This window comes from Schistocerca americana, chromosome X, assembly GCF_021461395.2.
Source record: "Schistocerca americana isolate TAMUIC-IGC-003095 chromosome X, iqSchAmer2.1, whole genome shotgun sequence".
Lineage (NCBI taxonomy): Eukaryota > Metazoa > Arthropoda > Insecta > Orthoptera > Acrididae > Schistocerca > Schistocerca americana.
The window spans coordinates 320271550-320343638 of record NC_060130.1 but is presented as its reverse complement, the minus strand read 5'-3'; the positions used below and the strand labels follow the sequence as shown (position 1 = coordinate 320343638).

At 40.5% G+C, this 72089-nt stretch overlaps 1 pseudogene; it reads right to left on the bottom strand.

Annotated features, from left to right (window-relative positions):
* Positions 1–54833: 54833 nt before the first annotated feature.
* Positions 54834–56883, bottom strand: LOC124555996 (annotated as a pseudogene).
* Between the last annotated feature and the right edge of the window lie 15206 nt (positions 56884–72089).

The window sequence follows — 72089 nt, the reverse complement described above, 5'->3', positions numbered from 1 at the left end:
GCGATAAGCAAGAAATGCTTTGTGATCACCTGTGGGAGCCCATCATCTCAATGAAAAAATCCCCAGTTAATAATGAAAGTTTAAAATAAATTTTGGTACTTCAGCTTTATAGTATTGCAGCCACAAACTATATACTTACGTACGTTTCAATAGTGACATAAATGAAATCAGCTTTCATATTCGACAATACATTGCTTCACGGCTCACTGTGATTGATACCGACCAGAGTTAAATACATTTGTCTTGCCATGGTACTTTTCCAGCATCGTTTATGAAGTAATCAGTGCAAACATTTCTTCTAGAATTAAGTGAACTTCCTCCTTGCGTAGTTGGAACTTAATGGCCCAGATCACTTGGCCCTGTATACTTAAAGTGTCTTCAAAGTTAAAGCCATCTCTGGAACGATGGTAGTTGTGAAGGACACAGCAACATTTGATGATGCTAACAGTGAAGTTCAGCTTAACATTGATAGGTCTGTGAAATATTCGCCATTTATTCGTCAGAATACCAAATTCGCACTCCACATCTCTCTAAGCACGACTTAAACGGTAGTTAAAGATGCGTTCCTTGTAGGAGGAGCAAATTCCAGTTTACGGTCTCATGACGACATTAGACAGGGAAAACGCTTCATCCCCCAATAACGTAAAGGGCACAGAGAGTTCTGTAGTTTCTGGCAGAGATTGTCCTTTTGGTAAGCTTGCTCTGCGACTTTCTAGTAATTTATACAGCTTAGAATTTTCGAAGATAGTGCTATCCGATTCTCTACCACGAGATCCAACTTCAACATAGTTAACAAACAGTTTGCATCTGCAACTACGAACATAACTATAGAATGGAATTTCTTATAGTTGTAGAACAGAGAACCACTGAAATCTGGTTTAACTATTCTCACGTGCTTGTCATCTAAGGCACCTAAGCATTTCGGGAAGTCTGCATGCTTTTCAAATCTCTCGGCATTTATCAGACACCTTTCTTATGTAAATTTTGGTATACATTCTTCACGCAAAACTTCTCACGCGGCATTGCAAACTTTCCTGACTATTTCACTTAGTGTTGTGTAACCGATTTTGTATTTATAATGTTGGTCAATTAGATTGCAACCACTGCCCAGGTATCTGAAAAAGATCAATATTAACTTAATAATAATAATAATAATACTGTGTCTTAAGTAGCATCCCGGTACACTACAGTTTGTGTTTTGTTGCAGGTTCAAAATTCATGAAAAGGTGAAAGGGTATTAAAGATTCCTTTATTAAATGTGAAAGGAAGCGCACAAAATCAGGGCAAGGAGCGATTTCGTCTAGAAGGTATATATATGCCCGTCAACTGTCGGTCCTTGCGAACACAGTAGATCCAGGTCCCACGCAAACTCATGTCGATGATAATGGACTTGCTGGTAGTGAAACTAGGGATGAACTGACAGCAGAAACATCATCACCTGCAAACAGTGAGCCTTTGAAAAATTTGGATAATACACCTGCTGCCAAACGACGCAGGATAATTGAAGATTGTTTGTTAAAATTCATGAGTACTTCCGTATCGTCAACTTCACCCGAAGCACCGGATGATGAGAAATTATTTTTAGAGTCACTGGTTCCTACAGTTGAGACGTTTCCTTTGGACGTTAAATTGGAGCTTAGGTGCGAGGTGATGAAACATGAATGAGACTTTCCGGCTTAGCGCTCCATAATGTCCTCAACAAATGCCGTCTGTTAATCGTACTGCACACTGCAACAATCAAGCGAGTATGATGTCTCGTGATTTGCCTACCCACACTCACGCACTTGGCAGTTCCCAGCAACACCGCTACACCACGGCTAGCCCTTCGTCCTACAGCAGTACATGTGTGACAACAGAGAGTGAGGATTCTGTGGACATTTTTGATATCCATACTCAACAAGTATAGAAATTAACGGTATTTCTAAGCTTGTTTGTAATTACGTTTCGAATAACTAATTTGTTTCGAGATGTGTGGTTCAAATGGCTCTGAGCACTATGGGACTTAACATCTGTGGTCATCAGTCCCCTAGAACTTAGAACTACTTGAACCTAACTAACCTAACTACTTGAACCTAACTAACCTAAGGACATCAGACTCATCCATGCCCGAGGCAGGATTTGAACCAGCGACCGTAGCGGTCACGCGGTTCCAGACTGATGCGCCTAGAACCGCATGGCCGAGGTGTCTGTCGTTCGACTGCCCTTCACATATTCTTGTACTGCATTGAAGTTTCTGCACAATGTTGTTTAATAACTTTACAACTATATATATGCAAAATATTTCGACTACTCCTAATCTACTGATGTTAGTTATGATGCTTTGTATTAAAATACATTAGTAAAATCCCATACTCAGTAATAAGATTACAGAATATCGTTGATATGAGACTACAATTTACAAATGGTTCAAATGGCTCTGCGTACTATGGGAATCAACTGCTGTGGTCATCAGTCCCCTAGAACTTAGAACTAATTAAACCTAACTAACCTAAGGACATCACACACATCCATGCCCGAGACAGGATTCGAACCTGCGACCATCGCATCAGCGCGGCTCCGGACTGGAGCGCCTAGAACCGCACGACCACCGCGGCCGGCCTACAATTTACAGTTATAAACCAGTTCACTATATATTAGGTTTTGATTAAAATAAGTAACGTGGTATGAATACTTAAATACTCTCTGCTTACCTCAAAGTCACAGCCATCATTTCTTGAGGTCAAACTGAAAGCCTCATCGCAGAGTCTGTACTTTTGATGAATGACTGTAGTTTCACTGTTAACTCGTCAAATGATTGTATAGTTATTCGAAAATAATTAAAGAATTTACTTACATCTTCTCGTAAATCTGTAAACAAAATCGCGAACGCTCCTTTCAGCAGTCATGAACTAACGAGCGTGTGAACCCAAAACCTCCCGTTGCGTTGCTTGATGTACTTGTAAACGAAATACGCAAACACCTAAATAAACAATTTTTCTAACGCAAATCCGATGACTTGAAACTTCACTCCCCGTTGCGCGATTATCGCTGTGTTGCCGCCGTGTGTGCACTGGAATTGTTTTGACGCCGCGATTTCGCTGCAAGCACGCGCGGCTGTTTCTCGCCTGTGCGCATCAAGCCTTACAGCTGTAGGCTGTGATGTGTGCTTTTCTAATATCGCGAGAATTCGATCTAGTGGACTCAGACTTTGCGTATGCCCAACAAGCGGGCCTTGTGTTTGCTCGCTCACTAGCTCGCTCGCCCCCTGATCTTTCCTCAACTGGCTTAACTGTTTCCATATTTATCAGTCTCCCAGACCTCAGTTGCATAGAAAAACTAAACTAAAAGCACTCCACAGAACAAACAGAGACAGTGCATTGATGATGGCAAACCTGTTAAAAGCGGACAGAACGATGGAAAAAGTGGAACAGATTATTCATAACAACAAACAACACGTTCCAAAACTACAAAAAAAAAAAAATACGAGGAGGCTGTGAGAGCCAAAACTGCCTGAACTAGCAACCGCTATATCTACTTTATATGCTCATTAGCAACACACTTAGCACACACAAACACACCATCCGTGCGGCTGACATCTCACACAATGAGGTTAGGCCGGCCGAAGTGGCCGTGCGGTTACAGGCGCTGCAGTCTGGAACCGCAAGACCGCTACGGTCGCAGGTTCGAATCCTGCCTCGGGCATGGATGTTTGTGAAGTCCTTAGGTTAGTTAGGTTTAACTAGTTCTAAGTTCTAGGGGACTAATGACCTCAGCAGTTGAGTCCCATAGTGCTCAGAGCCACTTGAACCATTTTGAACAATGAGGTTAGCGTATGGTAACCGGGGAATGGGGATTCTTCCTGAGTCGTGTTTCGAAACTAGACTTTCTCACACTAACAACAAAGTGAGAATGAAGTTAATTAGAGGACCCACGTTGGGCGCCAAAAATGTAGTGAACTGTGAGGCAGGCCCCTGTGGCCGAGCGGTTCTAGGCGCTTCAGTCCGGAACCTAAGGTCGAGGTTCGAATGCTGCCTTGAGCATGGATGTGTGTGATGTCCTTAGGTTAGTTACGTTTAAGTCGTTCTACGTCTATGGGACTGATGAGCTCAGATGTTAAGTCCCATAGTGCTTAGTGTCATTTGAACCATTTTGGCAGTGAACAGTGAGTTCTTCTCTCTGCTGTCGGACTTGAAATGACTAGTAGATGACTAGTGAGATTGCCCCATATTAGGAGCCAACAATTACTTGATATCAATAACAAAATGAAATCAAACATAAATGGTACGAAGTTAAGGTGTTCGTGTATGAATGTAAAAGATTGCTTATATGATAAAACATGAAAGAAATGTATTTATTTTCGTGCTGTTTACACAAACCAAAATAAAATTACAAATCTCAGTGCCGATCTGATTGTGAGTGGACACACCTCAGTTATTAAGGGGAAGGAGGGGGAGGGGACGAATCGTCTCACCATTATTCGTTATCGTTCGTCATGTACTGCTGTCGGCGGAGGGCGCTGCGACAGTACGGCGCGTCGCCTCGCAGCTGTGTGGCTCGACCCGTCTGCCCTAATAAGCAATCGAGGCTTTCAGGCGGGGCGCAGGTACGATCTCCGCGTTGACTGACAGTTGTCGGTCGAGTGGCCGAAGCTGTGTTGTCACGGTGTCGGAAGGCAGATATTGACGATGCGTGAAAAAGCGCCATGTTCCTCTTGCTTCCTCGGTCTCTTCACGACTCTCTCTTTCGCTTCCCCTCGATCTCTCATTTCATGTTCTGTTCGAAGTATACTTCCCCTCGGTGTGGTCATTGGCGGACCAAGTTCTCAATGCAGTCCAACGACAGATCTTCGTTTCATAACCACTCTTCTCCGTGCGGGATGGAAATTTCCTATCCGGCGTGGGCTGGCGTGTGCCTCGAGAAACGGCCTTTTTTCACGACTTCGCATTCTTACGATGTTATCCTGCATTCTGAGGCTGTTGTGAGAGCAGCTACACAAGATTTCTTTATAACCACTCTCTCTGTGTGAGGCCTGGACTGTCTCATGTTTGGGCTCCGTCTCAGAGTCTGCCAGCGTCCGTGATTTATAAGGAATGTTCTCACTGTGGAGAAAAACATCTCCTTAAGAACGCTGACGTCCTTCACACGCCTCCCTGCGCCTATTCTCTGCGCTTTGTGTGCAAACCTCGCTGTGCCCGTGAGGTACTGTAACTGTGGGCACATCCCTGCTTTCTAAGGCAGATAAAATGACTGCCGCCTGGCCAGAAGAACTCAAGTGCTTTCGCGTGCACGTTCTTGGCGTTCTCTAATAATTTATGCAGTGGTCCATCAGTTCTCGACACGCTTCTCAATGTCAGACAGGCCCTTCGCAACGTGTCAATCCTTGAGCGAAGTGAGGGCATCTGCCCGGCTTCCCAATGTGTGCTTGCAGAATGACTTTGTCGCACTGTACAGGCGTCAAGGAGCTGTTCTTGGAAGCCAACAGATTCGCCCACTCCCATCGGTGTGATGAGTAAGTTATCAGGATTCAACAGACAATGCAACGCTCTGCCACAGTATAAACATCCATTGCCGTTGGTCATGTGTCCGTTTCAGTCGTACTTGTCGATGACATGATGTTAACATTGGCACATGCATGGGTCGTTCGCTGCAGAGGCCTATCTTTAGGAGTGTTCTGTGCACTGTGTGCTCAGATACTCTAGTATTCTTCTCAGCATTTAATTATGATATTAGTTCCGCTACAGTTCACCGCCTGTCCAGTTTTACCAGTCGGCCCAGCATACCACGTCCGGCATCTCTAATGAGTGGTGGCCACCTAACACCACGATGTCTCGACATGGTTATCCCTTGGTTTCGTCACGTGTTGAAGACGCTCATCACAGAACCCCTCGAACACCAGACAAGTCGTACAATTTCCGAATTGCTAGTGCCGAGCCTCTGGAACATCACAATCTGCCCTCTGTGAAACGCATTCTACACGTGAACAGCATGTTCGCTGATATTACGCTCTCTGTGCGTGTGGCAGACAAGCTCTCATTCCTCGCCAGGTGACGCTACTAGCACCTGGACAGGTTTATATCGATAGTAGTCATAATGCTCTGGCTGATCGGTGTGAACTACATATACAGGCAGGTAACATGCGACAATGAGAAAGCTTTCTTTTTATAGAGAGGCTTATGAAGGAAAATTGTAGGCTTCGGATTAATATAATAGATGTATGACTGATGTTGGCACCAATCCATATTGTGCACCCAGAATACGAGAATGTGGAATGCGAAAATAAGGTGTACCCACAGTTGAATAAAGACTTATCTGGAAATGGAACTAAAGAAATGAGAGGCAGAATATAGGAGTGAAGTTGACGTACCATCCTCACCATTGGCAAAGCATGGAATCGACTTAGAAGATCGAGGTGCGATCACAGATTCATAGCAATGAGGACCTAGATGTTTTTGGTTAATAAACCATAGAATCAGGAATATAAGTTGAGTACGTTGTTGGAAAAACAGAAACAAGAAGAAGATAGAACTTTTCATCTATTTCAAGAAGGCATTCTGATTGGGAGAGATGTAATGGTAACAACCGATTCGAAAGAAGAAGACTGCGCTATACCAAAGTTTTATTTAAATGTATTCAGAAGGAAAGTGCTGCGAGAACCATCAGACCAAAGATTATTAGCCACAGTTTCCATAAGCTCACGTACTACCTGATGGTGAAAGTTTATCTGTACAAGATAAGTGAATTCACATATGATTTGTAACAACACGGAAACTGAGAAAGAGTTTTATTGTTACTGTATATTTGGTAGTAAATAGAAAGGTTGAATATAACTCTCAGTGTGGTACACTAAACTAGCCAGTCGTGGGAAGAGAAGAGCATTCAGATTTATGTGTGACGAAGATGATCGATGAACCAAAAACAAACCAAAATTTTTGTCATCTGTAGATAGTTAACTTCGGGGGATAAGAAATACCTCGTACAGTCGCACATTCGCCTTATAAGTAACAAAACATTCGTCACTTGTTAAGCAAAATTAGGAGAAAATTATTACTTAAATATTAGCAAAAATGTCGCACAGTGTATAGCTTAAGTCGGCGAACAATTTTATAAGTGAGTAATATCGATGAGAGGTGAAAAACCCAGACTAATATAAATCATCGTAAACCAATGGAGTCTGTGCCTACAATGATTCACTGGAAAAATAACCGCTCTGGCAGTTGTAACTGAAATGACAAACTATAGAACTCTCGGAAAGGAACTACAATAACCCCTGCATAGGGCAACAAATAAATAATGGATGTGAGGGCTACCTACAAATTAATGGAACCACACAAAGGAAATTTTCGTTACTAAAAAAAACGCCGTAAGTACTGTAGTAGGGTGGGTTGTATCTGAATGCGTTCATTGTGCTTGTTATCGTAAAACAGGGGAACATGCCTCCCCTGGAACATGGCGAGTTAATGCACCACAATCTGTTGCAAATGAAGGGCACCCATCCACTATATCATTCGTAGTCCCAGTAACGGCCTAAGACTAGGTTACACGCCCTGGGCCTATAGGGAAAACGCTCCCTCTCCCTTCCCCCCTTCTTAATATGGATTCTATTGCATGAGTATCATCATTCCAGTTCTGTTCACCATACCGAAAGAATCATCATGAAACGTCAGCATCAACAGCAGCAACATCAGAGAGCAGTCAAAAACAAAAGTATCTGTCCCTTCACTATTAGTATTATGACGATATTTATTAAGGAATGTCCTACTCGTTTATACCTACACGTATTCTAGTCCAACAGCGCAACGCGCCGCTGATGCTGCGATGGCAGAAATGCTGGACCAGGCCACAGAGGTGTTCGACTACTATTATCTGTACCAACACAGCAGATTAATCCGCTTCGGCGAAAATTCCTCACAGAATCCTGGTTTCTGCTAATACCTATTATTTGCCTCTTAGCGGCGGAAAACGTGTAAACGTAGACTTGACACTTGATAGCGACTTAAACGTATTAACTGAAGTGGAGGATGTGCAACAGCGGTACTAGAGTACCATACACGTGGTACAACCGGACTACTTACGCAATATAATGCCCTACAATGAGAGACAGATGTCGAGTGAGTACGATCAGTCACACTACAATTCAAGCTCATATGTTATGAAGAAAGATGTTCATAGTCGATATGTATGGAGAATGGGCTCTGGAACTAACTCCAGGACACAAATGCATTTAAATTAAATACTGCAGTGTCGTCAGTCTGTGGGAACTGTATGTCAGCGATCGTGACAGACAGACTGTGTAACTGGTGCCCGTGTGTCAGCACTGCATTCTATGACACTACAGTCTTTTTACGCTGTTTAGTGTAAATACAAGTCTATTCGACTAATTTATAAACACATTTTTTGATCTGGTGCCGAAGTCGATAACTTTCGATCCCATAAGCAAAAACCCTTAGAAATTTAGTATAGTGACGGAAAATCCGTGCGTATAATTGTATCTATAGTGCTTAACACTAATCAGGTTCAGCTTAAGGCCTGTTGAAAGACAGTATTTGTGGGATATTATAGAAAGAAATGATTTCTTTATAAATATATGTAAATAGATTCCAATATATCCTACAAAACTGTCATCGTTTTCCCAAATCCCATCCTATCGTTGGATGAATTATGGTCACGGCTTACTGAAGAGAAACAATAGTGATGCTAACAATGACACACAATATGAATTACGTGTCGCATACTCTAGTACAGCAGCAGCTACCTGGCGTCATCGATGTCACGCTGTTCAGCGTCCAACTGCACATAGATCAATAAGCAGATGGGCGATTATTGTGACACATCACCGACAGGTGCCAGCAGAGAGCAACGCACTGTCACAGCCACCAGTTTTGGTAACGATCCACACATGAAGAAGACAGCTGTCAACAGAGGTAAAGTGATTACCTACATGCAACCCAATTACAAGAATTCCATCCACATATGCACCCTAGAAACTATCAACTTCCTAAACACGCACACGTACACACACACACACACACACACACACACATACCTAACAGACAGACTACAATTGCACATCTGATAGTGGCAGTAGTCGCTATTGAAATGTAAATTAAGAGTTAACATAAACTCATGGTCATCATATCACAGTGGGTGCTGCATTTGATTCATAAGCAGATAGTAACCCAACCATCTCACTAAGCTATGGTGACTATACACACCATTTTTTAAGATAGAAAGAACCAGTTTTATATCTGTCCACACTCACATTGCATTTTAGTAGGAGGTATTTGCCTTCGGCCAAGATGGTATAACATATTATTTCTTGAAATTGCAAGTGTGGAAGCAAACACTATCGATACTATGCCACAATATTCCCCATCTAGATGCTGGCAGTAATCCATGTGACTGCACTGCCAATCAGCAGGTGATTCAGAGACTGACCTTCTTTAGGCTACCTAGCCAGCACTACCACAGAGCAGAGTATAAGACGCCGCTCTGAACAATATTCTGCCTGTATAGTTGAAGTTTCGTCATTCAGCCTCTGTTGTTATTGTAAATACCGAACTGGTCTACCTCTAGGACTCACTTTGGATTGTGCTCGGAACTTGCTGTTAATAACTTGCTCTTATGCCCAAACTAGAGAGCATACCATTGGTTTGTTCTCTGTCCTAGAACCCACCAACTACTCGACATCCACCACTGCAATGACTAACAGCGTGCTCTGCTGTCAATTTAATATACATACATTACAGTTGATACGTTATCCACCCAGCCATGTGGCATCTCTCAAATAGTGAATGTGTTGACTTATGGTTACCTGAGGTGGGAAACAGGTGGAAAATGATATGATGCTCGAGGTCAATGTTTGCATGATAAACATGTAACACAAACGTTCACCTCGAGTACTATTTCATTTGGCTCCTACTTCACAAACCACATAGACATCAGGCTAATCACCATTATAAGGTGGAAAATCTGACCATGTTTGCTCCTTATTCTTTATTACCTTGCTAATCATACATACACTTGATCATTACGATCTGGTTTTCTACCAGAGCTCTGCTACCCCAAGCTTATTCTTAGCACCCTATGTCGAATTAGTGTACATACAGTTATTGTGAACACTATACTACTGTACATGTATCTGGATGCTTCTCATTAATATTATGCTTCCTTGAGTAAATTGCTCTACATACATTTTAGACCTAGACCAAGAGGTACAACTATTTTTAAAGACTTCCCACAATATCTTCACGGAACTTAAGCTCGATAATGGAGTCATGTCACTATCTTGCAGGTTATTACATATGCTTAACCACTACATACCTTGGTCTTATACAAGATACTTATTATTCTAAATCTAGACCTCATGCCCTGTGTACATTGGCACCTGGACTTTGTACTGCTCTGCTTTGGATCTATAACACCGTGATCTGTACACGGTATTAAAGAAAGGTAACATTAATTGTGATGTCTGTTGCCCTCATACGGTCCCTTATGTATTTCTTCATTGGTTCTGTTTTTATATTATCTAAGTCTGGAGTAATCTACTGTTGCTTAACCTATATCGATTTTCACATTGCACTTGCCTTGTTACTGGTTGACTATGTATGCTGTATCGTCTATCAGTATCTAGATCTGGTACAGTGCTATTTCTTTCCATTACATGGGGCATCTTTGTTTTTTATGTTATTTACTGAGAAAACTCTATAATGTATTTGTGTTTAACATAGACATTCAAGACTGTATGATGTAGCACATGTACTCAGTGTAATATATATTCTGTGTACTATTTGACTGTATTTAATTTGAACATGATATTGCTGCGTATTGATTGGAGTATTTCATAACACAGATATACTAACTAGTGCTAATATCTCTTTACAATATACTTAAACCTCAGTCTACCATGATTCTACTGTATTACTATACCTGTTATATTTTAATTCTTTTGACAGCGATAGTGTAATCTTATCACTACATTGTGTTTTTCGGTCTTTACTAATCATCGACTTTGTTCCTTACATCTTTGCTATCCTACGCCTGGATGCTGAGAATCACAGCATACTGTCACCAAATTTTGTGCTATGTTGTTGATGGCTCATAATACTGTGAATTTTGTAAAGAGAGCTAACTGATCCGATTGTTATCACATATGTTATGATACATACTTTCTTCATGCTTTAGTACTCTTGTCACTTAAACACGGAAAGATTTTGTTAAACACACTCGACGGCGATGTGGTTTCCTCATTGTAGTTGGCGTTTAGCCACTTTGACTATAATTTTACTACTTGTCCATGGTAGTTAAGAGTAGGAAAGTTGATAGTTCCATTCAAGTATCCATAATTCTCATTAAACAACAACTATACATATGGGAACATTTTACATAGTACCAGGATTTCATGCTGTGCTGTTGATGATACATAAGAAAGTGATTTGCAAAAGATAGTGCGCCAGTTAATTAGTTTTGTATTGTCTGCAATATTATGACATGTACTTACCAAACTGTCAATGTATCCTTGCTACTTAAGCCTCAAGTGGGCTTCCTTAAGTTACTTATTGATATTTTTGCTTAATGAATATGCGAGTGACTGACTTGATTACGTAGTTACAAAGTGATATAATGAACATATAAGACTTTGTGTTGTGATTTTATAGGATTCTATTTTTAAAAATTAACTTTTAAACGAAACCATTTTTCAATGTACTCTGATTTTTATTTCTTTTCCTTACATGTACAGACAAATTTTAAAATTGAATTGTATAATTTTTGGTTGTTATATTACCCTTATGCATTATAGAGTATGCTGTAAACTGTCTCTTACACTAGAGTGCTACCTGATGGCTCATAATAACATCTTTGCTGTATGCTTTAAAATATCTCTGCATTTAGCCATTCTATAAATATGAGTATGTACAGTCAGTGCACTTTTTTGTATTTGACACGCAGGTATACCATGGTTCACATGATCTTGAAACACCTTTTTATGATGTGACATCGTACATTTTGCACATAGACTAGATGCAATGAAATGTATTGCGTAAGGTATGTTCCATATATCCTAGTTATATAAAAATGTATCACTGTCAATTACATATGAAACTTTTGTGCTTACAATTTCGATCAAGGCTTTACAGATCTGAAGATGGTAACTTAAATTACTTGAACCATTAATTTAAGTAAATGCTGTAAAATAGCGGTCTTTATTGTTGGAAGACTAAAGCTTGTTACATCTATTTTCATTTTAAAGGTAACTGTATAACAAGAAAGAGCTCAGTCATCCACAACAGTAAACATTTAAAAACTTACGGAACCCAACATGCTGGAGACAGTCGACCAGGCAAGCAGCAGTATGTGATCCGATTCTAAGAGAAAATCTGAAACAATCTGTAGGAGCTAGCATGTAAAACTCCGCATCCATCAGAAGAAAGCGTCGCTTAACATTACGATTCATGCTGTGCATCAGTATATGTACAAATTTGTTACACAACTGCACTAGATATAGGCACAGAACTATGTTCAAACACAAGTATATGTGAGAAATCATAAATAAAAAGCAGTAAGAGCCATGGTTGTGTTCCCTACATCAGTAAATTCCCCCACATGGTAATGCAAGAGCATTGTCCTCACTATGACTGAGCGGACGAAACATCCCCGTCACAAGGACTGGCTGGCCCTGGAGCAATACAGAAAAGTAAAAGGAGTAGAATGGATCACTTCATCCCAATATTAAGCATACTATAATCATTGGATTCATTGGATCACCTGACTGCCAGGAGACGAATGTTGTTTTTTCTGTTAACACATTCTGAGCGGTACCACTTCCAGCATGAATACTGTTTTTTTAAACGTTTTTTCAGTCCAGGTAGCAGCTGTAACGGGAGATTGTGCACGACATCGACGGAGTAACCTACCAAACATTCAGAGAAAACAGTGATACCCCACCAGCTCAAAAAGTAAAGTCTAACTGTGTTTTAATATTTGACAATGTTGCACTGGAAAACCACGATGAAAAATGGAGGCTATTTTGCTTTAGACTCCATACGAAATTATAGACTTTCATTTGAGACAAACATACTCCAGGATTCTGAATCAGTTCGTGAGGAATAATGCTAACATAACTATTTCTTTAAATATGGACAATAAGAGTTATTGCTGATATTTGATTTATGGGCATAGGGGCGCGGTCCAAGCCATAATTCTCTGTGTAACTCTTCGTATTCCACTGCTGGAGGCATGAACGAAGGCTTTAACGACTCAGAAAACTGTTACAGACTCAAACAAGATGTGAAAGCCAAACTATCTATACGTATCCAAGCAAAGGTTCGTCTTTGACGACAACAGACTGCTGCTAAAGTGACGGAGTCACGCAGACATGCTATAAAAGGGGCTCCATCATCCACCTAACGTTCGAGCTCGCAATGGCTAATAAACCCGTTCCCCGTGTGCCTGCTCGAACCTTGCTGAAGGTTAGGCCAGATGTCCACTGACAGGCAGAGCGGGCGATGCCACACGGCCAGCCTTCACATTGGCCCTCCGCCTCGTGCGCCGCGAACGCCGCTGAACCCGACACTCCCCTTGGGGAGAGGGTGGCCCAACCGCGCCCGGTACCCGCGAAGACGTGTCGAGAGCAGGGACCGTCGGTGAAGAATGTAACACCTGGGGTGTACCATGCGACGCACCAGACTCCCCACTGCCGCTACACTCCGAGGCAGCAACCAGAAGACGGATGACGGCGGCCATCAACACGTTCAGCTGTTCGCAAACAGTGGCCTGCTCCTCCTGCGTCCGTACGCAGCAGTCACACATCCTATCCATCCAAAGAAATCAGTTTACTGTAGAGAGTTAATCAACTTTTAACTAAACGGCGAATTCACTAAATGCGGCTGATAATTGACTTAACTGTGGTTACTGGACACTTCTTGTAGAAAACAATGAAAATAAGCACTACCTGTCTCTGGATTGTATTCAAAACAAACGCTAGCACTACTGGCACTACAGCAGACTAAAGGGACTCTCTCTGACTGTATTCAAACAAACACAAAATCTATTGAACACTATTACCAGTACTGGTTAATTAAAGCTTCCTAAAAGCAAAAACACACGGAAGAAGAAGTGACAAGTAAGAAGAATATAGTTAATACGTAAATTAACGTAGCTTGCTGCACAGCAGATGCGAAGCAGACGGCAGTTACGACGACACTGACACTACTGAAATTAGAGCCGTTAGTTATTTATGCTAACATTTCCAGAGCTTTTTTGTATTTCTTGCGAAACATTTATTACTTCTATTTCACGATCTGATATTTAATTTGGCATATGTACAATTTTATGTTAATGATAACAATCTATTGACAATCACGACAATTTACGTCACTTCAGAATATTCTATATGTAATTACAAAGGAGAATAGGTTTTTGGCAACTGAACTGAACGGTACCTATAGAAATACGCATAAAACGCCCCAGGGAGCACTGAATCGTACGACAAATACACGGATGCACACAGAAAAGGTGGTATAGGACAGTTCATAATGATCTTGGGTGATGCTGTAGCACTATAACGGTTCATCCACTACTCGCACACTTACTCACCATAGAAGATGTATGGAAAGGGGTAATTATGGGCTTAACAATAAAAAAATGGTTCAAATGGCTCTGAGCACAATGGGACTTAACTTATTTGGCCATCAGTCCCCTAGAACTTAGAACTACTTAAACCTAACTAACCTAAGGACATCACACACATCCATGCCCGAGGCAGGATTCGAACCTGCGACCGAAGCGGTAGCACGGTTCCAGACTAAACAATCAGAAACTTATATTATTTATCTCAAGGAGTGCTATATCTGGCACACCAATTACTAATGGTATAATTCAATTATGAAGACCACCAATTATAATAGGTATTAAAATAGAAATTTTTATAAACAAGTGAGTTGTATAGGTAACATAGTAGATTTAATCATGTCCTATTAAGGGCTCAGGTTGTCCCAATTCAGCATGAATAGGTATTCTTATGAAACATGTACCTAGCCGTTGGTGGGAAGGCTTGCGTGCCTCGGTGATACAGATAGCCGTACCGTAGGTGCAACAACAACGGAGGGGTATCTGTTGAGAGGCCAGAAAAACGTGTGGTTCCTGAAGAGGGGCAGTAGCCATTTCAGTAGTTGCAGGGGAAACAGTCTGGATGACTGACTGTTGTGGCCTTGTAACATTAACCAAAATGGCCTTGCAGTGTTGGTACTGCGAATGGCTGAAAGGAGGGGGAAACTACAGCCGTAATTTTTCCCAATGGCATGCAGCTTTACTGTATGGTGAAACGATGATGGCGTCCTCCTGGGCAAAATATTCCAGAGGTATAGTAGTCCCCCATTCGGATCTCCGACAAGGACTACACAGGAGGATGTCGTTATGAGGAAAAGAAAGCTGGCGTCCTACCAATCAGAGCGTGGAATGTCAGATGCCTTAATTGAGCAGGTAGGCTAGATAATTTAAAAAGGGAAATGGATAGGTTAAAGTTAGTTATAGTGTGAATTAGTGAAGTTCGGTGGCAGCAGGAACAAGACTCTGGTCAGGTGAGTACAAGGTTATAAATACAAAATCGAATAGGGCTATTGCTGGAGTAGGTTCAATAATGAACAAAAAATAGGAGCACGGGCCAGCTGTTACAAACTGCATAGTGAACGCATTATTGTAGCCAAGATGGGCATGAAGCCCACACCTACCCCCCATGAACAGATTGAATAAATGTATGATGAGGTAAAATAAATTATTCAGATAGTGAAGGGACACGAAAATGCAATAGTCATGGGGAACTGGAATTCAATAGTAGGAAAAGGAAGAGAAGGAAAGTAGTAGGTGAATATGGAATAGGGATAAGGATTGAAAGAGGAAGCCACCTGGTAGAATTTTGCACAGAGCATAATTAGATCATAGCTAATACATGGCTTAAGAATAATGAAAGAAGGTTGTATACATGGATGAGGCCTGCAGACACTAGAAGATTTCAGATAAATTATATAATGGTAAGGCAGAGATTTAGGAACCAGTGGCAGATGTGGCAGATGTGGACTCTGACCACAATCTATTGGTTATGAACTGCAGAGTAAGACTAAAGAAACTGCAAAGACGTGGGAATCTAAGAAGATAGGGCCTAGATAAACAGAAAGAACCAGATGTGGTAGAGAGTTTCAGAGAGAGCATTAGAGAACGATTCACAGGGCTAGGGGAAAGAAATACGGTAGAAGAAGAACGGGCAGCTTTGAGAGATGAAATAGTAAAGGCAGCAGAGGATAAAGAAGGGAAAAAGCCGAGGGCTAGTAGAAATCCTCGGGTAACGGAAGATATATTGAATTTAATTTATGAAAGGAGAAAGTACAAAAATGCAGTAAATGAAGGAGGCAAAAGGAATACAAACGTCTCGAAAATGAGAACGACAGCAAGTGCAAAATTGCTAAGCAGGTGTTGCTACAGGACAAATGTAAGGATGTAGAGGCATATATCACAAGGGGTAAGATGGATACTGCCTACAGGAAAATTAGAGAGACCTTTGGAGAAAAGAGAACCACTTGTATGAATATCAAGAGCTCAGATGGAAAACCAGTTCTAAGCAAAGAAGGGAAGACGGAAGGGTGGAAGGAGTTTATAGAGGATCTATACAAGGGCGATGTACTTAAGCATAGTATTATGGAAATGGAAGAGGACGTAAGTGAAGATGAAATTGGAGATGTGAAACTGCGTGAAGAATTTGACAGAACACTGAAAGACCTAGGTGGAACAAGGCCCTGGGAGTAGACAACATTCCATTAGAACTACTGATAACCTTGGGAGAGCCAGCTATGACGGAACTCTACCATCTGGTGAGCAAGATGTATGAAACACGCGATATACTCTTAGACTTCAAGAACAATATAATAATTTCAATCCTAAAGAAAGCAGGTGTTGACAGATGTGAAAATTACCGAACTGAAAGTTTAATAAGTTACGGCCTCAAAATACTTATACGAATTTTTTACAGATGAATGGAAAAACTGGTAGAAGCCGACCTTGGGGAAGATCAACTCGAATTCCATAGAATGTGGGAACACGTGAGACAATACTGACCCCACGACTCACCTTGGAAGATAGGTTAAGGAAAGGAAAACCTACGTTTCTAGCATTTGTAGACTTAGAGATAGCTTTTGACAAGAATGACTGGAATACTCTCTTTCAAACTCTGAAGGTGGCAGGGGTCATTTATAGGGAGCGAAAGGCTATTTGCAATTTGAACTAGAACCAGATGTCAGTTTTAAAAATCGAGGGGCATGTAAGGGAAGCAGCGGTTGAGAAGGGAGTGAGACAGGGTTGTAGCCTATCCCAGATGTTACTGAATATGTATATTGAGCAAGCAGTAAAGGTAATAAAAGAAAAATTCGGAGTAGGAATTAAAGTCCATGGAAAAGAAATAAAAACTATGAGGTTTGCCGATGACATTGTAATTCTGTCAGAGACAGCAAAAGACCTGGAAGAGCAGATGAACGGAATGGACAGTGTCTCGAAAGGCGATATTGGATGAACATCAACAAAAGCAAAACGAGGAAAATGGAATGTAGTCTGATTAAATCAGGTGATGCTAAGCGAATTAGACTAGGAAATGAAACACTTAAAGAAGTACATGAGTTCTGTTATTTGGGGAGCAAAATAACTGATGATTGTCGAAGTAGAGAGGATATAAAACGTAGACTAGCAATGACAAGAAAAGCGTTTCTGAAGAAGAGAAATTTGCTAACATGAAGTATAGATTTAAGTGTCAGGAAGTCATTTCTAAAAGTATTTGTATTGAGTGTAGCCATGTATGTATATGAAATATGGACGATAAATAGTTTGGACAAGAAGAGAATTGATGCTTTTGAAATGTGGTACTAGAGAGGAATGGGTGAATCGGGGTGAAGAGGAATTTGTGGCACGACTTGAATAGACTAAGGGATAGGTTAGTCGGACACGTTCTGCGGCATCAAGGGATCACCAATTTAGTGATGGAGGGAAGCTTGGAGTGTAAAAACCGTAGAGGGAGACCAAGAGGCGAATACACTAAGCAGATTCAGAAGGATGTAGGTTGCAGTAGTTACTCGGGGATGAAAAGCTTGCACAGCATAAAGTAGCATGGAGAGCTGCTTCAAACCAGTCTCTGGACTGAAAACCACAACAACAAAATTGATGTTCCTTCTCTTTGGGCTCATGCTAATATAGAAATATAAAGTATTCATGTCATTACCGATATGGTATGTTGAGAGTAATCATTCCTGCGGGAAGATGGCTGAAGTTATAGACGGTAAACTGCAAACCTACTTACGAGAATTCTTGCTCTTGCCATAAGTTGGTCTTACACTCAATTATGATTGTGGACTGAAAGTCTAGATGCGGAACAAAATTGTTCAAATGGCTCTGAGAACTATGGAACTTAACACCTGAGGTCATCAGTCCCCTAGAACTTTGAACTACTTAAACCTAACTAACCTAAGGACATCACACACATCGATGCCCGAGGCAGGACTCGAACCTACGACCGTATCGGTAGCGCGGTTCCAGACTGAAGCGCCTAGAACCGCTCAGCCACACCGGCCGGCGATGCGGACCAATTTTACCATGGCCTCAATGATTATTGTAAATTATTCGTATTATTGAAAGTACAACATCCATAAGTTGTACAAACCTTTGATTTCTGGGACATTTTATTGATCATGAATTATCTGTCTACAATATATTGCTTGACAACTGCAAAGGAGCAACTGACACTTGGTACAGAACAAGTGACAGTTACTGCGAAACACGCTACCAATAACAGTAAAAGGAAATGTAGAGGGCAGGTTGTGTTAACTGCAGCAAAGCATGTGCATTAACGCTCTTTATACATTCAGCTGTCCATGTAGTACAGTGACTCACGTAGCTTGTTGGGGAATCGATTACTGCGACACCTTGTGTGGAGCAGCTACATATATGCGAGACATCATTTGAGTGCTTGTGATCGTGGACGAGCCGTTGGATAACTGGGAACTTGTAAGCGTGTCACTACTGTGGCCACAGTAATGATTGTGTCCGTAAGAGTCATTTCACAATTAAAAAGGTAACCGAAGACAGAAATGCTATATAAAAGCATTCCTGTGGTCGTGGACGGATCACTCCACCGTAAGAAGATCGATATGTAGCTTTAGTGGCTGAAAGAAACAGACATCTCTCTCCTAAGCAGACTGCTGCATACCTATCACCTGCTACTTCTCCGCATGTCTCTGTCAGAAAGATTTCGCGGCGATTAAATAATGCCACTTTGTATGTTCCGAACCCTGTTAAATGCATGTCACTTCAACCACGCCATCATCGAAAAGGAGTTCGTTGTTGTGCACAGCACGTTGGTTGGGGTCAAGTACGGTGGTCCAGAGCGATGGTCCCAGGGGAATGGAGCTTTACTGTGGGAAATGATTGTGGCCACCAGTTAGAGTGGAGAGAGAGGGGACCGCGTTACACACCACTGAATGTGCAAGAATGTTATTGGTATGCCCTAGGCGTTGTGGTATAGGAAGACATTGTGTGCAATGGCCAAACAGCGCCACATGTCTTTGCTTGAGGTACTGCCACAGAACAGTTGAATTTCAGGGAGATTATTCTGGGTCTTGTGTGTCTGCTTAGTTGTGCGGTAGGTTCCGACTTTCTGTTTGTTGACGGCAATACCCGTGTACACAATGCTGTTGAGGTGTCTGAAACACTGGGAAGTGAAGATACTGAGCGTATGTAATGGCTTGTGTACACACCAAACCCAAATCATACAGAGCATCCCTGGGATGTCCTTGGCAAAGGTACTTCTCAACGAACTCCCCATCTCCGAAACGTGCAAGAACTAAAAACCACTTTGACAGAGGAGGGGACAATATACTCCCCAAGCACTGCTAAACAGTTTGGTAGTCAACACGAATAACAAGTGCAAATGGTGCATTAGTGCTTCAGGAGGGTATATTCCATACTGAAAATCAAATATCAGCCTTTATGTTAGAAGTCTGGCTTGTGTCAAGCAGAAGCATTGTTTATATCTTTCATCCTTCTTTCCCATGTTGTGAAATCTGTACAATATGTCGTTATAAATATACCACTCCACCTCTGTTATGTATGTACATGTCATCTATCATTGAATGTGATTTCTCGTGTCCCACAAAGTTTCTGTTCTTTGGAATTTTCAAGCAAAGTATAATAAGGGCTTGAATACTAATTTCCGTATAATAGTGGGTAATTCAACCATATTTGTTATTATAGTTAATACGTTGTTTTCAGTAAGTGATTGTATAGCGACTCATTTAGGTAGAATCCAAGAAAAGGGAGGAAAGTGATTAAAATATTTTGAATATAATTTCTGTTTTATAGTTCCTGGGGAGTAGGTTTCATTATTAAAAATAAATTTATTTGGTAAAACAATGTTCTATTACTAGTCTCCATAGTGAATAAATAATGAAATAATGTTCTGAAATTTTTTCTCTAACGGTTATTGGTCTCATTATTCATCCTATATGTCTAGCTGATGAGTGATCAACAGTCGTAATGTTGTTTGATTTCGGTCTCATAACGCTTCAGTAACAATTCTTAACCCTCGAGTAGGCGCACCTGTGCATGAAATGCACCAGCCACATATTACATTTTTTGCACTGTTCCATTGTTGTTTCACAGTAGCGAGCCAATATCCACTCCTTCATTATTGCCTCAGCTAAAACTATGTTACACTGTGTTACTATATGTGCAAATGAACAACAGCAACATAAAATAAGTGATGAGCTATGAGAGAAAAAATTTACGATCGATGAAAGAAAGTGATCCACATCATGATCTAGCAACACAGTTCTACAAAGTGGCAGTTGTAAACAAAATAATTGGTAATCGAATAAACTGTTGGCTGGGATCTGATGCAGCTGTGCTGTTTAGTGCTTTACCTACCTTCAGGTCCCAGACACCTGTCCGTGATGTTTCATATCTTGTCTATTAGTAAAATTACACTGTGTTGTAATGAAGTTTTATGAATTTTCGTAATTTGTCAGGTCAGTCACAATTTGTGAAAAAATTATAGAAAATTAGCAATTGCTTTGGCTAAAGTGTTGGTGCACATTTCCTCACATACAGACGTTGCAGGCTCGTGCAGTTAGGAACAATTTCTCCACAACCAGATGTCTGTCTGCACAGCGTCTGTTATGTCATTTGCCAATGTCAACCCACGCTGTAATTCTTTTAGGATTCCACAGTCCTTCTTGTGATAAGCACATGTATATTTTGCAGCATTACCCCATAACTGTTGTCTGTTTTACAAACTGAAAATGTTACGAAGAAGAGGAGTATCAGATGAGGAGATATGGGAAATGTTGGAGCACTCTTCTGATTCTGGAAACCCACCTAATGAATGACAATCTTCCTGTGGCACTGATAATGATGTACACATCGCGGAAAACTTATAACTACATGAAGATGATGATCATGAAGAAACCCTCTGCGAAGATAGGGAAGAACAATTTAGTGCAAAATATGCTGAGTTTGAGTTATTGTTTTCTTGTAATGGGAATGAAGTATGGGCTACACCTCCTCAAGCTGGAATATCTAGTAGGCGGAGAAAAAGGAGGTACTGAACGGATACCAAGGACCTACAAGTTATTCAGTTATGATTGTGATAATGAAGAAGCTTGTTTCACGTTGTTCTTTCGAGTACCCACATTGAGAAAGTTTGTATGTGCACTATCTAGGAATGTCGACTCATTTACAAGGACTGGGTGGATATAAATATGCATGATATGGAAACGTTTCTTGGTGTTTTAATCTTGTCTGGAGTTTACAAATAAAGAAATGACGGAACGAGTTAGCTTTGGAGTTTTGAAAATCGACGACCACTGTTGAATGAAATTTTGCTTTGCAACCACTTCCATACTATTCTGAAGGTGTTATGCCTCAACAACGTAACAGCCCAGTGTGAAAGTGACAAACTGAAAGTAATCACAGAAGTTTCAGAGATCTGAAAAATTACCCTCACGGACAGACACCTTGTAGGCCGATGCATGGTCATGGATGAACAGTTGGTCATATTCAGAGGTCGCTGTCTATTTCGACAACACTTCCCATAAGAGCCTAATAGGTATGAGATAAACCTCTGGGTAATTTGTGACAGTGAAACAACCTACTATTGGGTGACACATAGGGAATGTTGTGAAAACCCTTGCCTAGACGTCATATCATATGTGATAATTTTGTTTACATCGCCAAATTTAGTTCCATAATTGTTTCGAAAGATCTAACACTAGTCGTTACTATGAGAAAAAACAAATTTCGATTGGATGCCGATTTTATTACACTTAAAGGACGTGAAGTGTGCTCTGCATTATTTGATTTACAACCAGGTGTGGTAACAGCCTCTTATGTTCCTAAAAAAAACCATTGTGTTACCGTCCTTAGCTCTATTCATGACCAATCAATGATATCATTATCACAAGTAAAGAAGTCTGAAGCTATAATGATTTACAATGCCCCAAAGGGAAGCATTGACACTATGGACCAGGAGACGCAATGCAAAAACGTGCAGAGAAGAACAAATCACTGGTCACTGGTATTGTTTTTCAACTTGATTGATGTAAATGTTATGAGTCCATAGATAATTTTGCATGACGCTGATTGCCAATAAAAACATCATGTATATGGGAAAGCAATGGCAAGCTTAAAAAAGTTAAAGAATTCATTAGTAGCCCCAGGTCCAGGAATTGCAGTGAAAGCATGAGATAAGAAAAAGAGAAGATGTACATACTGTGTACTGAAGAAAGATAGAAAAAGTGAAATTTGTGAGGTAACGGGCGAGTTGTGGCGCCCTAAAAATAATCAAAGTTCGGCGTTGGCGTGGCCGCACAGGCTGCTTGGCAAGCCAGGGCTCATCAGTGACCGCGTGGTGCCGTACATTAGCCGGAGCAAGAAGGGTAGCCAAAGCGTGTGGTCCAGGCCGATTCCATGGCTGGGAATTCCATGTTAACGCTGTGTCGATGAAGGAGATTTGTATGCCGCGGAGAGCCAAAGGTGGCGGACTTTGTGAAACCATAATGGCAGACTTTACACAGCTCATGTAGAAATTAATAATAGCCAGAGGAATTATGATACCTTAAAAATAAACATGTACATTACCATTATTTGCACGAAGATTCTGATTCTGTAATCAGATTTTCAATATCTTTATTAGTTTAAAGTTTAGTTACTGACTTTAAATTATACAACATTCAGCAACGAATTTCCAAAATCTAAACGGTTCAACCGATTCCGTCGCTCGACGTGCCTATAGAAAGCGATTAGTTTAAACCTAGATTGGTATGAATTATAGGCATATAACGTAAGTAGTATATGAGTTGCAGGTCAAAGTGGCCGATTACCCATAGCAGCATGCTTAACAATATATTTATTCGTCTACGTCTTTGTTTATTTCTGATATATACTATTCATGAAGAAATTAGTCTAATACTTACTGTGTTTAGAAAGCACAGAGACATTCGTCAACTGGCCTACTTTGGCTTCTATTCCTTTGATGTATGTTTACTTAATTTTTTTATGTATTTAATAACTTGCGTTAGAGCGTGTTTATGGTCCAGCCCTAGGAATATTTATTTAATTTCAAGTTATTTAAATGTAAACCCAGTATTTAGAATGTGTTTCAATATGTTTGTGAGTGTGAGTTGGCTTGGAGACAGGGTGGGAGCGCTTTAGCCAATCACAGCGATCTCTCCAAAATGGACACGTGGAGAGACTGTATGGAAGTAGCGGAGGAGCATCGTTTCGAGTGAGGATAGGAGAGTTCTGGACAGTACGGGAAAGGACACGAGAGAGTCCTAGACAGTGTGACGCGACGGACGCATGGTCGCAGGAAAGACTTGGGGAGTGTGGAGCAGTTTGCGCGTGGTCGCGGGAGATAGAGATACTTCAGAATACCGACTTGGGCACTTGTGAGATTTCCGTGGCAACTAGAGTGAAGATGTAGAATGCATTTCGAAGTGAATATCTAGTGAGCTAAGTTGTTCTTAATAACTAATTACATACAGCAGGAATCTATAGTTTCTCTGTTAGTCATGTTATATTTTATTTAATTGCTGGACCATCGATACCAATAAGTGTTTTGCAAAAATATCCTGCATTCTCAGAAGTACTTCTGCTACCGTACTCATCATTTCAAGTCGTCAGAATAGTACCTGCAGATTTTATTTAATTGCAGTCTTTCATGAATAAATTTCTGTATAACTTAAAAAATTCGCAATTGCCGAGTGATAGGAACCTTCGACCATTCGATTCATGTGTATATTCATATTGCGTACTGTACACTCAGCAGCATTTGGCTTGTAATCCGGCAACTGCGTATCCCAGCCCCTAGACAACGAAAGCATACAAATCTTTTAATATTTCGACACTGAGTCGGCGGGTACGTAGTTGCGGGTCACCACATCATTTCATTTAATTAGAAGGCCCGCAAATTACATGTTATAAATGCACCAAATCTGTATGCTCGGAACTTTCTCTTATTGTTTGTAGAACCTGCGCAAATTTGCACTAAGAATAAAATTGTAACTTTTAAGAGTAAATTTTAAATTAATAAAATTATATAAAATTATTTTCAAAATATTTATACCTCAAAACTCATACACATCATAAGTAGTCAAAACAGTGCAATTTATGTTGGTTTAAACAACACGGACCAGACAGGCTTGACAGGTAGCCAACGCTATACGGATTTTCGGGTGGCAAAGGGTTAAAGTTTTCAGTGGGTCATTGGTGTCGTAGCCCACTCACTAGCGGAGGGTGAGGAGTGTCGTGCTGCTGCTGCTCCTGTTTGTGTGTTTGTGCGGATCTTTCCAACAAGAGGAAGAATGACTGGCTACAGCAAGAGAGGTAAGAGGCTCGGCAAGGGTTGTCAAAGAGAAAGTAGAAGTTTGTAATATATGTATTATGAAAACTAAAATAATGCTTAAAAATAACCAAACTTTGTAAAATATGTATTTTCCGTAAGAGATATCGTCCTTTAAATGCTGGTTCAGGCTTAGGGAACTTGTGTTGTATAGTATAAATGGTGCAGGGAACCCCTTTATCTACGGAAGTGGCTCGGAGCGCGTTAAAAGATGGATTTGACGGTCGATCTGGGCAGCTATGGGGTGAGCACGCTACGAAGGCAGTGGCCAGCCATTGTACGGTTAACGTCGAGGGTGGCAAGTGAGGCATTTCAAAGCCAGTTTATACTGAAACTGTCTCAGATGTGGTTTCAGTTGTCGTATGGTGCTGTTGTTATTATGGAATGGCTCTAAGACGACGATAATACGCCACCAAAGAAGAATTTATAAAGAGCATTCATCAGCAAGAGTGTGAAACCTGATAGCTGCCACGTCCTTGCCACCACTATTGCGTCACTGCTCCGCCTGCTTCAGGAACTCAAATTTATAACAGTATGGACCAGTATGTTTGTGTGTGTGGTTTTCAATAATAACTTCAGTGATCTAAACATGTGTGTGAACCTTAAAATTGTCCTGATCACGAAACCAATGTAGGGTCCCATCCTAAAAGTGCAGATAACCGAGTATCCTGTTTCTGAATAACCATTGATTTATGTCTGCATTAAATGTACCAAAGTTCAGTGACAATGTGTATAAATGTTGCTAGTTAAATTATCTGCTTCACAGGTAGTGATAAAGCCACAGAAATAGGACTTATACAATAGTAATTTGGCTTGCAGGCTTGCAGGCAAATGTCAAGTCAAATATCTGAGGCTAACAACGTAACAATTCAAATTACATTTTAATATTCATGTCAGAATGAAAGTACCCTTTGCGTGACAACATTATGATGGAAACGATAACATTGATCATTAAGCTTCAGAATGAAATACTAGAAACCCGAGGAAAAGTATGGTCAGTCTCAAATAATATGACAGGTAATTCTCATGAGACATACTTGCAAATTTTCCTCCGTCTTACTATCTGCTCTACTCACAGTCTAACGTACGTTATCCAAACGCAGACAATTGTAAAGCATTATCACATTATCGATTAGAGTGAATATTAAATGGACTTCTTACATAGGTATGATTTTTTTCTGAACTCATATAATGATAGACATTCCCTTTGCTTCAAGAGGCCTTTGTTAAAAGTAAGGGTCTATTACTTGGAAAATGTAAAAACACTCTGTTTCTAGATTTTTATGACATACACATGTATACCCTATCTACATGTAATTCACGCGCTCCTAATCATTTTCCAAGAACATTTTATACTTTTAAACAAGTTTGATGACGCCCTGTATGAGCAGCATTGCAGCTTGCAACACCTGTCTGTTGAGAGCTGAAAAAATGAAATTGTCACTACGTCCAAGAGTTCTTAAACCAAGATGTGGTAGATGTACAGTCGTTTCTCTTTTACAAAGCAGTGTGGTCTAAAATTCAAAAACCCAGCTACCCAAATCAGGCATGACTCCTCCTATTCAAAATCGTCAGAACGGCGGAGAAAGGACCTTGAGCCAAATCTATGCCATTGATGCTTCATCCTAAAGTTTGGTATGTAGGGTGTTTTTGGTGATAATATTTCACACACTATGGTCAGTGTAGCCTCTTGGCTATATGAACACTGTATCTGTGCTGTATTTTATCGAAGCTGTGATGTGGTGAGTCTGAAACAAACTAATAAATAGAGTTCACGTTTTTCCTCGAACCTATTTAGACATTGTCCTCCCATTTAAATATATCTTATGTTACAGAATACGAGAACAAGTCATTCAGACGTCCTTCCCTCTTTCTAGAAAAAAAGACACTTCCTGCAAAGGGCACAGCAGGTAGCCTAATATGAATGTATGCTAATTAGTCCCATTATATGACATGAATTAATTATATGCCCTTCAAAATAATAAAGTACAAATTCAATCACCACTAGACGAAACAAAAGTCACATGTAATTCGATTTATAATGTTAAGGTGAGTCATAAGTCATCTGACAAACAATAGTCCTGTGGATAACCAGTAAAGCGCTTCCTACGATATAGTGCTGAAAAAAGGCCTCTTACTCTCTCTCTCTCTCTCTCTCTCTCTCTCTCTCTCTCTCTCTTCCTTTCGTCAGTGGAGTGAAATCTTGGCAACGTAGTCGAGATTCTCTATCTAACTTGCAGTTTATTTACATTAGCCAACCCTGGCAGTTGTTATAATGTAAACCATTTCGTTTTTGTGGACCTGACTTTCGGCGGTATATCTCACTTACAAAGATGTTCCAAAGTGGGTGCTCTCATCCCCTTTTCTGCATTTTACCTATGGTTCCTAGTGCATCCCAAATAAACACAGCTTTCAAAGTTTTGTTCACATTACTGGGTTTCAAGGGCCCCACTAAACGGCATTTCGCCTGTTACCACGTTAGAATCGTAAAACATGTTGTTGCTGGAGGCCTCACGCTATGAGAAATCGTATCAACGTTGCCTTTGCGTGCCCAGCCTCCAGTTCTGGCAATGCAAAAGGGAAGTCAGGTAAGGCGAATGACATTGATCTATAATCCATCCAGCGTGCTCTTCTGATACTTCACTCTCTGTCCGGCAACAGAGCCTCGCTGGTCGCCCAAGTACAGGCAGCTCATCCCAGTGTGCTTATGGCTTCATATTTATATACACAATGCCCATTTGAATACAAATGTAAATTGTGATAATTAACTACTGAGATTCACTAATTTTAATATGCATTGCTCATTGTGGTGTTCATTAATTATTACCATTTAAAGTGTCAATAAATTATGATTTTGTATTACTTAAGTGACAGTTTAGTAAAAAAGTATTCTGTAACACAATTCTTTCCTGGTGTTTTTTGAACTTACTCCAGTGCAGTTATGGTCTAAACTTGTCGAAGCACAAGTGCATCAGAGAAATTTCGGGCCTATGTGGCATCTGATTTACATGCTCTGTTGAGACAATGATCAGAATTTTGACCTTACCAAGGTTATGCAGATCACCTTTTGTCGTTGCATTCTTAATTTATCTACCATCCAATAACACATTCATTCTTCTAATTTGGTGGCGCCAATTTGACTTGTTCTTTATCAAACCTTACAAGTGTATTACTGTACCAGCTTACACTCCCCAACTCTTTTTTAAAATTGTCATTCATTCACACTAAAACACTTCATGAACAGTAAGAAGTCAAATTATCTGCTCATTCAGACCTCGATGGCATCACCACATTCATCGGTTCCTTCTCTTCAACATCAACTGATTTTCATCCTTATTTCCAAACAATTTTTAATGTTGAACCCACTCACATTCTCATCAAACTTTAAATATTTACATCTTCACATAATAAGACAGTACAAGATACACCAAAGTCAAAGCATGTATAGCAAAATAAACTAATTCAGAATTCGAACAGATACTTAGGCAGACATAAAGCAGAATACATGGATTAACAGGGTCACATCGAATATATTTTACAATTCAGGTACAACTATCAAATTCATGTTACTACATACACTATACACATATGTCACGGAGTGTGAAATGAAGTACGAGTCTGTAAAAAAGATTTCAGTTTCCATGTTAAGTTTTAAATTATTTGTTGGTGGGCTGAGCATTTGCACAAGCTCGAATCCCAATATTGCCTCTACTGTCACGCCCTTTATCACCAGAAAATTTTCATGAAAGTCATGTGTTAAACACTTAAAATGTACTCAAACTTGCTCCTTCACATCGGCGCTCTTGCCACTCATAGTTCCTCTAATCGTTACATCCGATCCCTCGAACACTAGTCATCTCTCCTAGCTATCACAAATATTATAAATAATCTTGTCGAAAATTGAAACTTGACTAGATGTGTCAAGTACACACTCGGCTAATCTATCGTTAATACGTACATTGATTGTAGGGTACTCACAAACTTCAACCTCATCCCCTTCTCTTAATAATATATTTCTTAGGTCCTCAAAATCTATATATCATACCTGGGATAATCTAGCACGTCAGTCTGTTCATTATGATGTGGGCATTTCTAGTCGATTCCGGGAATCGTTTCTTTGCTCCTCATTCCTTTGGTTTTGTCAGTTATTTGGTCCTCTAGCTTCAACAGTCTCTAATCTTCTCTCGTCTTTCATTGTGCAGTTAGTAATCACATCTCCAGTTCTTTCTTGAGTCATATGGCGAAACTGTGATCCTAAGCTTCGGTTTCCCTTTTCTCTGTCCCAACCACTTCCCTTCCTTCTTGCTGCGTGTCTCATTCCACAAATCTGGTTGTTTATGTGTTGGTTTACTGGCGGAAAGTAAGCCTGAACATGGTCCCATCGCTTCGGTGCATCTGTTTTACCCTGATTCGTGCAGTAGCTACAGGAAACCACGAATATAAAGCATTTTCACAAGCTGTGACATGTTCACGAATTGAACAGTGACCAGAATACAAAATAAATTTCCTTTGTTTCACGCCTATGGTCACAAGTTTTTTGTCATCAAACTACCGGTTTCGGTCTATAATGACCATCTTCAGATCTGTTTTATAACAACAGGTCCTCATATATTGGAACCATATACAACAAATCTGAAGATGGCCGTTATAGACCGAAACAGGTAGTCTGACGAAAACAGTTGTGGCCATAGACGTGAAGTAAAGGAATTTTAATATCAAGTCTGTTTCTGCCAACTACACTAATAACTTCCAGGATTTTATATGGAAGCTTCGTCAAGTAAATGTGTATGTGCTCGATTGGTCCTTATGTCGCGTCCAATAATTAGTTCCTACTTACCATATCTCTGAGAAACTGACTAAGATCGAGCCACCTTGACTGTGTGTAGCTTTCTGTCATCATTATCCACATCTTCATCTCTTCTTGCGTCGCCTTTCACCAGTACGTTTGGAGGGCGGTGCATATAACTTTAAATATATCTTGCATTGCTCTGATATTACTCGCTTTTTCTTCACTGTCACCTCTCTGTACTTTGCACATACAAACTTAATTTTAAAATGTGTAGTCAGGATTTTAGTAGTGGTTTCTTCATTCCATAGAATCAGGTGTAGGTACTTCACATTGTTCGGAAACAATGAATACTTATTTATTAACACGAAATGTTTCTTGATTCACTCCTCGTCCATGTCACATGGTACAGTTTCTGCAAAAGCTGTGGTAATTACTGGTAGAGTTGAATATGATTGTAATCCCTGATATGGCATAACCTTTCAGTGGGCATTTCTCTTCACTGTTGAATTGGTCCCCACTGCTACATTCTCTCGCCTATTATTACTTGTCAAAGATCTATTACTCCTCCTTTATTTCAGAAGTGCATCTAAGTTTGTCCAGTTCCTGCTCTTAATGGTGTCTTGCACATCCTTAAACTGCGCTAAATCCCATATCATGGCTTATTAACTTATATAACAAATATAATTAGTGAGTGTACAAAATCACAAAAATTTATAAAAATATAAATTAAATAACCAAAGAGGAATTAACTAGAATAGAACACAAACTGTTAATGACCACTACAGATTTTATGTTACGCATAAATAAAAATAAACGTGGAACTACTATCCCAATAAATTTATTATTTTATGATGTTTTATTCAATATTTCTTATCTATTAATAATAAATAAAAACTAAATGATATAAATTATCAAAATTAATATAATAAATACTTAAATATAATTGTTTGATAATATACAATTAATTTTTTTACTGTAAGTAGGCTGTTTAGGTTTTTATGTTTGCAACCCCACATAGCGCTCTGCATGAAAATCACTGACTGTGCCGTGTGCAGTCTGTGGCTGGTTTGCACATTGTTGGAATATTTTTCTATTGTAGTATTGGGCAGTTGTATGTGAACAGCGCGTAGCGTTACGCAGTTGGAGGTGAGCCGCCAGCAGTGGTGGATGTAGGGAGAGAGATGGCAGAGTTTTTAGAGCGGACGATCTGGACGTGTGTCAGTCAGAGAAAGGAAATTTGTAAGACTGGATGTCATGAATATATATATATATATATATATATATATATATATATATATATATATATATATATATATATATATATATAAAATGACTTTTAAACACTATTAAGGTAAATACATTGTTTGTTCTCTATCAAAATCTTTCGTTTGCTAGCTATGCCTGTCAGTAGTTAGTGCCTTCAGTAGTTAGAGACTTTTATTTAGCTGGCAGTATTGGCGCTAGCTGTATTGCAGTAGGTCGAGTAACGAAGTTTTGTGAGGTAAGTGATTCATGAAAGGTATAGGTTATTGTTAGTCAGGGCCATCCTTTTGTAGGGATTATTGAAAGTCAGATTGCGTTGCGCTAAAAATATTGTGTCAGTTTAGTGTTGGTCAGAATAAGTAAAGAGAGAAATGTCCGATTACGTTCAGTTTTGCTCAGCTGTTTGAAAATAAAAGAAAACGTTGGGGTTTAACAGCACAGTCATTCTAAATTTTTCTAAGGGGATGTTTCAGTACTATTAATTAATTATTTGTATTAACAACTTTCATTATTGTAATTAAGAAAATGGGTGATTACAATCAATATAACAGATTATGTTGAAATAACAAAAATATTAAATAAATGATCATATTTAGAATATCAAATATTAGTAACATTAATTATTAGATTACTACTACATGTTTCTCTATAAGGAAATAGCTACAACTTTTGATGAATATATAAATTGTTATAGTCAGTTAATATTAATAAAATAAAAATAAAATCGAAATTACAATGACATGAATACCATTATCTGCATACAGGCGTTGATATATATCAACAGGGACAGCTGAAAATGTGTGCTCCGATCGGGACTTGAACCCGAGATCTCCTGCTTACATAGCAGACACACTAACCATCTGAGTCAACGAGGACACAGAGGATAGTGTGACTGCAGGGACTTATCTCTGGCACACGTCCCATGATTCCCATATTCGCAACTTTTTTCCCACAATATATTCATAGTGCCCCTGCCCATCATACTCATTACTCGCAGCATTACTGCTGATCCCCATGAGAGTTCGGGCACTGCTTGTGCATATGCACAGAAGAAGATGGTCAAATGGCCAGTGAGCCTTAACTATATATATGGTATCCCTTCTTTTGGACATGTCTGAAAGAAAAGATACCATCTTCATATATACAAAAATAAAAATGACATACTCAACTAAATGTAAGAAATTATATTAAATTCCTTTGTACTAAAGCAAAACAAAAAGATAGGAAGTTATGCTATTAAACACATGAATTAAATAGAATAGAAGACAATTACAAACATAGAGATTTTAAAAAATAATTGGTGCATCAAATAGCAAAAATTGTGGCATACCTAATTTAAAAGGATACGTTGATGGGTAAATAAAGTAAAATATTATTACCTCCCTCAACATTATGCAAGACAGAATTACTCTAAATCCCTTAGTATCAAAAAGTAATAATGCAACAAGAAATGAATCATCAATTGAATATTCGATTGTTCAAGTAATGGTGTCAACAATATTATTATTTTCAATTGTATTGATTTAAATAAAATATCCAGTAGAATGGGAAACAGTATTCATACCATCCATAACAGTCACATCTAGAGTTTATTAAGAACTGCAGTGGCCCCATTCCACTTCTGATTCCCAGAAGTAACAGCACCACCAGTTTGACATAAGAGTTTAATATAACAACATGAAAGAAACTTGCTACTAGAACAGTCCTATCACATTGTACTCTATTAAGATGATTTGTCTGAATCATCACTACCTTAACCCACGAGTGAACATGCTGTTTCTGACAACATAAACGGTGTGCAGTGTACTTTGTATATGCGTGAAGAATAGCATCCTTTACGATAGAAAGGTAAATATATATAAGCAAAATCACAGTTTAACTTCAGATTAATTGAACAAAAACAAAATGAACTTGCTTAATATGAGCTAAACCATTGTTTAATGAAACAATAGTGAGATAAACATTCATTATATCACACGTCTTTTCCGCCCACATCACCTCCTCCTCTGCAGCAGGCAGCTTCTGGTAGTGGCACGCGAGTAACCGCCAGAACCATACAGGGCTTATACCACATCGATATATCACACGAGCAGCAGTTTCTTTGTAAGTGAACCTTAAGTTCAGATACGTAAAAGCCACTTGTAACTCTATATGGCCAGCTAGCATTACCCTCTGGGAGGAATTTAGAAATGTTTTGGCTGTGTTTTTACCTACCAAGTAGAGGGTATCGAACAGGAATTTCGTATCTATGACAATTAAAAAAAATTGAAAGGCTTTATTTTGGAAGTAATGAAAGTAGTGAGGTTCGCGTGAATAAAACAACAAACGGTCGCCAGCCTATTTAGGCATAATAATGTGAAACATTAAGTTTAAAGGAGAATGAAACTGAGTTTCACACTCTTGCTGTTGAATACTCATTATAAATTCTTCTTGTCGTCGTCTTAGAGCCATTCCATAATAACAACAGCACCATACGACAACTGAAACCACATCCGGGACAGGTTCAGTACAAACTGGCTTTGAAATGCCTCACTTGCCACCCTCGACGTTAACCGTACAATGGCTAGCCACTGCCTTCGTAGCGTGCTCACCCCATAGCTGCCCAGATCGACCGTCAAATCCATCTTTTAACGCGCTCCAAGCCACTTCCGTAGATAAAGGGGCTCCCTGCACCATTTATACCATACAACACAAGTTTCCTAAGCCTGAAACAGCATTTAAAGTACGATATCTCTTACGGAACATACGTATTTTACGAGGTTACGTTATTTTTAAAAATTATTTTAGTTTTCATAATACATATATTACAAACTTCTACTTTCTCTTTGACAACTCAGAGACCCTCATTAGTAAAGAACAGACACCTCATAGTCACATACACGTAATTACACAGTATAAACTACTAACAATCGATATTGGTGCTACACACAGAGGTCACACCCTTCTGCTTGGCGTGCTCAGTGTATGTCTGCACGTCGCTGTTCACGTTCGAAAGGTACACCTTCAGCAGTCGGTGGTTATCCTCGTAGATGAGACTAGAGATGCGGTTCACGGCATCACTGCGACCAGGCTGCGGCGATCCACGGGCTTCTTAGTGCCCTGGTTGCTGTCACGCAGCACCTTCCAGTGTCGCTTTGCGCTACCCTTGCCGAGCTTCTTTCCTCTCTTGCTGTAGCCAGTCATTCTTCCTCTTGTTGGAAAGGTCCGCACAAACACACAAACAGGGGCAGCAGCAGCACGACGCTCCTCACCCTCCGCTAGTGAGTGGGCTACGACACCAATGACCCACTGAAAGCTTTAACCCTTTGCCTACCAGAAAATCCGTATAGCGTTGGCTACCTGTCAAGCCTGTCTGGTCCGTGTTGCTTAAACCAACATAAATTGCACTGTTTTGACTACTTATGATGTGTATGAGTTTTGAGGTATAAATATTTTTAAAATAATTTTATATAATTTTATTAATATAAAATTTACTCTTAAAAGTTACAATTTTATTCGTAGCGCAAATTTGCGCAGGTTCTACAAACAATAAGAGAAAGTTCCGAGCATACAGATTTGGTGCATTTATAACATGTAATTTGCGGGCTTTCTAATTAAATGAAATGATGTGGTGACCCTCAACTACGTACCCGCCGACTCAGTGTCGAAATATTAAAAGATTTGTATGCTTTCGTTGTCTAGGGGCTGGGATACGCAGTTGCCGGATTACAAGTCAATGCTGCTGAGTCTACAGTACACAATATGAATATACACATGAATCGAATGGTCGAAGGTTCCTATCACTCGGCAATTGCGAATTTTTAAAGTTATACAGAAATTTATTCATGAAAGACTGCAATTAAATAAAATCTGCAGGTACTATTCTGACGACTTGAAATGATGAGTACGGTAGCAGAAGTACTTTTGAGAATGCAGGATGTTTTTGCAAAACACTTATTGGTATCGATGGTCCAGCAATTAAATAAAATATAACATGAATAACAGAGAAACTATAGATTCCTGCTGTACGTAATTAGTTATTAACAACAACTTAGCTCACTAGATATTCACTTCGAAATGCATACTACGTCTTCACTCTAGTAGCCACGGAAATCTCACAAGTGCCCAAGTCGGTATTCTGAAGTATCTCTATCTCCCGGGACCACGCGCAAACTGCTCCACACTCCCCAAGTCTTTCCTGCGACCATGCGTCCGTCGCGTCACACTGTCCAGGACTCTCTCGTGTCCTCTCCCGTACTGTCCAGAACTCTCCTATCATCACTCGAAACGATGCTCCTCCCCTACTTCCATACAGTCTCTCCATGTGTCCTTTTTGGAAAGACCGCTGTGATTGGCTAAAGCGCTCCAACCCTGTCTCCAAGCCAACTCACACTCACAAACATAATGAAACATATTCGAAATACTGGATTTACATTTAAATAACTTGAAATTAAATAAATATTCCTAAGGCTGGATCATAAACACGCTCTAGCGCAAGTTATTAAATACATAAAAAATTAAATAAACATACATCAAAGGAATAGAAGCCAAAGCAGGCCAGTAGACTAATGTCTCTGTGCTTTCTAAACTCAGTAAAGATTAGACTAATTTCTTCATGAATAGTATATATCGAAAATAAACAAAGACGTAGACGAATAAATATATTGATAAGCATGCTGCTACGGGTAATGGGACACTTTGACCCGCAACTCATGTACTATTTACGTTATATGCCTATAATTCATACCAATCTAGGTTTACACTAATCGCTTTCTATAGGCACGTCGAGCGACGGAATCGGTTGAACCGTTTAGATTTTGGAAATTCGTTGCTGAATGTTGTATAATTTAAAGTCAGTAACTAACCTTTAAACTAATAAAGATATTGAAAATCTGATTACAGAATCAGAATCTTCGTGCAAATAATGGTAATGTACATGTTTATTTTTAAGGTATCATAATTCCACTGGCTATTATTAATTTCTACATGAGCTGTGTAAAGTCTTCCATTATGGTTTCACAAAGTCCGCCACCTTTGGCTCTCCGTGGCATACAAATCTCCTTCATCGACACAGCGTTAACATGGAATTCCCAGCCATGTAATCGGACTGGACCACACGCTTTGGCTACCCCTCTTGCTCCGGCTAATGTACGGCACCACGCGGTCACTGATGAGCCCTGGCTTGCCAAGCAGCCTGTGCGGCCACGCCAACGCCGAACTTTGATTATTTTTAGGGCGCCACAACTCGCCCGTTACCTCACAAATTTCACTTTTTCTATCTTTCTTCAGTACACAGTATGTACATCTTCTCTTTTTCTTATCTCATGCTTTCACTGCAATTCCTGGACCTGGGGCTACTAATGAATTCATTAACTTTTTTAAGCTTGCCATTGCTTTCCCATATACATGATGTTTTTATTGGCAATCAGCGTCATGCAAAATTATCTATGGACTCATAACATTTACATCAATCAAGTTGAAAAACACCACAAGTGGCCAGTGACTTGTTGTTCTCTGCACGTTTTTGCATTGCATCTCCTGGTCCATAGTGTCAATGCTTCCCTTTGGTGCATTGTAAATTATTATAGCTTCAGACTTCTTTACTTGTGATAATGATATCATTGATTGGTCATGAATAGAGCTAAGGACGGTGACACCTTGTTTATTTACAGGAACATAAGAGGCTGTTCCCAAACCTGGTTGTAAATCAAATGATGCAGAGGACATTTCACGTCCTTTAAGTGTAATAAAATCGGCATCCAATCGAATTTTGTTTTTTCTCACAGTAACGACTAGTGTCAGATCTTTCGAAACAATTAAGGAACTAAATTTGGCGATGTAAACAAAATTATCACATATGATATAACGGCTAGGCAATGGTTTTCACAACATTCCCTATATGTCACACTGTTATGGTTTCTTCCTCCTTCCCCAAATACACTTTCATCTCCCAATAGTAGGTTGTTTCACTGTCACAAACTACCCAGAGGTTTATCGCATACCTATTAGGCTCTCATGGGAAGTGTTGTCGAAATAGACAGCGACCTCTGAATATGACCAACTGTTCATCCATGACCATGCATCGGCCTACAAGGTATCTGTCCGTGAGGGTAATTTTTCAGATCTCTGAAACTTCTGTGATTACTTTCAGTTTGTCACGTTCACACTGGGCTGTTGCGTTGTTGAGGCATAACACCTTCAGAATAGTATGGAAATGGTTGCAAAGCAAAATTTCATTCAACAGTGGTCGTCGATTCTCAAAACTCCAAAGCTAACTCGTACCTTCATTTCTTTATTTGTAAACTCCAGACAAGATTAAAACACCAAGAAACGTTTCCATATCATGCATATTTATATCCACCCAGTCCTTGTAAATGAGTCGACATTCCTAGATAGTGCACATACACACTTTGTCAATGTGGGTACTCGAAAGAACAACGTGAAACAAGCTTCTTCATTATCACAGTCATAACTGAATAACTTGTAGGTCCTTGGTCTCCGTTCAGTACCTCCTTTTTCTCCGCCTACTAGATATTCCAGCTTGAGGAGGTGTAGCCCATACTTCATTCCCATTACAAGAAAACAATAACTCAAACTCAGCATATTTTGCACTAAATTGTTCTTCCCTATCTTCGCAGAGGGTTTCTTCATGATCATCATCTTCATGTAGTTATAAGTTTTCCGTGATGTGTACATCATTATCAGTGCCACAGGAAGATTGTCATTCATTAGGTGGGTTTCCAGAATCAGAAGAGTGCTCCAACATTTCCCATATCTCCTCATCTGATACTCCTCTTCTTCGTAACATTTTCAGTTTGTAGAACAGACAGCTGTTATGAGGTAATGCTGCAAAATAAACATGTGCTTATCACAAGAAGGACTGTGGAACCCTAAAATAATTACAGCGTTGGTTGACATTGGCAAATGACATAACAGGCGCTGTGCAGACAGACATCTGGTTGTGGAAAATTGTTCCTGACTGCACCAGCCTGCAACGTCTGTAAGGGAGGAAATGTGGACCAACACTTTAGCCAAAGCAATTGCTAAATTTCTATAATTTTTTCACAAATTATAACTGACCTGACAAATTACGAAAGTTCATAAAAGTTCATTACAACACAATGTACATTTACTAATAGACAAGATATGAATCATCGCGGACATGTGTCTGGGACCTGAAGGTGGGTAAAGTACTAAACAGCACAGCTGCATCAGATCCCAGCCAACAGTTTATTCGATTACCAATTATTTTGTTTACAACTGCCACTTTGTGGGATTGTGTTACTAGATCATAATGTGAATCACTTTCTTTCTTCGATCGTAAATTTTTTCTCTCATAGCTCATCATTTATTTTATGTTACTGTCGTTCATTTGCACATAGGGTAACACAGTTTAACATAGTTTTAGCTGAGGCAATAATGAAGGAGTGGGTATTGGCTCGCTACTGCGAAACGACAATGGAGCAGTGCAAAAAATGTAATATGTGCCTGGTGCATTTCATGCACAGGTACGCCTACTCAAGGGTTAAGAATTGTTACTGAAGCGTTATGAGACCGAAATCAAACATCATTACAACTTTTGATCACTCATCAGCTAGACATATAGGATGAATAATGAGACCAATAACCGTTAGAGAAAAAATTTCAGAACATTATTTCATTATTTATTCACTATGGAGACTAGTTATAGTACATTGTGCAACCAAATAAATTTATTTTTGGTAATGAAACCTACTCCTCAAGAACTATAAAACAGAAATTATATTCAAAATATTTTAATCACTTTCCTCCCTTTTCTTGGATTCTACCTAAATGAGTCGTTATACAATCAGTTACTGAAAACAACATATCAACTATAATAACAATTATGGTTGAATTACCCACTATTATACGGAAATTAGAATTCAAGCCATTATTATACTTTGCTTGAAAATTCCAAAGAACAGAAACTTTGTGGGACACGAAAAATCACATTCAATGATAGATGACATGTACATACATAACAGAGGTGGAGTGGTATATTTATAACGACATATTGTACAGATTTCACAACATGGGAAAGAAGGATGAAAGATATAAACAATGCTTCTGCTTGACACAAGCCAGACTTCTAACATGATGGCTGATATTTGATTCTCAGTATGGAATATACCCTCCTGATGCTCTAATGCACCATTTGCACTTGTTATTCGTGTTGACTACCAAACTGTTTAGCAGTGCTTGGGGGGTATATTGTCCCCTCCTCTGTCAAAGTGGTTTTTGGTTCTTGCACGTTTCGGAGATGGGGAGTTCGTTGAGAAGTACTGTTGCCAAGGACATCCCAGGGATGATCTGTATGATCTGGGTTTGGTGTGTACACCAGCCATTCCATACGCTCAGTATCTTCACTTCCCAGTGTTTCAGACACCTCAACAGCATTGTGTACACGGGTATTGTCGTCAACAAACAGAAAGTCGGAACCTACCGCACAACTAAGCAGACACACATGACCCAGAATAATCTCCCTGAAATTCAACTGTTCTGTGGCAGTACCTCAAGCAAAGACATGTGGCGCTGTTTGGCCATTGCACACAATTTCTTCCTATACCACAACGCCTAGGGCATACCAATAACATTCTTGAACATTCAGTGGTGTGTAACGCGGTCCCCTCTCTCTCCACTCTAACTGGTGGCCACAATAATTTCCCACAGTAAAGCTCCATTCCCCTGGGACCATCGCTCTGGACCACCGTACTTGACCCCAACCAACGTGCTGTGCACAACAACGAACTCCTTTTCGATGATGGCGTGGTTGAAGTGACATGCATTTAACAGGGTTCGGAACATACAAAGTGGCATTATTTAATCGCCGCGAAATCGTTCTGGCAGAGATATGTGGAGAAGTAGCAGGTGATAGGTATGCAGCAATCAGCTTAGGAGATGTCTGTTTCTTTTAGCCACTAGAGCTACATATCGATCTTCTTACGGTGGAGTGATCCGTCCACGACCACAGGAATGCTTTTATATAGCATTTCTGTCTTCGGTTACCTTTTTAATTGTGAAATGACTCTTACGGACACAATCATTACTGTGGCCACAGTAGTGACACGCTTACAAGTTCCCAGTTATCCAACGGCTCGTCCACGATCACAAGCACTCAAATGATGTCTCGCAGATATGTAGCTGCTTCACACAAGGTGTCGCAGTAATCGATTCCCCAACAAACTACGTGAGTCACTGTACTACATGGACAGCTGAATGTATAAAGAGCGTTAATGCACATGCTTTGCTGCAGTTAACACAACCTGCCCTCTACATTTCCTTTTACTGTTATTGGTAGCGTGTTTCGCAGTAACTGTCACTTGTTCTGTACCAAGTGTCAGTTGCTCCTTTGCAGTTGTCAAGCAATATATTGTAGACAGATAATTCATGATCAATAAAATGTCCCAGAAATCAAAGATTTGTACAACTTATGGATGTTGTACTTTCAATAATACGATTAATTTATAATAATCATTGAGGCCATGGTAAAACTGTTCCGCATCGCCGGCCGGTGTGGCCGAGCGGTTCTAGGCGCTTCAGTCTGGAACCGCGCTACCGATACGGTCGTAGGTTCGAGTCCTGCCTCGGGCATCGATGTGTGTGATGTCCTTAGGTTAGTTAGGTTTAAGTAGTTCAAAGTTCTAGGGGACTGATGACCATAGATGTTAAGTTCCATAGTTCTCAGAGCCATTTGAACAATTTTGTTCCGCATCTAGACTTTCAGTCCACAATCATAACTGAGTGTAAGACCAACTTATGGCAAGAGCAAGAATTCTCGTAAGTAGGTTTGCAGTTTACCGTCTATAACTTCAGCCATCTTCCTGCAGGAATGATTACTCTCAACATACCATATCGGTAATGACATGAATACTTTATATTTCTATATCAGCATGAGCCCAAAGAGAAGGAACATCAATTTTGTTGTTGTGGTTTTCAGTCCAGAGACTGGTTTGAAGCAGCTATTCATGCTACTTTATGCTGCGCAAGCTTTTCATCTCCGAGTAACTACTGCAACCTACATCCTTCTGAATCTGCTTAGTGTATTCGTCTCTTGGTCTCCTTCTACGGTTTTTACACTCCAAGCTTCCCTCCATCACTAAATTGGTGATCCCTTGATGCCGCAGAACGTGTCCGACTAACCTATCCCTTATTCTATTCAAGTCGTGCCACAAATTCCTCTTCACCCCGATTCACCAATTCCTCTCTAGTATCACATGCCAAAAGCTTCTATTCTCTTCATGTCTAAACTATTTATCGTCCATATTTCACATACATACATGGCTACACTCCATACAAATACTTTTAGAAAAGACTTCCTGACACTTAAATCTATACTCCATGTTAACAAATTTCTCTTCTTCAGAAACGCTTTTCTTGTCATTGCTAGTCTACGTTTTATATCCTCTCTACTTTGACTATCATCAGTTATTTTGTTCCCCAAATAACAGAACTCATGTACTACTTTAAGTGTTTCATTTCCTAATCTAATTCGCTTAGCATCACCTGATTTATTCAGACTACATTCCATTTGCCTCGTTTTGCTTTTGTTGATGTTCATCCAATATCGCCTTTCGAGACACTGTCCATTCCGTTCATCTGCTCTTCCAGGTCGTTTGCTGTCTCTGACAGAATTACAATGTCATCGGCAAACCTCATAGTTTTTATTTCTTTTCCATGGACTTTAATTCCTACTCCGAATTTTTCTTTTATTACCTTTACTGCTTGCTCAATATACATATTCAGTAACATCTGGGATAGGCTACAACCCTGTCTCACTCCCTTCTCAACCGCTGCTTCCCTTACATGCCCCTCGATTCTTAAAACTGACATCTGGTTCTTGTACAAATTGCAAATAGCCTTTCGCTCCCTATATTTGACCCCTGCCACCTTCAGAGTTTTAAAGAGAGTATTCCAGTCATTCTTGTCAAAAGCTATCTCTAAGTCTACAAATGCTAGAAACGTAGGTTTTCCTTTCCTTAACCTATCTTCTAAGGTAAGTCGTGGGGTCAGTATTGTCTCACGTGTTCCCACATTCTACGGAATTCGAGTTGTTCTTTCCCAAGGTCGGCTTCTACCAGTTTTTCCATTCATCTGTAAAGAATTCGTATAAATATTTTGAGGCGTAACTTATTAAACTTTCAGTTCGGTAATTTTCACATCTGTCAACACCTGCTTTCTTTAGGATTGAAATTATTATATTCTTCTTGAAGTTTGAGAGTATTTCGCGTGTTTCATACAACTTGCTCACCAGATGGTAGAGTTCCGTCATAGCGGGCTCTCCCAAGGTTATCAGTAGTTCTAATGGAATGTTGTTTACTGCCGGGGACTTGTTTCGACCTAGGTCTTTCAGTGTTCTGTCAAATTCTTCACGCAATATCACATCTCCCATTTCATCTTCACTTACATCCTCTTCCATTTCCATAATATTACGCTTAAGTACATCGCCCTTGTATAGATCCTCTATAAACTCCTTCCACCCTTTCGAATGGGGGACTTCTTTACCTCTGGAATATTTTGCCCAGGAGGACGCCATCATCGTTTCACCATACAGTAAAGCTGCATGCCATTGGGAAAAATTACGGCTGTAGTTTCCCCCTCCATTCAGCCATTCGCAGTACCAGCACAGCAAGGCCGTTTTGGTTAATGTTACAAGGCCACAACAGTCAGTCATCCAGACTGTTTCCCCTGCAACTACTGAAATGGCTACTTCCCCTCTTCAGGAACCACACGTTTTTCTGGCCTCTCAACAGATACCCCTCCGTTGTTGTTGCACCTACGGTACGGCTATCTGTATCACCGAGGCACGCAAGCCTTCCCACCAACGGCTAGGTACATGGTTCATAAGAATACCTATTCATGCTGAATTGGGACAACCTGAGCCCTTAATAGGACATGATTAAATCTACTATGTTACCTATACAACTCACTTGTTTATAAAAATTTCTATTTTAATACCTATTATAATTGGTGGTCTTCATAATTGAATTATACCATTAGTAATTGGTGTGCCAGATATAGCACTCCTTGAGATAAATAATATAAGTTTCTGATTGTTTAGTCTGGAACCGTGCTACCGCTTCGGTCGCAGGTTCGAATCCTGCCTCGGGCATGGATGTGTGTGATGTCCTTAGGTTAGTTAGGTTTAAGTAGTTCTAAGTTCTAGGGGACTGATGGCCAAATAAGTTAAGTCCCATTGTGCTCAGAGCCATTTGAACCATTTTTTTATTGTTAAGCCCATAATTACCCCTTTCCATACATCTTCTATGGTGAGTAAGTGTGCGAGTAGTGGATGAACCGTTATAGTGCTACAGCATCACCCAAGATCATTATGAACTGTCCTATACCACCTTTTCTGTGTGCATCCGTGTATTTGTCGTACGATTCAGTGCTCCCTGGGGCGTTTTATGCGTATTTCTATAGGTACCGTTCAGTTCAGTTGCCAAAAACCTATTCTCCTTTGTAATTACATATAGAATATTCTGAAGTGACGTAAATTGTCGTGATTGTCAATAGATTGTTATCATTAACATAAAATTGTACATATGCCAAATTAAATATCAGATCGTGAAATAGAAGTAATAAATGTTTCGCAAGAAATACAAAAAAGCTCTGGAAATGTTAGCATAAATAACTAACGGCTCTAATTTCAGTAGTGTCAGTGTCGTCGTAACTGCCGTCTGCTTCGCATCTGCTGTGCAGCAAGCTACGTTAATTTACGTATTAACTATATTCTTCTTACTTGTCACTTCTTCTTCCGTGTGTTTTTGCTTTTAGGAAGCTTTAATTAACCAGTACTGGTAATAGTGTTCAATAGATTTTGTGTTTGTTTGAATACAGTCAGAGAGAGTCCCTTTAGTCTGCTGTAGTGCCAGTAGTGCTAGCGTTTGTTTTGAATACAATCCAGAGACAGGTAGTGCTTATTTTCATTGTTTTCTACAAGAAGTGTCCAGTAACCACAGTTAAGTCAATTATCAGCCGCATTTAGTGAATTCGCAGTTTAGTTAAAAGTTGATTAACTCTCTACAGTAAACTGATTTCTTTGGATGGATAGGATGTGTGACTGCTGCGTACGGACGCAGGAGGAGCAGGCCACTGTTTGCGAACAGCTGAACGTGTTGATGGCCGCCGTCATCCGTCTTCTGGTTGCTGCCTCGGAGTGTAGCGGCAGTGGGGAGTCTGGTGCGTCGCATGGTACACCCCAGGTGTTACATTCTTCACCGACGGTCCCTGCTCTCGACACGTCTTCGCGGGTACCGGGCGCGGTTGGGCCACCCTCTCCCCAAGGGGAGTGTCGGGTTCAGCGGCGTTCGCGGCGCACGAGGCGGAGGGCCAATGTGAAGGCTGGCCGTGTGGCATCGCCCGCTCTGCCTGTCAGTGGACATCTGGCCTAACCTTCAGCAAGGTTCGAGCAGGCACACGGGGAACGGGTTTATTAGCCATTGCGAGCTCGAACGTTAGGTGGATGATGGAGCCCCTTTTATAGCATGTCTGCGTGACTCCGTCACTTTAGCAGCAGTCTGTTGTCGTCAAAGACGAACCTTTGCTTGGATACGTATAGATAGTTTGGCTTTCACATCTTGTTTGAGTCTGTAACAGTTTTCTGAGTCGTTAAAGCCTTCGTTCATGCCTCCAGCAGTGGAATACGAAGAGTTACACAGAGAATTATGGCTTGGACCGCGCCCCTATGCCCATAAATCAAATATCAGCAATAACTCTTATTGTCCATATTTAAAGAAATAGTTATGTTAGCATTATTCCTCACGAACTGATTCAGAATCCTGGAGTATGTTTGTCTCAAATGAAAGTCTATAATTTCGTATGGAGTCTAACGCAAAATAGCCTCCATTTTTCATCGTGGTTTTCCAGTGCAACATTGTCAAATATTAAAACACAGTTAGACTTTACTTTTTGAGCTGGTGGGGTATCACTGTTTTCTCTGAATGCTTGGTAGGTTACTCCGTCGATGTCGTGCACAATCTCCCGTTACAGCTGCTACCTGGACTGAAAAAACGTTTAAAAAACAGTATTCATGCTGGAAGTGGTACCGCTCAGAATGTGTTAATAGAAAAAACAACATTCGTCTCCTGGCAGTCAGGTGATCCAATGAATCCAATGATTATAGTATGCTTAATATTGGGATGAAGTCATCCATGCAGCAAAGATGTTATTATGAGCCATCAGGTAGCACTCTAGTGTAAGAGACAGTTTACATCATACTCTATAATGCATAAGGGTAATACAACAACCAAAAATTATACAATTCAATTTTAAAATTTATCTGTACATGTAAGGAAAAGAAATAAAAATCAGAGTACATTGAAAAATGGTTTCGTTTAAAAGTTAATTTTTAAAAAATAGAATCCTATAAAATCACAACACAAAGTCTTATATGTTCATTATATCACTTTGTAACTATGTAATCAAGTCAGTCACTCGCATATTCATTAAGCAAAAATATCAATAAGTAACTTAAGGAAGCCCACTTGAGGCTTAAGTAACAAGGATACATTGACGGTTTGGTAAGTACATGTCATAATATTGCAGACAATACAAAACTAATTAACTGGCGCACTATCTTTTGCAAATCACTTTCTTATGTATCATGAACAGCACAGCATGAAATACCAGTACTACGTAAATTGTTCCCATATGTATTGTTGTTGTTTAATGAGAATTATGGGTACTTCAATGGAACTATCGACTTTCCTACTCTTAACTACCATGGACAAGTAGTAAAATTATAGTCAAAGTGGCTAAACGCCAACTACAATGAGGAAACCACATCGCCGTCGACTGTGTTTAACAAAATCTTTCCGTGTTTAAGTGACAAGAGTACTAAAGCATGAAGAAAGTATGTATCATAACATATGTGATAACAATCGGATCAGTTAGCTCTCTTTATAAAATTCCTAGTATTATGAGCCATCAACAACATAGCACAAAATTTGGTGACAGTATGCTGTGATTCTCAGCATCCAGGCGTAGGATAGCAAAGATGTAAGGAACAAAGTCGATGATTAGTAAAGACCGAAAAACACAATGTAGTGATAAGATTACACTATCGCTGTCAAAAGAATTAAAATATAACAGGTATAGTAATACAGTAGAATCATGGTAGACTGAGGTTTAAGTATATTGTAAAGAGATATTAGCACTAGTTAGTATATCTGTGTTATGAAATACTCCAATTAATACGCAGCAATATCATGTTCAAATTAAATACAGTCAAATAGTACACAGAATATATATTACACTGAGTACATGTGCTACATCATACAGTCTTGAATGTCTATGTTAAACACAAATACATTATAGAGTTTTCTCAATAAATAACATAAAAAACAAAGATGCCCCATGTAATGGAAAGAAATAGCACTGTACCAGATCTAGATACTGATAGACGATACAGCATACATAGTCAACCAGTAACAAGGCAAGTGCAATGTGAAAATCGATATAGGTTAAGCAACAGTAGATTACTCCAGACTTAGATAATATAAAAACAGAACCAATGAAGAAATACATAAGGGACTGTATGAGGGCAACAGACATCACAATTAATGTTACCTTTCATTAATACCGTGTACAGATCACGGTGTTATAGATCCAAAGCAGAGCAGTACAAAGTCCAGGTGCCAATGTACACAGGGCATGAGGTCTAGATTTAGAATAATAAGTATCTTGTATAAGACCAAGGTATGTAGTGGTTAAGCATATGTAATAACCTGCAAGATAGTGACATAACTCCATTGTCGAGCTTAAGTTCCGCGAAGATATTGTGGGAAGTCTTTAAAAATAGTTGTACCTCTTGGTCTAGGTGTAAAATGTATGTAGAGCAATTTACTCAAGGAAGCATAATATTAATGAGAAGTATCCAGATACATGTACAGTAGTATAGTGTTCACAATAACTGTATGTACACTAATTCGACATAGGGTGCTAAGAATAAGCTTGGGGTAGCAGAGCTCTGGTAGAAAACCAGATCGTAATGATCAAGTGTATGTATGATTTGCAAGGTAATAAAGAATAAGGAGCAAACATTGTCAGATTTTCCACCATATAATGGTGATTAGCCTGATGTCTATGTGGTTTGTGAAGTAGGAGCCAAATGAAATAGTACTCGAGGTGAACGTTTGTGTTACATGTTTATCATGCAAACATTGACCTCGAGCATCATATCATTTTCAACCTGTTTCCCACCTCAGGTAACCATAAGTCAACACATTCACTATTTGAGAGATGCCACATGGCTGGGTGGATAACGTATCAACTGTAATGTATGTATACTAAATTAACAGCAGAGCACGCTGTTAGTCATTGCAGTGGTGGATGTCGAGTAGTTGGTGGGTTCTAGGACAGAGAGCAAACCAATGGTATGCTCTCTAGTTTGGGCATAAGAGCAAGTTATTAACAGCAAGTTCCGAGCACAATCCAAAGTGAGTCCTAGAGGTAGACCAGTTCGGTATTCACAATAACAACAGAGGCTGAATGACGAAACTTCAACTATACAGGCAGAATATTGTTCAGAGCGACGTCTTATACTCTGCTCTGTGGTAGTGCTGGCTAGGTAGCCTAAAGAAGGTCAGTCTCTGAATCACCTGCTGATTGGCAGTGCAGTCACATGGGTTACTGCCAGCATCTAGATGGGGAATATTGTAGCATAGTATCGATAGTGTTTGATTCCACACTTGCAATTTCAAGAAATAATATGTTACACCATCTTGGCCGAAGGCAAATACCTCCTACTAAAATGCAATATGAGTGTGGACAGATATAAAACTGGTTCTTTCTATCTTAAAAAATGGTGTGTATAGTCACCATAGCTTAGTGAGATGGTTGGGTTACTATCTGCTTATGAATCTAATACAGCACCCACTGTGATATGATGACCATGAGTTTATGTTAACTCTTAATTTACATTTCAATAGCGACTACTGCCACTATCAGATGTGCAATTGTAGTCTGTCTGTTAGGTATGTGTGTGTGTGTGTGTGTGTGTGTGTGTGTGTGTGTGTGTGTGTGTGTATGTGTGCGTATTTAGGAAGTTGATAGTTTCTAGGGTGCATATGTGGATGGAATTCTTGTAATTGGGTTGCATGTAGGTAATCACTTTACCTTTGCTGACAGCTGTCTTCTTCATGTGTGGATCGTTACCAAAACTGGTGGCTGTGACAGTGCATTGCTCTCTGCTGGCACCTGTCTGTGATGTGTCACAATAATCGCCCATCTGCTTATCGATCTATGTGCAGTTGGACGCTGTACAGCGTGACTTCGATGAAGCCAGGTGGCTGCAGCTGTACTAGAGTATGCGACACGTAATTCTTATTGTGTGTCATTGTTAGCATCACTATTGTTTCTCTTCAGTAAGCCGTGACCATAATTCATCCAACGATAGGATGGGATTTGGGAAAACGATGACAGTTTTGTAGGATATATTGGAATCTATTTACATACATTAATAAAGAAATCATTTCTTTCTATAATATCCTACAAATACTGTCTTTCAACAGGCCTTAAGCTGAACCTGATTAGTGTTAAGCACTATAGATACAATTATACGCACGGATTTTCCGTCACTATACTACATTTCTAAGGGTTTTTGCTTATGGGATCGAAAGTTGTCGACTTCGGCACCAGATCAAAAAATGTGTTTATAAATTAGTCGAATAGACTTGTATTTACACTAAACAGCGTAAAAAGACTGTATTGTCATAGAATCCAGTGCTGACACACGGGCACCAGTTACACAGTCTGTCTGTCACGATCGCTGCCATACAGTTCCCACAGACTGACGACACTGCAGTATTTAATTTAAATGCATTTGTGTCCTGGAGTTAGTTCCAGAGCCCATTCTCCATACATATCGACTATGAACATCTTTCTTCATAACATATGAGCTTGAATTGTAGTGTGACTGATCGTACTCACTCGACATCTGTCTCTCATTGTAGGGCATTATAATGCGTAAGTAGTCCGGTTGTACCATGTGTATGGTACTCTAGTACCGCTGTTGCACATCCTCCACTTCAGTTAATACGTTTAAGTCGCTATCAAGTGTCAAGTCTACGTTTACACGTTTTCCGCCGCTAAGAGGCAAATAATAGGTATTAGCAGAAACCAGGATTCTGTGAGGAATTTTCGCCGAAGCGGATTAATCTGCTGTGTTGGTACAGATAATAGTAGTCGAACACCTCTGTGGCCTGGTCCAGCATTTCTGCCATCGCAGCATCAGCGGCGCGTTGCGCTGTTGGACTAGAATACGTGTAGGTATAAACGAGTAGGACATTCCTTAATAAATATCGTAATAATATTAATAGTGAAGGGACAGATACTTTTGTTTTTGACTGATCTCTGATGATGCTGACGTTTCATGATGATTCTTTCGGTATGGTGAACAGAACTGGAATGATGATACTCATGCAATAGAATCCATATTAAGAAGGGGGGAAGGGAGAGGGAGCGTTTTCCCTATAGGCCCAGGGCGCGTAACCTAGTCTTAGGCCGTTACTGGGACCACGAATGATATAGTGGATGGGTGCCCTTCATTTGCAACAGATTGTGGTGCATTAACTCGCCATGTTCCAGGGGAGGCACGTTCCCCTATTTTACGATAACAAGCACAATGAACGCATTCAGATACAACCCACCCTACTACAGTACTTACGGCGTTTTTTTTTTTTTTTTTAATAACGAAAATTTCCTTTGTGTGGTTCCATTAATTTGTAGGTAGCCCTCACATCCATCATTTATTTGTTGCCCTATGCAGGAGTTATTGTCGTTCCTTTCCGAGAGTTCTATAGTTTGCCTTTTCAGTTACAACTGCCAGAGCGGCTATTTTTCCAGTGAATCATTGTAGGCACAGACTCCATTGGTTTACGATGATTTATATTAGTCTGGGTTTTTCACCTCTCATCGATATTACTCACTTATAAAATTGTTCTCCGACTTAAGCTATACACTGTGTGACATTTTTGCTAATATTTAAGTAATAATTTTCTCCAAATTTTGCTTAACATCTGACGAATGTTTTGTTACTTATAAGGCGAATGTGCGACTGTACGAGGCATTTCTTATCCCCCTCATCTGTATCCGAAGTTAACTATCTACAGATGACAACAATTTTGGTTTGTTTTTGGTTCATCGATCATCTTCGTCACACATAAATCTGAATGCTCTTCTCTTCCCACGACTGGCTAGTTTAGTGTACCACACTGAGAGTTATATTCAACCTTTCTATTTACTACCAAATATACAGTAACAATAAAACTCTTTCTCAGTTTCCGTGTTGTTACAAATCATATGTGAATTCACTTATCTTGTACAGATAAACTTTCACCATCAGGTAGTACGTGAGCTTATGGAAACTGTGGCTAATAATCTTTGCTCTGATGGTTCTCGCAGCACTTTCCTTCTGAATACATTTAAATAAAACTTTGGTATAGCGCAGTCTTCTTCTTTCGAATCGGTTGTTACCATTACATCTCTCCCAATCAGAATGCCTTCTTGAAATAGATGAAAAGTTCTATCTTCTTCTTGTTTCTGTTTTTCCAACAACGTACTCAACCTATATTCCTGATTCTATGGTTTATTAACCAAATACATCTAGGTCCTCATTGCTATAAATCTGTGATCGCACCTCGATCTTCTAAGTCGATTCCATGCTTTGTCAATGGTGAGGATGGTACGTCAACTTCACTCCTATATTCTGCCTCTCATTTCTTTAGTTCCATTTCCAGATAAGTCTTTATTCAATTGTGGGTACACCTTATTTTCGCATTCCACATTCTCGTATTCTGGGTGCACTATACGGATTGGTGCCAACATCAGTCATACATCTATTATATTAATCCGAAGCCTACAATTTTCCTTCATAAGCCTCTCTATAAAAAGAAAGCTTTCTCATTGTCGCATGTTACCTGCCTGTATATGTAGTTCACACCGATCAGCCAGAGCATTATGACTACTATCGATATAAACCTGTCCAGGTGCTAGTAGCGTCACCTGGCGAGGAATGAGAGCTTGTCTGTCACACGTACAGAGCGCGTAATATCAGCGAACATGCTGTTCACGTGTAGAGCGCGTTTCACAGAGGGCAGATTGTGATGTTCCAGAGGCTCGGCACTAGCATTTCGGAAATTGTACGACTTGTCTGGTGTTCGAGGAGTTCTGTGATGAACGTCTTCAACACGTGACGAAACCAAGGGATAACCATGTCGAGACATCGTGGTGTTAGGTGGCCACCACTCATTAGAGATGCCGGACGTGGTATGCTGGGCCGACTGGTAAAACTGGACAGGCTGTGAACTGTAGCGGAACTAACATCATAATTAAATGCTGGGAAGAATACTTGAGTATCTGAGCACACAGTGCACAGAACACTCCTAAAGATAGGCCTCTGCAGCGAACGACCCATGCATGTGCCAATGTTAACATCATGTCATCGGCAACTACGACTGAAACGGACGTATGACCGTCGGCAATGGATGTTGATACTGTGGCAGAGCGTTGCATTGTCTATTGAATCCTGATATCTTACTCAACACACCGATGGGAGTGGGCGAATCTGTTGGCTTCCAAGAACAGCTCCTTGACGCCTGTACAGTGCGACAAAGTCATTCTGCAAGCACACATTGGGAAGCCGGGCAGATGCCCTCACTTCGCTCAAGGATTGACACGTTGCGAAGGGCCTGTCTGACATTGAGAAGCGTGTCGAGAACTGATGGACCACTGCATAAATTATTAGAGAACGCCAAGAACGTGCACACGAAGGCACTTGAGTTCTTCTGGCCAGGCGGCAGTCATTTTATCTGCCTTAGAAAGCAGGGATGTGCCCACAGTTACAGTACCTCACGGGCACAGCGAGGTTTGCACACAAAGCGCAGAGAATAGGCGCCGGGAGGCGTGTGAAGGACGTCAGCGTTCTTAAGGAGATGTTTTTCTCCACAGTGAGAACATTCCTTATAAATCACGGACGCTGGCAGACTCTGAGACGGAGCCCAAACATGAGACAGTCCAGGCCTCACACAGAGAGAGTGGTTATAAAGAAATCTTGTGTAGATGCTCTCACAACAGCCTCAGAATGCAGGATAACATCGTAAGAATGCGAAGTCGTGAAAAAAGGCCGTTTCTCGAGGCACACGCCAGCCCACGCCGGATAGGAAATTTCCATCCCGCACGGAGAAGAGTGGTTATGAAACGAAGATCTGTCGTTGGACTGCATTAAGAACTTGGTCCGCCAATGACCACACCGAGGGGAAGTATACTTCGAACAGAACATGAAATGAGAGATCGAGGGGAAGCGAAAGAGAGAGTCGTGAAGAGACCGAGGAAGCAAGAGGAACATGGCGCTTTTTCACGCATCGTCAATATCTGCCTTCCGACACCGTGACAACACAGCTTCGGCCACTCGACCGACAACTGTCAGTCAACGCGGAGATCGTACCTGCGCCCCGCCTGAAAGCCGCGATTGCTTATTAGGGCAGACGGGTCGAGCCACACAGCTGCGAGGCGACGCGCCGTACTGTCGCAGCGCCCTCCGCCGACAGCAGTACATGACGAACGATAACGAATAATGGTGAGACGATTCGTCCCCTCCCCCTCCTTCCCCTTAATAACTGAGGTGTGTCCACTCACAATCAGATCGGCACTGAGATTTGTAATTTTATTTTGGTTTGTGTAAACAGCACGAAAATAAATACATTTCTTTCATGTTTTATCATATAAGCAATCTTTTACATTCATACACGAACACCTTAACTTCGTACCATTTATGTTTGATTTCATTTTGTTATTGATATCAAGTAATTGTTGGCTCCTAATATGGGGCAATCTCACTAGTCATCTACTAGTCATTTCAAGTCCGACAGCAGAGAGAAGAACTCACTGTTCACTGCCAAAATGGTTCAAATGACACTAAGCACTATGGGACTTAACATCTGAGCTCATCAGTCCCATAGACGTAGAACGACTTAAACGTAACTAACCTAAGGACATCACACACATCCATGCTCAAGGCAGCATTCGAACCTCGACCTTAGGTTCCGGACTGAAGCGCCTAGAACCGCTCGGCCATAGGGGCCTGCCTCACAGTTCACTACATTTTTGGCGCCCAACGTGGGTCCTCTAATTAACTTCATTCTCACTTTGTTGTTAGTGTGAGAAAGTCTAGTTTCGAAACACGACTCAGGAAGAATCCCCATTCCCCGGTTACCATACGCTAACCTCATTGTGTGAGATGTCAGCCGCACGGATGGTGTGTTTGTGTGTGCTAAGTGTGTTGCTAATGAGCATATAAAGTAGATATAGCGGCTGCTAGTTCAGACAGTTTTGGTTCTCACAGCCTCCTCGTATTTTTTTTATGTAGTTTTGGAACGTGTTGTTTGTTGTTATGAATAATCTGTTCCACTTTTTCCATCGTTCTGTCCGCTTTTACCAGGTTTGCCATCATCAATGCACTGTCTCTGTTTGTTCTGTGGAGTGCTTTTAGTTTAGTTTTTCTATGCAACTGAGGTCTGGGAGACTGATAAATATGGAAACAGTTAAGCCAGTTGAGGAAAGATCAGGGGGCGAGCGAGCGAGTGAGCGAGCAAACACAAGGCCCGCTTGTTGGGCGTACGCAAAGTCTGAGTCCACTAGATCGAATTCTCGCGATATTAGAAAAGCACACATCACAGCCTACAGCTGTAAGGCTCGATGCGCACAGGCGAGAAACAGCCGCGCGTGCTTGCAGCGAGATCGCGGCGTCAAAACAATTCCAGTGCACACACGGCGGCAACACAGCGATAATCGCGCAACGGGTAGTGAAGTTTCAAGTCATCTGATTTGCGTTAGAAAAATTGTTTATGTAGGTGTTTGCTTATTTCGTTTACAAGTACATCAAGCAACGCAACGGGAGGTTTTGGGTTCACACGCTCGTTAGTTCATGACTGCTGAAAGGAGCGTTCGCGATTCTGTTTACAGATTTACGAGAAGATGTAAGTAAATTATTTACTTATTTTCGAATAACTATACAATCATTTGACGAGTTAACAGTGAAACTACAGTCATTCATCAAATGCACAGACTCTGCGATGAGACTTTCAGTTTGACCTCAGGAAATGATGGCTGTGACTTTGAGGTAAGCAGAGAGTATTTAAGTATTCATACCATGTTACTTATTTTAATCAAAACTTAAAATATAGTGAACTGGTTTATAACTGTAAATTGTAGGCCGGCCGCGGTGGTCGTGCGGTTCTAGGCGCTCCAGTCCGGAGCCGCGCTGATGCTATGGTCGCAGGTTCGGATCCTGCCTCGGGCATGGATATGTGTGATGTCCTTAGGTTAGTTAGGTTTAATTAGTTCTAAGTTCTAGGGGACTGATGACCACAGCAGTTGATTCCCATAGTACTCAGAGCCATTTGAACCATTTGTAAATTGTAGTCTCATATCAACGATATTCTGTAATCTTATTACTGAGTATGGGATTTTACTAATGTATTTTAATACAAAGCATCATAACTAACATCAGTAGATTAGGAGTAGTCGAAATATTTTGCATATATATAGTTGTAAAGTAATTAAACAACGTTGTGCAGAAACTTCAATGCAGTACAAGAATATGTGAAGGGCAGTCGAACAACAGACACCTCGGCGGTGCGGTTCTAGGCGATTCTGTCTGGAACCGCGTGACCGCTACGGTCGCAGGTTCAAATCCTGCCTCGGGCATGGATGTGTGTGATGTCCTTAGGTTAGTTAGGTTCAAGTAGTTCTAAGTTCTAGGGGACTTATGACCACAGATGTTAAGTCCCATAGTGCTCAGAGCCATTTGAACCACACATCTCGAAACAAATCAGTTATTCGAAAAGTAATTACAAACAAGCTTAGAAATACCGTTATTTTCTATACTTGTTGAGTATGGATATCAAAAATGTCCACAGAATCCTCACTTTCTGTTGTCACACATGTACTGCTGTAGGACGAAGGGCTAGCCGTGGTGTAGCGGTGTTGCTGGGAACTGCCAAGTGCGTGAGTGTGGGTAGGCAAATCACGAGACATCATACTCGCTTGATTGTTGCAGTGTGCAGTACGATTAACAGACGGCATTTGTTGAGGACATTATGGAGCACTAAGCCGGAAAGTCTCATTCATGTTTCATCACCTCGCACCTAAGCTCCAATTTAACGTCCAAAGGAAACGTCTCAACTGCAGGAACCAGTGACTCTAAAAATAATTTCTCATCATCCGGTGCTTCGGGTGAAGTTGACGATACGGAAGTACTCATGAATTTTAATAAAGAATCTTCAATTATCCTGCGTCGTTTGGCAGCAGGTGTATTATCCAAATTTTTCAAAGGCTCACTGTTTGCAGGTGATGACGTTTCTGCTGTCAGTTCATCCCTAGTTTCACTACCAGCAAGTCCATTATCATCGACATGAGTTTGCGTGGGACCTGGATCTACTGTGTTCGCAAGGACCGACAGTTGACGGGCATATATATATACCTTCTAGACGAAATCGCTCCTTGCCCTGATTTTGTGCGCTTCCTTTCACATTTAATAAAGGAATCTTTAATACCCTTTCACCTTTTCATGAATTTTGAACCTGCAACAAAACACAAACTGTAGTGTACCGGGATGCTACTAAAGACACAGTATTATTATTATTATTAAGTTAATATTGATCTTTTTCAGATACCTGGGCAGTGGTTGCAATCAAATTGACCAACATTATAAATACAAAATCGGTTACACAACACTAAGTAAAATAGTCAGGAAAGTTTGCAATGCCGTGTGAGAAGTTTTGCGTGAAGAATGTATATCAAAATTTACATAAGAAAGGTGTCTGATAAATGCCGAGAGATTTGAAAAGCATGCAGACTTCCCGAAATGCTTAGGTGCCTTAGATGACAAGCACGTGAGAATAGTTAAACCAGATTTCAGTGGTTCTCTGTTCTACAACTATAAGAAATTCCATTCTATAGTTATGTTCGTAGTTGCAGATGCAAACTGTTTGTTAACTATGTTGAAGTTGGATCTCGTGGTAGAGAATCGGATAGCACTATCTTCGAAAATTCTAAGCTGTATAAATTACTAGAAAGTGGCGAAGCAAGCTAACCAAAAGGACAATCTCTACCAGAAACTACAGAACTTTCTGTGCCCTTTACGTTATTGGGGGATGAAGCGTTTTCACTGTCTAATGTCGTCATGAGACCGTAAACTGGAACTTGCTTCTCCTACAAGTAACGCATCTTTAACTACCGTTTAAGACGTGCTTAGAGAGATATGGATTGCGAATTTGGTATTGTGACGAATAAATGGCGAATATTTCACAGACCTATCAATGTTAAGCTGAACTTCACTGTTAGCATCATCAAATGTTGCTGTGTCCTTCACAACTACTATCGTTCCAGAGATGGCTTTAACTTTGAAGACACTTTAAGTATACAGGGCCAAGTGATCTGGGCAATTAAGTTCCAGCTACGCAAGGAGGAAGTTCACTTAATTCTAGAAGAAATGTTTGCACTGATTACTTCATAAACGATGCTGGAAAAGTACCATGGCAGGACAAATGTATTTAACTCTGGTCGGTATCAATCACAGTGAGCCATGAAGCAATGTATTGTCGAATATGAAAGTTGATTTCACTTATGTCACTATTGAAATGTACGTAAGTATGTAGTTTGTGGCTGCAATACAATAAAGCTGAAGTACCAAAATTTATTTTAAACTTTCATTATTAACTGGGGATTTTTTCATTGAGATGGTGGGCTCCCACAGATGATCACAAAGCATTTCTTGCTTATCGCTACCTAAAGTTTTGAATGCCCACTTTCGAGCAAAAGCGCCACCACTAGAACACAAACAAAAATTAGTTTAATGATATTACTTACCTATATCATTTTTCTCCTGATACAGTTTCGCAGCAAAACCCTCACAAAACTCTTCACACACTTGAAAACAAGTGGCTCTCTACTTAACTCGATCGTGATACTCCTTGCGAGAAGTATCTCATATTAGTGGGTATTTTTCACCTCTTCAATAAACAATTCGACGTCAAAACCGGTTGCATCCATGGCAGACTGACTGCAGCTGTTGGTGTGGTAGCAAACACGTGTGTGCTGCTTGCCGGCCGCTGTGACCGAGCGGTTCTACGCGCTTCAGTCCGGAACCGCGCTGCTGCTACGGTCGCAGGTTCGAATCCTGCCTCGGGCACAAATGTGTGTGATGTCCTTAGGTTAGTTAGGTTTAAATAGTTCTAAGTCTAGGGGACTGATGACCTCAGATATTAAGTTCCATAGCGCTTAGCGCCATTTGAACCATTGGACTGCTGCTCCTCGGCGATCGGCGGGATCGCTGCAACGCAGCAGTGGCTGGCGAGCGCAATTCGCTCGCCGCGATCTCTCTGCTACCTCGCATCGCTACCGCCGTAGTGTGCGCCGCTCCGTTGTATCACATGCACTGCTGAAACGCACGAGAAACTAACGCAGCGATTGCGCGATAATCAATCACTTGTGTACATCTAGCCTAAGGGAGGAGAATAAAACACGATTTGAAACACTGGAAACTGAACCAAAACTTTGCAATCAAAATCTTAATCGACATATTGCTGAAGTTAGGTAGGAATTGGAGACCGAAACAGAAAAGATATGGATAGAGGTCACCAACAGCGTGGATGAGGTGAGCAAAGAGTGTGAAACGAAGGTTGACAACTTGGAAACGTGGGTGAATGCGAAGATGACTGATATCTCTGTGCGCGTAGATGAGGGAAGTAAATCATCCAAGGAAACGCAAACATGAATGTCAGTCCTCAAGCAAGAAGTGTCTGCGACTAGGTAATGTGACTGTAACACAGGTCACACCAACGAATCGGCAAGCTGCACTCCCAATACTTGTTGTTGACATACCACTGCCCAAGTTCGGCCGTACGCGCAGCACTCACCTGAAGCCATAACTAAAGAATTTAGATACGTATCTACTTGCGAAACGAATGGCGGAATGCAATGGTTTATTCGTTGCACGCCAGAGGCTTGAACAGGAGGAGGATGCCTGGTTTGACGTTACGATTTGCGAGAATAGTGGTTACAAGGATTTATGCACGAAGTTTCTGGCAACGTACTAGAATCTGGCCGCTCAGGCGAGTGCAAAGATGAGTATATATTGGGAAGCAGTACGCGCCTCAGTCACGCCAATCCATGTCAGCATACGCTGCTCACTTTTTCTTTCTGGCGGGATACTTGGAGACAAAATGTCAGATGAGGAATGATGTAGCGCGATGCGCTGACATTTTCATGCTCAGTTACGACGTTCAATCGACAGGGCATTGCCGAGAGAACAGTTCCTCGATAAATTAGGTCCTTGTGCAACATCAAAGAGCAGGAGAAGCAAAGGACGGCAAATGGCAACGCAAATAGGACAGGGAATGGGGTGCCGCAATGGTTTGTTCACCGCAGTGACAGGCAGAACTGGCGCAATAACGGACGAACGAGAGAAGAGTGGAGTAGGCGGGAGCAAGATAGACATCATGGTCCACACCATGGACAACAAGGGAGAAACGAACTCCCAACCCATAGACGCCAGGAGAACTGAGTGCAATCGTCGCATAACGTGAAGACCGTGAGAATAATGGAGGTTCACCATCAATGATTCCACCTCAGGCAGAGGAGCATGAGATCACACAAATGAATGGTCAGATAAAATTAGATATCGCAGGGGCGCCACAGTAGAGAAGGGCCATCACATACGCAATGTATGGTATTGGCAATCACAAGCGCAAACCGATATTAACCAGTGCTGCGATGACCCAGAGTTGACGGAAAAAGCGGACAATCTGTGTCGCCTCATTGAAATAACAGTGGATGGAATTAAGATGATAGCATGTCTGCATACTGGGTCGGAAGTGACAGCACTTTCGACGTCTTTATACGAAAAACTGGTGTAAAGCGGTAGTAAATTAGCTGAGATGCCCGTAAAAGGAATCTCACTAGTTCCCGCTTTTGGTGCGAAAAGAAAGAAGGTAGAGAAAAATGTCTTGGTGTCGTTAAGCGACGGTAGAAGTTCCTTCCAGGTGAATTCAGTTGGCATCTGTGGTTTGCAACTCGATTTTATAATCAGGAATGAGAAACTCTCAAGTAGAGCGGTGACCATGGATCGGACCACTAAAACCGTGGTAAGTTTGTTCGCAGATTCGATTGTGTGGGGTGCAGAGGGCACGAAGGGCATATTTAGTTCATTAAAACGTAAGGAGATGGGGCCCAGGAGCCAGGAGATGATTTATTAGAGGGAACGTGGGTTCCAGATGACGTCAGTTAGCCGTCCGCCAGCCGTGATGAGAATTCCACGCACACAGCTGACTAAAGTGAATCTGATGGCCATGACGCGACTGGTTGTGGTTCAGAGACCCTCGCACTTGTACTAGGATTTAGAGGGCCCGAGGCCGTAAGTGAGTACGCTCCCGTGGTACCCCAAGCCACCCATGCGATTACTGATGACACGCTCTAAAAGACACATGATCATATGCAGAGCGAGACCTCAGTCAAATTCCGTGACGATGAGTGCGCCGATAAAATGAAAATGTAGAAAATGAAGTCCCTACAGCAGCAGAGAAGCTCATGTGGAGTGCAGAATGCCAAAGCGAGTGCAGAGTGGCAGAGGAGCGCTGTGAAGTCCGCCACAGAAGTACTAATGCCCGCTCACGAGCAGTAGAAGACTCTGCTGTTCCCTGCACGGTCGCAAAATCTGCAAAAGTAGGACGGTTTTGGTAGGACTGCAGGTGGTTTCATTCGTCGAAATGGCGGGATAAGTTGATTACGTCTCTCTCAGACACAAGGGACACAGTATATGACGCGCTGTGGACAGACGATCAGCCACAAGTGTGCGTGGATGACACTGAGGTTGATCCGGCTGGAATACTTAGAAAAAGTATTCAAGCTAACCCATGGTTGAACCCGCAACAGAGACAGGACGTGCAGAAAACAATAATCGAAATCAAGGATACATTCTCATTTCTACCAGGAAGATTTCGGGTGATGGTGAACAAGTTTAGAGCCTATCCAGGACATGCGCCAGTTCTCGGGAAATTTTCGCTATCAACCTTTGACATTACAGCCAGTTTCAATCAAGTTGAGCTCGATCCATCCTGCCGAAAATACGCTGCCTCCTTATTCGAAGGGGAACAATACGTGTACAACCTAATACCATTCGGGCTTAAGGCCTAATGTGTTTTTTTGTGAGGAACTGAACGGTATAACCACTCCAAGGATGAGGGAATATTGTGGGCCTACATCGACGACATATTTGTCGCGTCTGCATCTTTTGAAGAACGCTTGTGTCACATAAAGCAGCTGCTAGAGGTACTCCAGAGATGAGGCGCGACCCTCAGGTCTAACAAAGGGAACCTGTGCACAAACCGGGTGACATATCTCGAGTTTGAGATCTCACTAGAAGGTATCCGTCCAGTAAAGTGCAAATTGGTGGGAATCATGAAAATGTAACGGCCATCCAGCGTGCGAGAATTAAGACAGTTCTTGGGGCTGATTTCATCTTACAGGGGCCACATTGTCAACTTCTCGCAAATGTTGAGTCCTCTACACGCGCTATTGAAGAAGGGCAAAAAGTGGAGCTGGGGCAACGACGAGGAAAATGCCTTTGGCAAGGTTAAGATTGCGTTTCATGACAGTATTTATTTGGCGCATATCGACTTCACAGCACATTACTAACTCTTCACAGACGCATGTGCACAAGGCATTGGGGGATGCCTACAACAGGAAGACAAGGATGGGAACGTGCACATTGTCGCCACATGTAACAGGAAGCCACTGGATACAGAGACACAGTATTTCACTACAGAATTAGAAATGCTAGTCTATGCGACAAAACAGTTTAGGAACTACCTGCTTGACCGAAAAACTCGTATATATACAGATCACCACGCTCTGACGTTCCTAAGAACTGTAAGATACACGAATAACAGAGTTATGCGTTGGGGTGTGGCGTTTTAGGAGCTCGAATTGGAAATCGCTTATTACCGGGGTAAACACAACAGATTTTTCGACCGGTTAATCAGAAATTCTTCGCGGGAGCACGACGACAAAGGAAACGTCGCGCGAGACGATACTGAAGTTATGATGGCGATGTTGCAACAGAGGGACCAGGTGTGGATCCGACAATACAGAAGAGAGTTAGCAGCAGCACAAGACCAACAGCCAGAAATCCGGAGAGTAAAGTACTTTATGATGTACGGCGTTGGTGGAGAGGATGTAAGAATTAGAAATACTGCTCCATTGCACACGATCGAGTGTAGCGTATCTTTCCGGTGGAATGTGAAAGGACAAAGATGGAAAATTAGGCTCCCTGGCGCACTTTTAGAGGATTTAATCGAACGCTATCACCAGCACCTTGGCCATTGCGGGACGACGAAGCTGTATGCGACAATCGCCAAGGAGTGGGAACATGCCATTCTCAGACGGAAAGTAACGGAGATAGTTCGGAAATGCGACATGTGCCAGCGTATAAGACATCCAAACGCAATTGTGCGACGTGAAATGCGTACAATCACACCGAAAGCACCGAATTACATGTTGTGTGTTTGTCATTTCGGCCCTCTGCCAAAGGCACAGTTTGGGTGGCAGTCTATTTTCGTTGTGGTTGACGCATTCACTAAGCACATCAGGCTTTATGCAACAAACCGTAATACAAAGCAAAGCTGTATAAAAATTTTAAAAGAACATTATGTGTGCGCATGTGGGAGGCCAAAGAGAATACTCTCAGAACGTGCTACAATTATCACATCTCTGAGATGGAAGGTAGGGTTAGAAAAGGAAAGGGTCAAAGTGACGTTCTCCTCAATTAGAAACCCTCCATGAAACCTTGCTGAACGATACATGCGCCAGCTGGGAGTGTTCTTTAGGATATGGATTCCTTACAGACACAATGCCTGGGTACAGGACCTACGGACGATACAGAGATTCCACAACGAAGCCATGCTTTGCAGTACAGGATACAGACATGGCCTCCGCAATTTATGATGACGAGCGCGAGGTGGGGATTTTTAACGCCCGCGGCCTGAGAGCGTACGTGACACAATAGAGCATTGTACAGCAATAGTGGTATAGAAAATTGTTGATGTCTATTAACAGCACGCTGCATTTTGTGAATAGGTTTTCTGTTGTAGTATGTAGTACTTATTTATTGTTTCCCATAGACAGTCATTTTACGTGTACCTGAAACGTGGGACACTTGGTGTGAATATGGAGAGATGATATGACGGTAACATGCGTGTGTACCTGGGTTCCGTGCGCCGCCCCGACACGCAGCACAAGGCAGAGAGGAACCGCGTATTCGACAGCATGATCCTTCCAATAGCGCACGAATATCAGGCAGCTCACGCAAGCGCATTGTCATTTCCATATCTTTCAATGTTTGTTTGTTTGCTGTATGTATTTAATTGTAATGGAGTGCGATCAATCCATGTTTTGTTGTATTACCACTCGAGGTGTTCAGTGTAATGACTCTAGCGTGCAAGGTGAAAACCAGAGGCGCACCAATATTTAATGAGATTTCTGTTGGAGCATACAGAGTCATACCAGAGGTACCTTGCAGTTGATGGAGAAGACATTTTGCCTTCGCAAAGTAGAGTATGAAACGTTGATTGAATCGTGTTAGGATTATTTTACATGTTAAAACTTAAGGGGTGGGTGCATTATAGCGATTGTACTATGTAAGATGCACAAAAGAACTGTTTTTAGATTATTGACATGTTAAGCATCGGCACGGCTTGCACAGCTGAAACTACTGAATTTAGTAAAAAAATGTTTTCGCATTCTTGAGTTATGGGTGTACGAAGTTAGGTACATGAACAATTTTGTTTGTTAACATTCGATTCCGTCCGCGCGGCTCGCACAGTTGGCACTGTGCGACCCAGGAAATGAGAAGGAGGCCTCTCAAAAGTCAATGATGCGTGGAACAAGGAAAGGTACAAATCTTATATTTGTACGTCTTGTAAGGTAAGAAACCATGAGCACGGTTGACGAAAACGTGAAAGGGCTACCCGTCCAATTCTATCCGGCGTATTCTTGTCAGTCCAATGAAGTGTGTCATCGGAAAATTAATTGTTTTGTGTGACCAAATGTTTGAACTGACATCCGTTCTGTATCGATTTTATAAAATGTTCAAATGTTTGTGAAATCTTATGGGACTGAACTGCTAAGGTCATCAGTCCTTAAGCTTAAACACTACTTAACCTAAATTATCCTAAGGACAAACACACACACACCCATGCCCAAGGGAGGAGTCAAACCTCCGCCGGGACCAGCCGCACAGTCCATGACTGCAGCGCCTAAGACCGCTCGGGTAATCCCACGCGGCATCGATTTTATTGTGCTCTTCGATGAACAATACCACTTAAGGTCAATTCTTACGTCACTTGCCTTAATTATGTCTTTTGTATTTTCCATTTTGGCATTTCTGACGACTCGTCATTTCATGTCCGACATGTTTTAAGCCGACACTCAGTACAGATTAGAGAAAAGCAATTAGGAAAGAAATCTCTCCGACTCTCAGAGAACACTTGGTTGGATGGACAAATGGAAAATCATTTGTAATCGATATGAAAAGGAATAAAAAGGAAGAAAGGCGCGCTTTCAAATACATTTCAAGTAACATTTTCATCACTCTTAGTTGTTGCCTAGATAATTAAGTCAGCAACAGCTTTGTATGTTAGACACACAGAATACATTTATGAAGTTTTCCCAAGGTGCTGACGTTCCATGAGACTTGGAGATTGGAGCCATCTGGAATACCGACATTTTGTGTAATACGCAGGATAAGATTTTGCACTGTATTAAGATTTTTAAAAAAATTCTTATAGGAGGTAAACCTAAAATTATCTGCTTCAATAATGAGATAAATATATCCACTACAGACACGAAGGCTATGTAGGCAGGTAACATAGAGATTCAGAAGTGAAAATTATTCAGCGGCTATGCATCATTCATCATACAGACCACGGTTAATGTTAAATAGCTCTAGTACAATGTGACACGTGAATAGGGTCAGTTAGCTCAAATACAAATTTTAAAGCTGTTTGTGGAATTAATTATAATAATTTTATGTCCAGTTAATCGCATTTACACCATTCAGTTTAGATACACAGAAAAGTTATATACGATATAGATATAAATAACAAATATGAGAGATAAAATGGGATTTTATTTGAAAATTAAAATTGGTTTGAGAAATACGCAGAGTAATGAAGGTCGTATACACATGATAATAATGTCTTATGTCACAGTATGATGTACATATTCTTAAACTCATACAAGAGATGGAATATTAACAAATATATTCTCTTTTCGAGTAGTTTCCATAATTATGTGAACTATGTATACAAATTTTATAGCCTTTCCACATTAGTATTTAACTCTAACTTCATGGTTCCATAAACATTCTCTGAAAATTATCTTTCATCACCATTTTAACATCCTTATACTGGCTATGCTTGTGTAAGAACTCTACAAGGTGCTAACTCCTAAAGTGCCAGCAAATAGTAACTTTCTAAGTGAGTGCTATTTCTCCAAGCGTGAACAGTACCCTGGTCTCAGAAGAAACTTGATGGTTTTATTTAAAAAGCGTTCTAAGGATAAGCATTCTCAACTTCAAGATTTCTTGTGCTTACGATATAGCGCGAATCTTTAACTAGGTCATGCTGTTTTTGCGGCTACTGCTTGGTTCGCACGTTATGTGCATTAATTCGCTAATTACGTGGTTGAGGAAACAGCAACCGAAGCATATGGGCGGCAGTGCAAAATGAGGATAGAAGCTGGAGAAACCAGTGCCACAGGTATAAATTTGAGCAGAACGCAGTGGAGCCAGAATTATAGCATTACTATAATTGCGTTGTTGGAACTCAGGAGAGGAAGGAGAAGCCCGAGGGAGCTATCGAGCGAACGTCGTGGAGAACTCGTGCGTAGGCAGCGTGCAGTGGGCCGCGACTTGCAAACAAGCGCAGGCCGCTGGCGGTAGCCTCTTGGGGAGAGCGAATCGCAGTTAAATGGGGCACGGCGGAATGAGTCTGGCAGGCGAAGGCAGCGTACAGGAATTTCTACTGTTGTGACACAGACGGTCGTCTGCTGGGTGGGCAGAAACTTCTGAAGCTTCTACGTGCGCTTTGTGCAATTGAGAGATATACAGGGAGATTGTTTGGAGGTAGATGTGAGAGGTGTCTCTTATAATGTCCTATGTTCGTAACAGAGAAGTGATATGTTGATACAGATTTAATAGATGTTATGTCACGGCTGTCCTGTATGACACTTCTTGCCCCATATCTGATGGTAGCGTACTAAAGCTGCTCTTCATTAGCTGGCGAACAACATATGTTAAAAATTCGCAGTTCCTCCCATTATGATACCGGATTCACCCTGACTGCGCGAAAATTGCCAGATGCATTCTTTTGTAGTACCATGGGCTACTCATTTCGTTATAATCCAATTATGTACTGCTGCCACTTAAACAATTATTTCGATGTTGTTGCACTGTTTACTTCTTCAATTCCTGCAACTGTTATTGGTAGCTGTATATTTCATAGCCCGAAGTATCTGTATCAGTAAAATTCTAGAGAAGCAACAGTATAATTGTCGATATTAACAAACACAATTACGTAATTTGCGACAATGCAGGTGTTTGGAAGACAGGAGGAAACAGTACACACAAAAAGAACATACATTATCTTTAATAAAGTGATTGTGAACTAGTGAAAAAATAATAAAAAAGTGTAGCGAGATGAATCAATTTTGCTCTTTGGGAGATAGGTGTGCTGTCTTTATCGACTACAAATGGCATTGTACAATATTTCCAAATACGCAACAAAATAATTTCTTCATGTCTCGTAAGATATGTTTTGTCCCTCAATATCAGACTCCAAGATTCCTGTTTATGAAGCAGAAAAGAGGATTGTACAAAAAAATACCATGCGCAAGTAAATTCGTTGTAATACTGATCGTTGTGCCACACCGAATTTCTTTAATCCGATGTATGAATCGTATCTGGCTCATGGTGTTTCTCTGATGGGAATCCAAGGGCTTTATAAGTTATGTATTCCGAGTGAGTTGCTTGTGTCTTGAATTCATACAGTGATGAAAAATAATATCAACCCTTCAAGCCCAACACACAATAACACCAATATTCATCACACATATTTATCAGTACTGCCTCTCACTTAATGATTTCATGAAAAAAGGACAACGATGTAAACAAACAAAATAAATGTATTCACATAGAAATTATCTCAGTTGTTCACAATGGTCCTGGTAACTTTTACAGATCTCCTTCGAACTGTCTGCGGATGCTTCTTTTATAATGTACTGGATGATTAACGCGTCATGGGAGGGTCGGCGGAGATGTGATATAAACATATCAGCACTGCTTCTGTGAAGTTTGCATGATCTGCTGAAAATTGAGTTGGTAACTTGTGTTAGCATGATTGGGTATTGGTGGTATGCAGTGATCATTGAGATCGGCGAATCACTGAATACGACAGTTATATTATTAAATTATCAATTATACTATTATAATTATATTATCATAGTCATATTATTAACTAATTAATTAATTAATGGTATAATTTTAAGGAAAAGAGCAGTGAATGAAGGGTAGGCTTGTCTCGATAACCCTGACAACAATTAATCTTCTAATTAAATTAATAAATGTTTAAGACTGACATCTCCTATTAGTTTAAATTGAATGGATGGGTATTGAGATAATTGGGCCTAATATCAATTTATATTAATATAACCAAACCTTTATAGAAAATAACTATTTTCTGGCTTTGATGTCTACCTTGTCACTTCGATAGATCACCTGCACACTATAACTGGCTTATTTTTCCATTGAATATCATCGAAGAATTTTGTATATTCGTCTACAAGATAATACTGCCCCGTAGTTGTCGTGACACAATGGATTTAAACATTTCAATTTGGAATAACTTTTACATGACCGGAGGTTTCCATTGCACTTGGAAGAGACTTCAATTTTTTCTCCAGTCATCATCCCTAGGTAGTCCGAACAAATCAGGAACATGACTTCTCCATACCCAGATAACTGAATATGATGGTGTTAATACCTCTTAAAGTACTTGTTATTTCCTGGCACAATCGCATTTATGTTACTCTATTATTGGCTTCAACACTACCTGGCCACCATGACCGATGACCAGGTTAAAATCTTTAAAAAAACAATAGAAATGGCAAACCAGTTCAGAATTCGAGCACAGTACACACAAAGCCAAAATAATTTACTTTGTAACTTCAGATAGGTCTTGCGAATTCGAGATATGAAAGAAAGTATGTTTTCAGTACATACAGTAACCCATCTTGCTTGTTTGTAATCGTTAAAGACTAATCGAATAAGCCCCAAATGTTTTATTTCATAGTCATTACTATTTTGTTACGGAGAGCACTGTGTTTGTCACTGGTTAATGGACTAACTGAGAGAGATATCCGAAATTTGAAACAAACAGCAGACCGTCAAAATATAGCAACAATGGGTGATCCTTAGCGTGGTTAATTCTACTGTGCTGTTCATTGATCTGAAGAGAACGATTAAATAAGATTGTAACAAGTAACAGCAAAATATAAATATTATAATGACTGTAAATAATAATTATATTGAGAAATATAGTAATCACGGTCGACTCAGTAGAGTATGAATGTTGTACTTCTTAAAAATAGTTTTAATACTGGTTTCGCTAATTTACATATCCTCCAATATCAGACTCAGGGACAGCCATTACCGCATCAGATGCATTTTTTTATGTTTTCTTTCCTTATGTATGTTCATCTGAAACTTTCCACCTCGAAGCTAAATTGAAGGAGACATAAATACATTTTCTGTTTACAGTGTCTATAAACCTCCACGAAACATCCACGCAACCTTAATGCGTGTCGTTAGGACCTTGTAACCAAAGCTGCTTATGTGATACTCCACTGTGTTGAGACCTTAGTCTTTAAATCCACTGGCCACGACTAACATATGTGGTTCAGTTTGGTATGTTCTATGGAACAATTCACTTCACGGTACGTTTCTCTAAGCAGATGCGAATACTTTTAATAAGCCTTGGCCTCAAGATCTCCTTCTTATTCGTACTTTGCAGTTTTAATGACGCACTTTGCGGGGAACTAGAATTGCTACCAATGGCAGATGCTTCGCCGGTAGTATTTTGTCTCATAATAACTCGACAAACCCATCTCGTGGACAAGCAATTGTTATTAAATTTCCTTGGGCTCTCATGACGCTCATGAGTCAGTGGTCACGTCGGTAGTCGCTATGGTCGCTTGGTATAGCTGGAATCACAGCTTTTTCTTGCTTTTATAGTCCATGTTTCGTTTTTTAATTCTTGCGCTTCATAAAAGAGGTTATCATCATATTTGTTTTCCTGAACATACCTTGATTTATGAATTTTTATTTTCCGCGATGCTTAGAATGAGTTGTAGTACCAACGAAGTGTTTCAAAATGCTCCTTTTGGATCAGCCCTCCACCCTAGTATCTGGTAATGTCCTTCAGTGTAATTATTTACCCTAAAATATGACGGATCGACGTCAAGCTGTGATGATACAGGTAAACCTGTCCTATGGCCAAGTGGTTCTCTTTATGTTAGTATAAGCTCCCCTGAGTATTGTGGAAAAAATCGATTAAGAGACTTCGATGCAATTTCGTGCTTATAATTTAAGTAAACCTACGTGAGCAGTTATACAATGTCCGTCCAGCAAGATCGGAAAGTGAGACGTCAGCGTAGTAAATACGTTGGCACCTTGAACTAAAAACAGTAAACAGTGTCCTCTCACAACTAACTGGTCGAATGCACATCTGTCTCTAAGTAGTGGAAGTGCGGCCGTCGTGTGTCAGTGTTGTTCCGTCACAAAGCACATAGGAGCAACCAACTGGTACATCAAGTGTTGAAGACACTCTCTAGAATGTTTAAAGGCGAGAAAAGTGTGTTCAAAGTTTGTGTTGCAAAACTTGACTCCTGAACAAAAACGACGTGTGGACACCTTTCGCAATTTGACTGAAATGAAAAATGCAGATAATTCTTTAGTAGAAACAATCGTCCTGGTTTAAAAGACTTTGTGTTGTCAAGACGAACCTACCTCAAAACAACAGAGTGCAAAATTGATCTGTGTTATTTTGCCACAACGGACAAAGGTGCGAACATATCGCTGGAATTAAACAACAACACAAAGAAGTATGAGTATTTTCTTCAGTGTTTCACGTTGTTGTATGAACGTTCTGTGCGTTGCATTCAAGTTCCTGAGGGGGGCAGGGAGTGGGGGCGGGGGGGGGGGGGAAGAAGGGGAGAGAGAGACGATGTAGAACACCTGAAGGATTAAAACCACCGTTATGAATTTTCTCCACCTTTTTTTAAATTAATCCGTTCTCTAAATCATTTGGACTGCTAGGGGCATAACCTGATATCACATGTGAGACACATCCAGAAAATCATTCGAGTCATTGAGTGTTCATCGCTACCCCTTGAGTGTCTCTATTCGCTAGTAGTAATTATTCCAACAACCAACTGACGTCTCACGTGAGGAATGTAAGGACGGAATGAGTAACATTAGGGCTTGTGTAGTGGAAAACAGGCAGTCGCTTATCCCTCGTTCCATCTGAGAGAGGAATAGGCAGATATTACTAGGAGTGCTTCCACCTACACTCTGCCAAGTACGGCAGAGTAGATTATGGATTATGTGCGGACATATGGAAGTGACATGTTGAGTATAAACTTTGAAAATCGCATATTGAGATAGCTTACACACTCTTAAAAATTATTTTTCTGGTATAATTAATTTTCAGCTAGCTATTAGCAAAGAGATTTGCTCCTCCCAAATGATGCACGTTGTTAATACAGCAATGGTATTATTTTTTTATATCTTGGAAAGTTTAAGTATCACATTAGCTGCATCCGGTGAAAACTTTCCGTGACATTCTAGCGCATCTTACTGAAATTAGGATGGTATCATAGATATTTTTGGTACGAAAATACTTTTTAACTTATACCGTGCTGTACACATAAAATATCACTCCTGAATTTTCTCCTTCCTCAGTTACCGTATTGTACGCTGTACGTTGACTATTGACATTGAAATGTTTCCATTCCGTGTATTTTTGAATGGGAGATTTGTTTTTAAAGGCTAGTAGACACAGAGGATGTTAGAGACGAATCTTTATGTGCAAGGAGGTGTGGTTACTGACGCAAAACTTTGTAGCGACTTCACAGGTAAAAATCTGCATGTGTGGTATAAGGTTCACATACTACGATACCTCGTATTTCCCACTTGTCACTAGTAGTCACCTTAACAATGTCGGCTATCGGGCACGTCCGCAGAACCCATCAAAACTTCCATATGTCGCGGAGACCACAAGCCTTACGCTCACACATATCACGATTACCACAAGGGGAAAGAAAATATTTTATCGTCATTTTAGCGCATCAAGACATGGATACATCATTGATGGCTACAATATGAATATATTCAACACAGTTGTAAGTGTCAGAAGAATGATACATGCATATCGGAAGGGCATTTAATGCGAAGATACAGACGCTTCACAATAAAGACATTGTAACTGTCAGTGATATAAAGCTCACATAACGATGCTCGTCGCCTTCTGACTTTATACTTGAAAATGAACACATCTTATCCTGCCATCTAATGTGTAAATATAGTCATTAATTTAAAAATTAGTTGCAGTGTCTAAGGTGTCCGGATTTTATTGATCTTATTTGAGCTTCATCCATAACAACAGTACGATACAGTATGAGATCCTCAGAAAATAAAAATATTATTAGATCAAGAAATGGTAATTTCTGTAATCTCATTTACCGAAAACTAACAAAACAATATCTACCAATATATGGGCAGGGGCATGAATAAATAATTTAAAGTGAAATGCATTTTGCACACGTACTGAGCAGGTGGTTAATGGCATCGGAAAATCCCACTTAACAAAATAACGGCAAGCTTCAGTGCAGAAATGGATAAGGCCAGAACAATACATTATTCCTTTTAAAGTAAATATAGCCGGGACCAAGGGTAAGCGGCTGAGTGGCTTTAACGGGGCTAGGCTGCTACCTGGCAAGAAAAATATAATTCATCTCTAATGAGACAGCGATTGGCTGAAGACATACTTGGCGATGCAGATGCGACACAGTGGGGAGATCCCCATTATATAAAAGCATTTTGAGAACTAATATTTCTAGATATCTCGCTCATCTCATTGTAGACAGTGCAAGAACGTGGAAAATAGTGAGACCATTGACATATTTGCTTTCTGTGAAGTGTGGATGATCCTTTTTACATATCGTGACGACAGATAGTTAAGCAGTAGTTAATTATTTCTCCAGGAATTTTTGCGGGTAACAAAATTGTGCATGGTGCTTCAACCATTGGTGAGCGTGCAATAGCCATTATTTCGACTAGGGAATATTTAACGTTCTACAGAATGCAGGAAAGTAGAGACTGAGTCAATTAAGTCAAGGCCAGATTAGGGAATTAGCGTTTCAGATCCAGCATGGAGACAACTCCATTGCAGATGCCACTTGGTAAAGTACCATCGCGCATTAGTTCACAGTATATTTTGAGTCGAGATTTTGGGCTTGTTAGTTTACATTAAGTTTTATATTTGATAATGACGACATCGTCTTCTGCCATATAACTTGTAATTTTAATCATTCATTTAACAATATGTTGCAATGGACTTGTTAATGAATAACTTATCTGCTAACACTAACGTTTTATTTGCATTTTGCAGGACGCATTTCGTGAAATGATCCCCATTTTCAAGAATGTTTGCGGTATGCTATGCCATATATTCGCTATGCTTACGAATTGTGAGGTGTTCCATTGTTCTGTTGTCAATATTTAAAAAGATGAACTAATTTTAACTGATAGCAGATCAATATAGATAGTGGCAATTTGAACACCAGGTATACAGAGCACATTAATATCTATACACACAACAGATACGCATCAGTAATCAGCAGTAGCCCACACAGACGAAATACGAGACAAGCATTACTAAAAAAATACCAATGTTTCAAAATAAATAAATCTCATAAAATGGACCTGATCCTAGTTTATACCCAGATGAAAAGAAAATAGATCAC